The following is a 53,078-nucleotide window of genomic DNA, read 5'->3' on the forward strand; positions in this document are numbered from 1 at the left end:
CCCCCGACCAGGGGACAGGGAACCCCCGACCAAGGGACAGGGAAGACCAGCTGACGGACAACCTCCGTTCTCAGACGCCCTGGAGTGAAACCCAACCCTCTGTTACCACTTCCAGCTCGACCCCAGGGACTCGGCGGCCAACAGGAGCCTGGGCTGGACATGGCCCCGAAAGAAGACTAGAAGCATGAGGATGTGACGCCAGAGTCTATGTGCACAGTTTATTTGAAAAGGAATCGCTACAAGGTAAAAATGCAGACGTTCTCTTAATTGTAAAGACAGCAGTTGCGCCAGAGAATAAATACGACACTAGGAATTATTTGATAAAAAGGCAACAAACCCCTGGCATTTGTGTGCGAGCCCGAGAGCTCACAACATATAAAAATGTGCGCTGGAGGTAAGAACAGCTTCACCGCCTTGCGGCCGCTGTCAGACACTTTCTCCACGGTGGGGATGGATGGACATGACCTTTGGGACTTTAAAAGGCTCTAGGTTTGTCACCCGGGAATGTCAGGGGTCTGCTGTAATACAATTTGCATAGAGTCAGCGTTAGCGGGAATTCCTCTACTCATTAATATGACTTCTGACTATTCCTTCACTATTACAGGGAAGAAGCACAGCATTTGAGAGTAGGAAAAGGGCTGAAATGGGGTGACGTGAGTGAAGGGGGTGAGGAGGGTGGCCCTGGGGGGGGGGGAAGAGTGCTAGGGGACAGCGGAAGGGTGATGGGGAAGGAACAGAACTTATCTTTTCCCTATTTTGTGTCATCTCTGTAGCATGCCACGCCCCCCGCTGGAGAGGGGACAGGCGCTGGTCCAGCCTGGCCTGCCTTACACCTGACCACCGCCATCAAGGACGGCGAAGATGCAAAGGTGGCGGGCAGAATCGGCTGAGAAGGAGAACGGGATGGCAGGATGGGAAACAGAGGGCAGGAGAGAGCATTTCCCGAGAAAATGGGCAGCCTTAACCTCACAGCCCCCAAGGACTGTCTCCTGTAAGGACCACCCAAGAAAGAGGTATCCATACCATCAATTTCCACTCTTTGATGTGGACGGTAAAGAAGCAAAGAAAAGGTACACGTGGCCGAGTAGAGAAGGGTAGAGGAAGGTGGGCGGGAGAGAGAGAGGCAAGGAGAGCCGCTGGCTGGGCCAGGACCCTCCCGGAGGGACTGCCACCCGGGGGGTGAGAGCGCCCCCTGCTGCCCCAATGAGGCTAAGGAGTTCGCTGGACGGGGTGTGGAGGCTGGTTGGGGTCGGGGCGAGGGGTCAGTTGAGGTGAGGATGCCCGGCCAGCTCTCCCCGGGGCATCGGCGAGGCACAGCTGTGGACGGAGGTCCAGGTCTCCCGACTACGCGCTGAACGCGGCCTTGAGCTCCCGGAAGGCTGCCCGGCGGAGTCTCCTCTTCTCCTCCTCCCGCTTCCGCTCTTCCTGCTCGGCTTTCAGCTCGGCTTCAAATTTGCTGGCCGAGGACAGGGCGTAGACCTGCAGGGAAAGGGCCGAAAGCGGCCGACACAATGAGAGGGCGGAAGGGAACCGCGGAGACGGAGCCCCCAGCAACCACTCCTTCCCCGCGGTCTCCCCGGGCTTTGCCTGGTAGCAGCCAGGACGCCATCGCTTTATTTGCTGTCGTGGGTCGGTCTTCCCACGCTCCCACGTGTCTCGCCTTTTCCAGGATACTGCTGTTCAACACCCCCACCTATTACCCACTTCTGGTTTCTCCTCCTTCATTTCACAACAGCATTGTTTAGTTCTAGGGACAACAGGAACAAAATTACCTCCCTGCTGGGGTTTTGATTGGGACTGCAGCCACCCCCTGTGGCAAAGGGATTTCTTCACTTCAAGTTTCCCCTGAATGAATGCCTCCGTTTTTGTTCAATACGGTTTTTATGGCACCCAATAACATTTTCAGTTTTTCTCTAAGCAGACCATCCTAAACTTAACTTCCAAATATTCCACGTTTTTTTGTTGTTGTGGTAGTGGTGGTGGTTGGTTTTTGTGAATGGGAGTTGGTGCCATGTAAAAAAATATTATCTTCAATGATACCAAAGCCGATAAATTCCTCTCAAAATCCTCTGTTCTAGAACTGATTGTTTTTTTTCTCTCTGTGTCTCATCAATTTGGTAAACTCTGCAAACACAGTGGGCGTATACCTCATTTAATTAGGGCTGCTAAATCGCTCTGCCAAGCAGCTGTTCCCATTTACTCTCCCACCAGCACGGAACACCAGGTCTCACTTCCCCCACAGCCTGGCTGATGATGCTTATAATTAACCTTTTCCCTACTTGCCAATCTGATAGGGAGAAAAAAAATTGGCACCTTTTATTTCCTCTTTGGTGAATTACTCATTTGTATCCCTCGCCCATTTTTCTATTCAGCTGTTGTTTTACCTTACCTAACTTAGGTATTAATCCCTTATTACATTTTTCAGTTACTTTCTCCCAGTTTTTTTGTCTTTTAACTTCAAGGTAGCTTCAGCCATACAAATATTCTTACATTTTGATGCCATCAATTTTCCAGGCATTTCCTTTCTGGTTTTTGGATTTTTGTCGTGTGTAAGAGGATCTTCTAGACCCCCAAGGTTCTAAACCCATTTTTCTGTATTTTCCCTTCATAGTTTTTTTCATCCTCCCCCGAGGACAGACTTTTTGTTGTTGTTAAGAGAGGTTAAGGGGAGCAAGGGAGAGAAACATCGATGTGTGAGAGAGAGAGAGATCGGTTGCCTCTTGTCTGCTCCCAGCCTGGACCAAACCTGGACCCCAGGCGTGAGCCAGGACCGAGAACCAAACCCAAGGCCTTTCCCTTTGTGGGATGACGTCCAGCCAACCAACGGAGCCGCACCGGCCCGGGCTGTCCTCACACCTCCACGGTTCTGGTCACACCGTCAGCTGTCGAACTCACCTGCAGCTTGTTTCAGGGAGGAACTATTTAGTGCGGGCTTTGCTTCATTTTCCCAAGTGGATAGGCAGCTGCCTTAAAACCCATTATTTTCCACCAATTTGAAAACGATATTTTCATGTATCCAATTCCCACATGAAGGAGATCTGTTTTTATTATTGTCTGTCCTGTTCTACTAACTGGTTTGTGTATTTCCTGTGCCTGTACTACGTGATTTAATATCACTGCTTTACAGGATGCCTTGGCATTTATAAGGAAACGAAATATTCTTCTATCGTGTTGAAGAATGTTGTTTTATTTTAACGTGTGTTATGCGAACGTTGAACTTCACCAAATGTCTCTGAGAGACCTGCCTGAAATGATCACATTTTTCTCATTTGCTTTACCTATGACATCAACATTTGAAAAGTTATCCTTGCGGTCTCAACATAAATTTCAAATGTTATACCTGCATTCCATTTCTTAATGTTTTCAGATACAGCAATATTTACTCGGTTGATAGAAAAAAATTTCCGATCTGCTATTTTTGATTTTTGTTATTGGAATCACACTGGCTTCTGAGAGGAAAGGTAATATGTCATCTTTTTCAATGTCTTTATAATTCATCACGTTTTCTATTTATTGTCTTAAATGTGTAGAAAAGCATCCCCTTTGTTAAGGTTTTTTTTTTACGATTTTAAATTGATGTATCACAATCTCTCATTTTTAACTGCCCTGGTGGGTATCCACCATCTCTCAGTTTCTCTGGTTTCCCCATCACTGGCTGCTCTGGGCTGGGCGTCTCGCTAGTCCGGTCTCTGGTCCACTTCTCTGCAGTGCTGGCGCAGAGAGTTACCATTTCCTGCCATGCTATTGAGTCCACTCAGATCTCCATTCCATTCCATTCTTTGTAGCCCAAAGCAGATTCTTGCAACACAGTGAGAAATCCTTGTGTCCCTTTTCCTACATTCTCTCTGCACTCCACTGGGGTCTGTTTCTGAAGACAGGTAACTCTGAAAACATCACCAGGACGTGTTGTGTGTGTTTGCCTTTTCGGAATCAGACCAGGAAATTGTATTTTCCAAATTTCCCAGGAATTTCTGAGGCACTTGCGCCTCTGCCCTGGCTCCCCAACTTCTCCCCTCTGGCCCCCAGGTTCACACTGCCGGCTCCCTACGTCCAGGTCCCCAGACACCAGCTCAGGGCCTGCTCAACGCTTCTTACCGTCTGGCTGCAACTTTGTGCCGCCAGCTCCCCTCCTCTAGCCCTTGCCCCTCTCCTCCTTGCCTGCTCTTCCTTGACGATGGACGGCAACAAGGCCGAGTTGGAGTTCGCTATTTACCCGGCCCACCCAGGGTGCAGTGCGTGCAGAACCCCCTGTTCCAGGTTTGAGTTCCTGGTCCCAGGTGCGCAGCCTCACCTGGGTTTATGTTCCAGCCTGGCATGGACACCTGGCCAATCTTTGAGCAACACCTTGGGACCTTGAATTCCCAGCACCTGCACTTCTGTCCTCACTCACTCACTCCTCTTCCCATCCTGCCGGGCCCCACCCTGGGGGGGTGGGTCACAGATTTGGTCTGTTCCTGCCGGCAGGCTGAAAACACGTTCTGTCTTCAGAAGTCTCACAAGGATGGTGTCTGGATCCACTGGGAGGGGAAGATTTCCGGTTTGGGCGGGGCCTCGGATAGGGCTCGGCCTCTGCCGCATCTTTCCCCACCACGCTCCCCCGGGAACTGCCACTCTCAGCAGCCCTCCCCCCCTATTTACCAAACAGAGAAATGCAGCCCCTCCTCTCTGGACCCCTCCCCCACAAGTTTCATCCTTCCCTCTCCCTGTGCCTCAGGGCGGGCAGGGTGCGAGACCCTGGGCAGGGTCCCGCGTCTCCGGGCCCAGACACGTGCTGGGACAATTGGCTCCAGCCGGCAAGCCGATGGTTCGATTTGCGGGAATTTTATGGGCTGGTTATGAACGACAGCCATTATTAAAAATAAAATCATAGGAATTTACAATAAATTATATTAAAAGCAAAAGGTAATAAATGCTAAAAAAGTCGTTACAACATTTGACTCTTGTACGACATTTTACTGTGAGCTGTGCTTCTGAGATTTTCGCCGGTGTTCTGTCTCTCGGGTGGGAACCCTCCAGGACGATGGGCTACTGGCAATGTTCTCGGACCCGCCCGCAGGCGCCCTGCAGGTGGCGCTCGTGAGAGCGTCCACACGGGAAACCGCCTAGGGCCTCGAGTCAGGGCTTGGTTTATTGCTTGGTTGACTGTCCAGACAATCTTTTCTTAAGAAACCGATGGGGAAGTGTTAAAAATGCTTATTAAATTTTAAAAACGGGTAGTGTCTGTAGCCTTGACGTTATGGATAGCTCCCCCCCCAAAAAATGGAGAGAATGTTCTGCCAGTGTTTGAAAACTATTATCAAATTCAGCCAAGAAGTTGGTCACGTCGCTGAGGAGCGAGTGAAGTTCTGAGATGTGCCCTTTCCCTTGTTTCTTATAAACCGACTTGAGCACAATGTCAGCCGAGGCCCCCGTGGGAACGCCATTGTTTCGCCGGTTGTCACCACAGGCTGGCTGCAGGCACAAAAGTCTAGCAGAGGGCGAGGAGCCGTTCTCTGAGAACCAGCAGGCTACGGGGAATTGGCCATCAAAGTGGTGTATGTGAGTATTTTACATTTTTAAATGGCGCACTACAGATTCTTTGTATCTGTAAAATTTGTAATTAACTTAGGCATTTGGTCAGAGAGCCAAATGCTAAACATTTACCAACAAACAACTATCTCAGCCTCAGTTTCCTCGTCTGTGGAGTGAGACACCACCACCTCCCTCCGGAGGGCTCAGCGGGTAGGGGTCTGGCCCATCGGCCACACCCACAGTTCGTGAACCACCCGCCTGCCCACCTGTTCGCAGCCAGGCCGGCGGAGGGTCAGGGGCCCAGGCGGAGGGTCAGGGGCCCTTGCAACTCCTTCGCTTGGGACCCTCCTCCTCTTCACCACCACAAGAGCCCACCTCTTTCCTGATGCAACAGCATCCTGTCTGTCAGGTGGAAATCCTAACCGATGATGGGCTGACACCGTTTTCGTGTTCCCTTCTCCCTGGACCCTTCCCTGTAACCTAAAAACACCCCCACATCTATCACGTCTAGGCTAAAAACACCACGCCAAAGTTCTTCCCTGCCATCCCCACTCAGTCCGGGCCGCCTCTTCTAGAGGCCACCTCTTCTAGAAGGCCGACCTTCTAGAGAGAAGCGTCAGCCACCGGGGCTCTTCCTCCCAGGTCCCGCTCACCTCTCACCCTGCTGCAACCTGCCCTCCACAGTCAACCCGGTCTCTCAGAACTCTCCACTGACCCACTCGCTAGTCCCAAGACCTGCGTGCGGTCTGGCCTCAGCTGGGTTAATCTCTTCTTAAGAACGCCCCTGTCCTCCAGAATTGCATCTTCTCCGGGGTTTCCTTGTACCTCTGATTCCTTCCTTCTCCACAATCTGGTCTTCGTAGTGGCCACCACTGACCACGTCAGCGCCCCGCTCAGTCCCCTCCGAGGGCTGCCCCCGCCCAACCCTGCACCTGCACCTGCACCTGCACCTGCCTCTGTGCTTTCCAGGCCTGGCTCTGCACGGAGCCACCTGCGGAGCTCATTCGAGTCCACGTTTCCTAGGCCCCACCCTGGAGACACACTCGGTAGACCCGAGAAGGACCTGGGAGGCTGGTCTGCAGATGGTTCTGGTGGTCAGCAAGCTGGGGAAGGCCAGAACTCCCTGTCCAGTTGCGTCCAGCTGCGTCCACTGTGGACAGGGGCCAGCCTCCAAACTCTCCTTGCCTCCGTGCCCTGGAGCCTTTGCTTCTGCTGCGGTTCCCACGGTTCTCCTGGCAGGAAGGAACGCCTCCCTCCCTTGATTACAAGGTGAGTCCCCATTCATCTCTGGACGTCTGTTGCAGACGTCAGCTCCTTCACGGCCCTCCCCCAAATTCAAGGGAGATTCCTTCTATTTGTCATTCATGCAAATGTTTATTGAGGGCCATTACACGCCAGGCACTGTAATTACGAAGATAACACACCTACTCTGCCTTTGAGTCTCGGTGGGGAAGCAGACATATAAACCTAACAAGTTCACATTTTTTTTCATTGTTTTTCTTTTCATCTCTTCTCCTGGTTATAAAAGTAACCCACACAATGATCAGACACTAGAAACATATTTTAAAGGTCCCTCAGACGTACGTTATGATTCATCCTTTGGTGTATAATTACCCGGGGTGTATTTAATATTCACAAAATAGGGCCTCCAACAGTTTTTGCTTAATTCCTGTCGGACATCTGTCCATGCACACGCGTGTCTGTGGGGCGTGCAAATACGGGGGTGTAACAGATGGATTCAGCTCCCTGGTGCTGGAAGTTTTCATCGCTTCCAATTTTTTCTCTGTCACCAACAGAGCCGCACAAAACCCTGGTCTGTGTCCCCACCACGTGCATCGGCGCGAGCGCCTCCAGAGGCTAATCCTGGGGCAGACCTCCGGAGGCGCAGGCTGGGAAATGTGAACAGCTAGCCCCCAGCCACGCTCCAGAGAGTCAGGTCGCTTTACACACTGACCAAAAGTGTCCCAGAAGCCTTGAACAAACCGTAATAGCACTTCCACTCCTGACAGAGGCACGCGGGAGAGGACAGACTTTCCTGACCGGCAGAACCGGGGGAAGCAGCCGAGAGGAGGCAACCCTCGACCGCGGGCCTTAGAGACCCAGTCGCGTTTTCTAGGAAGAGGCGTTTGGGTGGGGCCTCCCAGGCAGGGGCGGCAGCCGGCCCTGGGGCCCCACCGTGAGAAGCGCGGCAGGGTTTGAAGAAACGTGCACAGGGGAGAACGAGGCTGGAGAAGGGACCGGAACAGGTTTATAAAAGGTCTGACTGCCCAGATGAGACGCTCCCGGAGACCTTGCACTGGGCACGCGGCGCTGCGGCAGGGAGCGGGGAACGGCGTCCTGCTAGGCTGGGTCTCCGTCCCAGGCCCCTGCCCGAGGCATCACAAGACATCAATGACTGGGAAGGACCCGTCCCACCTGAAGGCGCCCCTGCCTCCTCTCTACTCCCTGCATCCAAGCTGACAGTTTTTGGTCCTCACTAGCCTGCGTGTGCGTTCTGGGGGGGGGGAGGGGGCAAGAGTCTTGTCTGCCACCCCCGTGTCTCCTGAGCTGACGTGGTGCTGGCATGACCGGGGGAACTGGGTTAGTCGATGGAGCCTCACGAAGGGAGGGCCAAACCCCGCCAGGGCTGGCCACACAAGGCTGGTGTCAGAGACGCAGCAAGTGGCCGGCCGCCCCCGGAGCTGTCGGAGGACGGGGGCAGGAATTCGGGCCTCGGGGTCCGTGACTCAGCTCCCATGTTGGCACAACGATGACGGGCTGCTTCCGTGAGCGCCGTCATGCAGAAGTGAGAAGAGAGTCGGGCTCAGGGGCCCGAGCGGGTTGGAAGGTGTCAGCCGGGACACTTCGTCTCTGGGCAGACTACGGGAATAACCCAAAACCACACAAGAGGCCGGCCCCTGCGGGAATGGGAAAGAGTCCCATCACCGTGACCACTCACCCGTGGGGTGGTCACGCTGAGCCAGGCACTGGCGCAACACTTTCTGTAGGTGTGATCTCACGTAATCCTCATGGCAACCCATCATCGCCCCCATTGTACAGGTGAGGAAACTGAGGCACAGACGGGTAAAACCACCTGAAACCAGGCAGCCTCACCCACTGCACCCCAGTGCTGTGGTGGACAGGGTGCTGGGAGGGCTCTCCTGATCTCTCTGTCTGCAGGTGGGCTCCGCAGGGGTGAAGGTGGCAGCGCCCAGCAAGGGGCGGGCTCTCGACAGACGCTCAGGGGGGTGGGTGAACTCGAGAATGGGCAGAGGCACTTGGAAGAGACCCAACACCATTCCCTGCAGACTCCGCCCCGACGCCCAGCCACTGTCCGGGGAGCGAATTTGGGGCAAGCGCCAAGGCTCCCTCCTCTGGCCCCGCTATTCACTTGGTCACACACGGGCGTGTATAGGATACAGACACGGAGGTGGCCGTCCAAGTAACTCAGCTGCGGTTTGGGGCGGGGGGAGTTCTCCAGGGGAGTCTGGAGCAAGAGTCGGTCTGGGCCCCGGCTGGGTGGCCCCGTTGGTTGGAGCGTCGTCTTATGCACCAAAAGGCTCAGGTTCAACTCCCGGTCTGGGCACATATCTAGGTTGCAGGTTCAATCCCTGGTCGGGAAACTGACAGAGGCAACTGATCGATATTTCTCTCTCACATGTATGTTTTTCTCTCTCTTCCCCTCCCTCTCACCCTGCTCTGTCCTGCATCAAAAATCAACAAACATATGCTAGCGTGAGGATGTTTTAGAAAAATTTTTAAAAAGACTCGGTCGGGGAGTGTTGTACCAGCAAACCCGCTTGAATCTGAAACCAGGGTCCGAGGTATCTACCATTCGGCTGTTTCCCTGTTGGGTCTTTAATCTGCAGAGACCACACGCAGACACACTCCCCTCTGCTGCAGTCACACCTGGTCTTGCCCTGAGGGAGCTGACGAGACAGTCACTACCTGGGGCCTCCCACTGGGCAGGGTGGAGGGAGGGAGCGACGGTCCGCCCCAGGAAGGAGCCACCTACCTTGGCTTCAAAGAAGTCCTTGGCACCTTTGACGCCCTCCAGGGCCACGTCGATCTCGGACAGCTTTGCCAGGGCCAGCAGCCCGCTTTCCTCCTGCAGCTCGCCCGCAGCGGCCTTGTGGAATATGAGCAGGAACTGCGGGGAGAGGGCAACACCGCTGAGAGGCCGACAGCCGTCCCCTCGGCCCCCACCAGCGTCCTTCCTGCTAAGCCTACAGAAAAGCGTGGAAATGTGTGTGTGTGCCCATTCTATTTTTTCCTTATCACACTGTCAGAAATGCACACGTGCCCCTTTTCCCACGGGGATGTAGGGGAGTGGGCGCCCGGATATCTGGTGGACGAGAGTATAAACTTTACTTCAAATGCTTGGGGGGACCCTTTGGAAATATTTACCCACGGTGACATGCTTTCACCCTTCCGACCGTCAGTCCACTGCTGGGAATCTATTCTCCCAAAAAACCTACACAATCCTTTCAGACTCATTATTTATCAAAGCAAAACATTGGCAATGCCTTACTTCATAGCTGTGGGGAAAAAGTCCAGCAGGACCTGTATGTACTATTTTTTTTAAATGACATAATTTCAGATTTTGACGTTTTCAAGCATTCCCAGTTTCCATTTGTGTCCCATTTTCCATCAGATCGTTTACCCTTTTTAGTGTTTTCCAAGAAATCTTTTTTCAAAAATTTTTAAAGATTTTATTTATTTTTTTAAGATTTTTTAATTTATTTATAGAGAGGGAAGGAAGGGGGAGAGAGAGAGAGAGAGAAACATCAATGTGCGGTTGCTGGGGGCCACAGCCTGCAACCCAGGCATGTGCCCTGACTGAGAATTGAACCTGTGACACTTTGGTTTGCAGCCCACGCTCAATCCACTGAGCTACGCCAGCCAGGGCCTGAAATCTTTATGGATATGTTTCAAGTACTTTAACTCTGTCTCTCTTCCTTTGTCTACAGTACTTTCTGACTTCAAAAATTTTTACATAAAATCTATCAGTCTTCTTATTTTTTTCTCACCAGTGCGACGCTTAGAAAAACCCTCCTCACCACCAAGGTTATAGAAACAATTGCCTATGGTTTTGTCTACTGTTTGTATGATTTCTTTTTTTTTAACATGTAAATATTTAATCTCTGAGATTTATTCTGCTCGGTCATGTGATGTTGATCATTAACCTTATTTCCCTCCCAACGGTTAGCTAGTAACCCCCACGTCATTACTGAACAATCCGTCTTCTCCCTCCGGACCCGAAGCGTGACCTGAATGAGTTCACCCCCAAAGCCAGCAGGCCCTGAGGCCTCCACGGAACACATTTAAATACGAGCAAACGGGCCCAGGTGAGAAGGTGGCTCCTCCCCGTCCTCCATCTTCCTCCCCCAGGTCAGCTGTATGGCTTTTCGCTTCTCTCCTTGAAAGAACTTTGGGGAATTCGTTTGTCCAACAACTGCTGTCCAACTTCCAGAATTTACTTTTCCCCTGGGAAAGAGTATGGATTACGCGTTCCGAGTCAACACACAAAGAGGCTTCTCCAGGTTTTCAGGTGCTCCCTAAACACAGGGAGATGTCCGGGTTTGGGGTGTTCTTCATGACCATCTTCTCTAGAGAGCGGCTTCCCAGGAGAAAAGAACACGAACCAGCGAACGCAGAGCGGGAGGTAAAACGCCTTCAGCAGGTTCTCCAGACGCCGCCGGGGGAATCTTTGACCACCAAAACTCTTCATCTCCGGAGGGAAGTGGTCTTCGTTACGTCCCAGTCTCCGCCTCCAACCAACCCCTCCCACACCTTGCTCATAAAGCTTTCTCTGTAATTCCTGTGTGGGGGTTCCGGCTCCCCTGGGGGCACTGCCCGATGCAAAGAAAGGGATGAAGCAAGATGCTCAAGGACGCGCAGGGTTGGCCTGCGCTGTGCAGGCCACTGGCTGGCTGGGCAGCGATGCCACGTTCACCCGCCTGCAGCTTCCCGCTCTCTCACTAGAGGCCGGCAGAGAGAGACTCCGCTCGCCGCAGACTGTGGGGGCCGGCACTCGGGCTCCAAAGGCATCTCGGAAAACATTAAGCATGCTTATATTAAAGGTAGATACGCCGCTGGCTCTATCCAATGCTGCTGAATATAAAGACACTTCGGTGTTTCACTTTCTGTGTCTGAGACTCAAGTTCAGGTACAGGGCGGGACAAAAGTGGTTTTTCGGTTGTGAGTACGCGAAACAGTTCACTCTGCTATTGACGACTGTATTACTTTTCCTATGAGTAACTGCATTTCTGCTTTTGCCACACCTTGTATAAAAGGAATGTATTTAACTATTTTTTTTAAAGAAACACATACATATTTTGGCTATGAAAAGTCAAAGAACACGAGCTGCTGAAGAAGGCGGGGCCCCCGAGGGGCATGTGGGGGCCACTGTGGTCGGGCTGTCGCAGAAGAGACTGGAGCAGCAAAGAAGACTCGGTGCTGCGAACGGGACCGTGACGTGGAGGGAGGCAGCGAAGTTCCGTCCCTTGGGGGCACTGCCTGTGTTTCCAGCATTTAGTTACAGAAGCCGCCCCCATCCCCCACCCCCCTCACACATGCGTTGCTCTGTAAGGCAAACACAAAAGCAGGTCCACTCTCCATACCTGCCGTTCCCGTTCCCGGGAGCTCAGGGAGGCAGCCCAGGAAAGAGAGACCACGACCCGCAGCCTAGCAACAACCCAGGTGACTGTGGGGGAGGGGGGTCTGTCACACCCATAGCGGAGATGACAATGTTCCTCTGTGTTTACAGAACGGCTTCTGGGGTCCCTCGTGGAGCTTTCCCCAGAGCAGACCCCGGCCTGGCCTCCTGTGTTCACTCTGCCAGCTCGGCAGAGGTGACCGGCGGGAGCCTGTCACTTTAACTTCGGGGCCCGCCACCCCAGCCAGTTCAACTTGAACGTGTTCAGCCTTCCACAAAGCATGCCAGCCATTCCCATTTAGTTTTATTACAATCACCAACCCTTGAGTGATCATTTCTCCAACTGCCCAGCCGTGTCTTCCTATTTATAGTCCCCCGGGACTGGTGCATGGTGGGGGATTGGAACGTGTCCTAGCCGTGACCGTGAGCAAAGAGCGGGCAGCGATGGAGGAGCTGAAAACAAAGAAACAGGGCGAAAACCGACAACGCTACGAGCAATTTCAGAAACCACCTATCAGATGCTTCTGGTACGTTTAGGAAATGTTTAATTTCATGGCTCTCACTAGAGATGCGAACATGTCCCACGTATTATTAGTTAGAGCCCTTAGATTGTAAGTAACAGAAACAAACTCGGCTTCAGCAAAAAGGAGGCAGTCGTTGTATACAAGGGTGTCCCGAACAAACCCAAGGCCCACGCACAGCCCCTTGGGGCTGGAAATGCTCTCGCAACTGGCGGCGGAGTTCCCTCTCCAGCTCTCATCTGGCCCACGTGGTAGCAACGGCCACCCCACACCGAGTTCTTCTTCCAGGAACAGCCACCCGCCGAGCCAGCTGACCTGCACTTGCCCGGGGTCCAGCCGTGGCCAAGCGGCCAGCCCAGCAGAGCCAGAGCTGCCGGGACACACACCTCAGGGAGACTTCGGTGGGAAGTGGGAACGGGACCCACAGTTCCCAGGTAGACAGGCAACCCATTGCCCAGCCTTTGCACAAAAGCACCTCGTGGCTGGCCGAGCAGTTCTGCTTGGAGATGGAGGTAATGGGACTAGGGAGGGGCGCAAGGAGAAGAGAGCAGGAGGTGAAGGTTCTGCTGTCTGACCGAGGCGGGGGTGCCTGCAATTGGGTTCCTCGCCACTAGAGCTATGGAGGTGGAGCTGCTATCACCAGTCCACCTGCACGACTTCTACCTGCCTGTGCACGCACGCACACCGTAAGTGCAAGCAATCATGTTTTACGTACAGTTTAGTCATCTCCTTTTGTCCGCACTTTTCACATTGTCAACAACTGTTCCCTGGCTGTGAAACACTGTGGTGCGTCATCACTTTGCGTGGTTCCACGTACGCCATTTCCTAAAACGCCGCTAGTGTGCACGCAGTAGTTTTCATAGTGGGAAAAGACATGGCTTAAGAGAAAGCCCAATTCCCTTGTATGCTGGGGAAAAGCAGCAAAATGGTACTGAATGGAGACCTACCTTCTGTATTAAAAGCTTTATTTGGGTGTGACTCGCCTGGTAGAATTAACCCAAGAAGAAAGAAAGGGAACATTTACGAAGCTCCTACTAAGTGCCAGGTTGTGAGAGAGGAACTGTAGAAGTGAGCGATTTTGTCTCCATGGCAACCCCTATCCCATGTGATGATGTTGGGGCTGTAGACCACGGTGCCCTGAAGCACATGACCTGGACTTGGCCAATCACAGTCCCCTGAATGCATTGATTGGTCCAGGAGGTGGGCGTGCATCCCTAGTAGGGTCCATCGGAGGCCTTCCTCTGGGACTGGTATGGACTCTGGGATAAAGAGGCCCTCTCTTCGCTGGGGTTGCTAATCCGGGGCACTGAACCTGGAGCTGCTGTCAGCCATAGGGCAAGCCTTGCGACAACCCCACGTGTGGAAGGTGGGGGGACACAGAGGAAAAGCACAGCCAAGATGTCAGGACAGGGCCAGAGAAAGACCCTGGATTTCTTGTGCCTAAAGCATTTCTTCCTCCTCATCTCCCAGGTGTGTGAGCCAGCAGTTACTTGATTTTTCACACTGACATTAGTTGGCATGCGCTTTCCATCACTTACAACCAGGAGTGCTAACTGACACAGGCACAGAAAGAGAACTCGGTCCTCCCAGCAGGCCTGAGGGAAAGCTGTTAGCATCTGCACTTTAAGACAGAAAATCTGAGGCTCAGGAGGAAAATGACGTGCTGAAATCTGGCAGCCTGTGTGAGACCGGGGTCTGAGTGCAAGCCCCCTTTTATCACACGAGCACAGCGTGGTGATGGCGGACGTGCCTGCTCTGCTGGGTACAACTGCTGGAGGTGGGACCACACGGGGCTCTGAATGCGAATGTCCCTGAGCTCTTCCGGCGGGTTGAAGACCCACCATGGAACCCTTGGAGCTGTCCGAGCCTCTGCTGTCCACCATCTGGGGGCAACGGCCAAGCCAGCAGCTCCCGGAAGCTAACCAAGCATAGTGGACTCCAGGAGGAACATGTATGGGGGACCCTTGGGTCAAACGCAGGGGAGGGATTTGGGTCAAACAGCTGCTGGCTCAGCTGGTGGCTTGCACAGACCTCTCAACACCCTCTCGGTTTCTGTTCCTGAGATCACAGCTTTGCCACAGACGCTCCTTCCCCAGCGCTGCCTCCAAAGCTTTGCCGACGCCAAAGCTTTTACCTTCCACGCCCCAGGGGCCTGCAGGTTGGAAAGAGCCAGGGCTCAGCCCCAAGCACACATGATCTGCAGGCACCAAACGGAGGGAGCCAGAGGGACAGTTGGGGAGGCGGCCTCAGCGAGTGACAACGGGAGGCTGTGTGGTGCAGAGGCTGCGACCCAGGCCCAGCCCTGAGCTGGGGCCTGATTCCAGGACAGTCTGACCTTTGTGGTCCTCTGGCCCCTGGCTCTGAAATGAGAAGCCTGGACTAGATTATCCGAGTCGCCAGGGTCACGCCCAACACAGGTGTTCCGTGACCACGGTCTCCAGGTCTGCCCGTTCAGGGGAGGAAGAGACGGGGGAATCTGGAGGGGATCTGTGAGCAGTGAGGGGCAAGGCCAGTTTCACGGCAGCCGGGCAGGGACTCGTGGCTGCCGGCCAGCTGCAGAGCCCCAGGGAAGAGACCCAAAGCCCTGTCTAGCCTGGACGGAAGACAGGACTTGGCCGACGTCTCGCCATCAGAAAACAGGACCCAGGACTCCACAGTTTCTGGAATAGCCAAGGGCAGACGCCAGGAAGAAGGACAGTCCTCTCCACGCTCCGCTCCTGAGGGTCCAGCCGAGATGCTCCTGAGAGCAGACCGCAGCGGCTGGGCCAGGGCCCCGCGCCTTCCGCCCGGAAATCGTCCCCAAGCGACTCTACCACCGGCCACACCGACGCATCTAGAGGCCGCTCAGTAAAACCCAGACATGTAAGGCATGGCCTTCCCTTTCTTCTGGGGCTGCGTCCTCACCGCAGAAGAAACCACCTGGCCTTGAGACTTTTCTCCCAAAACAGAGAGGGTCTTATCACCCGTGGGGCATCCTATGGGCTGAAAAAGTGTGAATCTACGGGCGTGCTTTCAGGGATAAATCTGTACTTGCAAAATTCTGCCTGCAGTTTCAGGGCTCACGGGCCAAAAGGCCCATTCTTGGACTGCTGGGGAGGAGGTGTCTACAGGCACAGGGCAAGACCCTGTGTTTGGTTGCTTTTTTTTTTTTTTTTTTTACTATTTTTAAATGCTTACTATAACAATGAAATGTGTTCATATATAAAAAGTATAAAATTATAAAATCACCAAAACTTTGCACCCACAAATATCTACTATGAATACGTCAGGGACCATCCTTCCAGATTTCTCAGTACGTACATGGTTTGACCTAAATGAGGTTTATCCGACCCACACTGCCTTTCAGTCTGCTTTCTGGGCCTCCCCCACCCCCCCCCGAGCTGAGGTTCACCAGCCCCTTAGATTATTTAGAAAAACAGAACTGTAGGTTAAATACCCAAACAGCGCTCTAGAGAGGCCAACGCCATTTGTACTCCAAGGGACTGTAAATTTGAGGGTCCTCTCGGGGACACTCCCCCCGAGGGCTAGGAATGGCGGGTCACAGGTACCTCACGGAAGCTGAGCTTGCCGTCGAAGTCCTCGTCCACCTCCTTGATCATGCTCTTCAGGCCCAGGTGGGTCTGCGGGGCCCCCAGCTTCTCCATCATCAGCTTCAGCTCCATCAGGTCAATGAAGCCGTCCCGGCCGGAGTCATACCTGCGGGGTCAGAGGAAGGACATCGATGAGGGACGGCCAGGGCAAGGGAACACTTGTCACTCTCCCACACGGTGCGTCTTTGGCCTCACTGATTGAAAAATGACTCGAATACCTCCTGCTTTGCAGCATCCTGACCGCCGCATCAGACGGGACCCACCCCCTCTCCTCCAAACACCTTTGGGCTCTGCACGCTGCAATTGCAAGTGGGTCTTGCACTGCGTGTTTGTTTCCACGTCTCGTCTCCATAACTGGGCCACAGTTTCTTGAGGATGAGAAATATTCCTGTTGACCTTTTTCCCCCATTTCAGCCAATAAAGATCAACTGAACCTCCTGATGCTGGAGCCAGAGGAGCTGCAGGAACACGCCCCACGCACCCACTGTCTTTACACGGAGCAACCAGAGCCTCCCCGGGGGCTCCTCGCCCGCATCCCACCAACCCCTCCTCCCATCCTCCTGTCTCCTGCTTCCTGCTCCTGCGCCAGGCTGTGACTCAGGCCTGGCCCCTGCGCTCTGGCTTTACGCGTTGCCCTCTGGCTTGCTCGTCCAGTCCCCAGGTCTGAATGGTCACTTCTGTGTGAGTGACAGCAGAGAGGCTCTGCCCTCTTGGCCAAGTTTTAACCACAGAGCCAGTGCCTTTGCTGGCTGCCCCTCCAGCCCCCAGATGCCCCACGTGGGGGTCCCAGCCCTGCCCTCTACTCCTGAATGTCTGGGTCAGCACAGTAGGTCTGTCTTTCTTTCTCCCTTTCCTCTCTTTTTCTTTCTTTTCTTTTCTTTCTTTCTTGCTTTCTTTCTAGAGAGAGGGAAAGGGAGGGATAGAGAGAGGGAGAGAAATATCAATTGGATCCCTCTCGCATGCCCCAACTGGGGACCTGGCCCCACAACCCAAGCATGTGCCCTGACGAGGAATCGAACTGGTGACCTTTTGGTTTGCAGATGACCCCAACCCACTAAGCCACACCAGTCGTGGCCCAACAGGACCTTCTTTACCCTTCTGTCCTCTGCTTTCTCCTGACCACTCCACCCCCCTCCTCCACGCACTTGGGCCGTTACAGCGTTTCCTCACAGACTCCGTGGCCTCCTTCCAGTCCGTCTGATTTCCTGCCACCCAGAGTTCCCTTGCTGCTCGAGTACGAACCCCTCACTTTTAAAAAACAAATCCGTTCAAAATCGCCAAACGGCGGAAACAACCCACGTGTCCACAGATGAATGAATGGGTAAGCAGAATGTGGCATATCCATTCGATGGGATGTGGCATATTTATACGGTACAGCGTAATTCGCAATGAAAAGGAGTGAGGTCCTGATACACGCTACGGTATGGATGAGCCCTGACAACATGATGGTAAGGTTAAAATAAGCCAGGCACGGAAGACGGACCCTGCCCCATTCCATTTACGGATCTGTATACGGAGGCACCTAGAAGTCACGGAGACAGAAAGTAGAATGCGGTTACCAGGGAGGGGGGAGAGAGAGGGGGGAGTTACTGTTCCGTGAGCTAGAGCTTCAGTCTGGGAGGAGAAGAGCGTTCAGGAGACGGATGGCAGTGATGGTTGCCCAAGAATGTGAATGTGCAGCTCCTAATTAAGATGGTCAATTTCACGTGTATTTTACCGCTTAAAAAACTAAATAATCAAATCCAGTTTCTCCACTATCTCTCTCACCCTTCCCCCGACCTAGCGATACATGTCCAGCACCACTGGGAACCGCGCCACCGCCCACGGGGAAATACAGCCTGCAGGCACCGGAAATCTGTCTCTGTGGGCTGGTGGCGCGGTGAGGCTCACGTGGTCGGCCGGGAGAGAAGGCCCTTTCTCCCCAATGCGCTCCGTTGCAGCCAGCGTGGCTGACCGATGCCATGCCCCCCACCCGGAACACACCGCCCGCACACCCCGGATCTCTGCAGTGGCCTCTCTACACGCCAGAGCTCAAGGAGCTGCCCCCTCCCTCCCCGGCTCTCCAACAGCACCCACGGGCGGCCCTCCTCTGGCACTCGGTGACGTCCCCTTGCACTGCAGGGCATTTTCGAGCCCCAGCTGCCGTGGCTCTCACTAGCACGGCTCGCTCGCCGGGAAGACGCACCGTGCAAGATGCTGATGGAGGCAGATGGGACCCCTAGACCTGTGGGCGAGCTGCGAGGACCCTGAGGGACGACGCAGGGGTCTGGGGTCTGGAAACAAGCAGGGTGCTTCTGGGTTTCCAGGGAGCGGGCGGAGTGTATGAACCCCAGAGGGACCAGCGCCGGATCCGGTGCTACCGACGATGGTTTGTGAGCCCTTAACGCAGGAAGCAAGGATGCCCAGGGTTCTCTAAAAACAATTCAGGGGTGGGCCACATTCACTTGGCCTTGACTCCTTTTTAAAATGACAGCTTGATTGCGCCATGACATGCAGAGCATGAAATTCACTCGTTTAATTTCCACAATTCAGTGGTTTTTAGCACATCCACAAGGATGTGCAGCCACCATCGCTGTTTAATTCCAGAACATTTTCCCTGTTCAATTCCAGAACATTTGCACCACCCCCAGGAGAAATCCGTACGGTTATTCCCCACGCTCCTCTCCCCAGCCCCACCTCCCAGCGGCTGCTGGTTTGTTTTCTGTTCCTCGGTGTTTGCCTCTTCTGGGCATGTCATGTGAACGGAATCGCCCCATGTGCGGCCTTCTGTGTCTGCCCCTTTCACGCAGTGCCCCGTTTCCGAGGCCCACCCTCATATCAACCAGCACTGTATTCCTTTGTATGCATTGCCCCCAAAGGCCCTGCTGTGTAAATACGCTGTTTTATGTCGTCGGTAAACACCTGAGTAGTTTTCGCCTTTGGTTGCTGTGAACGACGCTGCAATCACACTCACGTACACGTTTCTGGGTAGATCGGCGTCTTCACCTCCCTCGGGTGTGTATCCAATCCAGCGGGATTGCTGGGTCCTACGCTCATTTGCGTTGGAAGCGAGATTTTCGAGCTGGTCCGACAGAAGGCCTTGGCTGACCCGTTATCTCTGCCAGGGTGAGCCAGGCCCCTGTGCGGCTTCTGAGGGAAAGATAAGCGGGTGTGGATGCCTGTACAATTAGGCGGACGGGCTGGCAGCTGTAGGTCAACCCAGGAAGGGTGCCAGCTGTCACACTGGCTTCGGGGCAGAAGCCAGGCCCCAAAGACCTCAGCAAGCTGGTGATGCCCGGGGGTCACACGGAACAAGGAGGAATGTGTGGTCCTGAACACAGAGCCGCCGCGTTACCCAGCAACCCCACTCCTGGGTGCAACTCCGAAAGGAGCGAAAGAAAGCAGGGCCTCGAACGCGTTCACAGTGGCATTCTTCACAGCAGTCCGAAGGGAAAACCACCCAAGTGCCCACCGACGGGTGAATGGATAAACAAAATGTGGTGTGTGTGTGTACAGCGGAATGTGGTTCGGCTTTAGAAAGAGAGGAAACTCTGGCAGGTGGACAGACACTGTGTGACTCCACTTGCACGAGGTGCCAGGAAGAGCCACACTCACAGACACAGAGTGGAACGGGGGCGGGGGCGTTATTATTTCGTCGTTCCTGTGAGCGGAGCCCCAGCTCCGCAGGATGAAAGCCTCTGGAGACGGAGGTGGTGATGGCTGCACGGTGACGTGAACGCACCTAATGCCGGCGAACTGGACACTTACTTCAAAGTGGGTGAGATAGTAAAGTGTAGACCTTATCACCGTTTTTTCAAAAAGGCAAGGTCCCAAAAGTAGGCCCCCCCCCCACCCCGCTTCTCCAGTGCAGGTTTGAGGGACAGAGGTCGGGGGCCCGTGTGAGGGTGGGTGGGGATTTGTGGGACTGCAGGGAGTGTGGGTGTAACAGGGTGCAGCCAAGGGGGGGGGGCCCAAATAGGGATTTGGAATGGGGTCCAGAACTCAAGGTGTCCAGGAAATATTAGGATGTGCTCACCCCTTCCCGCCACAGGTGTGGGTTGGAGGAAGGGACACAAGGAGCAGGGCCATTGAGAGCTGTTTTGCATAGCAACAGCTTTGCAGCTAACCTCTGGTGTGGTCATTTAACATCTCTATAGCCTTTAACTGGTTGCATAGATATGTTAAATAGCTGTGGCCATGCTCTGAGCTAGGGGAATGGAAGTAACTTCCCCACCAAGACAGAACTGGGAGGCAGGTCCCCCCCCACCCCGCCCCAAGTTACAGCGCCTGCATGGGAGCTCGGAGAAGATTGGCTCCATGCCATGGGGCCATGCCTGCCCAGACTCAGGATGGTGGCCCAGTAAAGTGTAGCTGATTGTGGGAGGAGTTGGAAGTGGGGCTGCAGAGAAACATTGGCACGGGGATTTAAACTGAGACGCGGAGCCATTGAAGGGAGAACCACGCGGTTTTGCCAGAGTGGTGACTCCCACAGCCATTGTGCAGAGGGGACCACGCGGTTGTGGCGATAGAAAGGAGAGCCACGTGGCTTTGCCAGAGTGGGGACCCCCGCAGCTTTAGAAGGGGGAACCACCACCAGCTTTAGCAGAGATTGCAGCAACACAGCTGATGGTGCCGGGAACCGAGGGAGGCCTACCAGCCGAGACGGATTGCTGGGAAGAACTGGGGGCTGCCTGAGCCACAGACTTCTATTTCTTTTCCTGAGATATGGTACCCCAAACTGGGCAAAGGGGGAAGGAAGGACTGTGTGTGTTTGTGGGTGTTTTGAGGGACTTTGGGATTTTGATGAAGACATTAGGTCCCTATCTGAGGTCTGTATAGCACTAAATAAACATTTCCTTTTCACGAATCTCTGGCATGAGAGATGTCTTTCCTATAAGGCGGCGGACATAATGAACCTGGGGGGTGGTTCCTTTCGGTAATAGTATTTTGCCTTTGCTCCCCCCACCCCTGCCTTCTGTAACATGGGGGCAGCCTGAAAACCCTCCGGGGGAAACGTGACAGCAAGGACGAAAAGTTCCGAGTCCTGGACAAAGGGGTTCAGTGCACCCCCCAATAGGCTGTTCCCCTCCGGGCTGACCCCACACCCTGGGGGACACGGGCCTGGTCCGTGGGGAGCACCCGGGAAGGTGAATGGCCTCTGAGGCCCCCACCAGGATTACAGTGGCAGGAACCAGGAGTGTTGGGCCCCGGGAAGCAGAGAGCTGTCTTCAGCTCACACCGTGTGCTTCCACTTCCCGGGGGCCTTCCCAGGGGCCGGCCAGCACGGGGACAGCTTTAGCCGCCACGAGGAAGAGCTTCTGGCAAAACCAGGCAACGAGAAGGAGACCTGAGAAAGGCGAGCTCTCACAAATAGGCCGCAGGGACAGTCTCCGTTACAGGGAGTCAGTCTCAGTCAAAGTAAACAGGCTCCTTCGGTGTGGAACTTTCCAGAGCCTTCCACGCGGTCATGTGTCTGAGACGAACCGGAGAGAAACAGCACACAGACTCGCCTGACCACCCAGTTCTGCGCGTCTGGGGAATTTCCACCTGAGGAGGTGAGCCTGGCACCCCGGGGTTCCACGGGAAACACTTTGGGAAACATGTCTCTGGGCCAGGCCAGGAGGGTGGCCAGCTAAGCGGGCACCACAGCCGCCTCCGTGCGGGAATTGGGATGAAATGTCCTCCACGGGCTGCCCAGCGCCCGGCGCCCCAGGAGGAGACTGAGCGATGGAGGGTGGTGCGTTCAAGCTGGGAGTCCCGGGGGGTGGGGTGGGCAGGCAGGCAGACACCGAGAGGGCGACAAGAGGGCGACAGTCTGAACGCAGAAAAGAAAGGAAGGAAAGAGAAGGCAGGAAGGGCGCAGCCACAAAGCTTAAGCGAAAAGACCGGGGAGGGCCCAGGAAGAGGAGGTAAACTGGGGCGAGGATGGAGATAAGAAAGGCCAGGGAACAAGGCAGGAATCTGTCCTCGTGGGGGCGGGGCGGGTAGGGGGACCAGGGTTCCCGTCCCCTCCCCTGGAGGGACAAGGCCGCCCCAGCACAAAGGGGCTATGGATTGGCGGCCGCGTGTCGGGGGGGAGGGGAGGCACTCGGAGACGTTCCTTCTTGGGTTTCTGCTCTGGGTTTCGGGCTGAGAGGAGTCCGGAAGGTTTGGGAGACATGTCCTTTAGGCCCTCCAGCCGGCCACGCACTCCCAGCCTGCGTCAGAAAGGGCCTCGGCCAAGCCTGCGAACAGGTTAGAGGAGCCGCCGTTTCTTCCACTGGGCAGGACACTTTGGCTGGACCCCTGTTTCCTGCCTGGACGCAGAGGCGAACCCCCGGGGTGCAGATTGCAGGCAGAGAAAGGGGCCGCAGCTGCAGCTGGGGCGGCCCTGTGGGTGTCCGGCGTGGAGCCACCAGCTTGGCACAGGAATAGACGGTGTGTGCACAAAGAGGGGACATCTCCGAGGCCAAGAAAGACAGGGGAGAGAGGGGTCACGAGCCAGCCACCGCCTGCCCTCCCGGGGACTCGGCAGAGGCAGCTTTCCCGTGCCCCTGCTGGAGGCGCGGGCCAGGAGCCATCTCCGGAAGCCCTGGCAGGACTAGAAAGCGGCCACCTCGGTGGCATCCGCAGCCCTCCCCGTGGAGCCGGCACTGGGAACTCAAACCGTCTATGAGGGTCTGTCTGTAGTCCCTCCCTTCGGGGCCAGCGTTTGTTAAGAGGCAGGAAGACCTCCCCCAGCGCCACCTCGCTGCTGCTCGCTCCGCTCTCTTCTCACAGCGCCGGGGACGGCAGACGTGTGACGCATGCACGGCGGGACTCACCGCGCCCAGGCGCCAACACCCAGCACCGGCCTGCTCTGCAGCTCACAGCCCAGCGTCTCGCACGCTAGTCCTCTCCATCCTGACAAGCCCCGCGAGGAATTAATGACAGCTGCCTGCAGTCATCGTTTTATTGAGAGCTGGCCGAGGGCCAGGCCCCTGTGCTAGGTCCCCTCCCTTAGCTCCACAGGGCTGTGAAGTGGTGGTTCCTCACCGCACTGGACAGGCGTGGCCGCCGAGGTAGGCAGCAAAGCCAGCTCCTGAGCGGCCAGGACGAACCTGGGAACTCCCGAGCGGGAGCGTGGCTTCCCACGGGTGCAGGGAATGCAAGTTCACACCACGTGCCCCTCTACTCGGTGGGGGGCTGGGTGGGGGCACAGGGCATCCTGGGCACACCAACGAACAGACCACCGCTGTCACTGTGAGGCTTAGACACCTTTTACAACGACCTCTGGAGCCTGCAGCAGAAATGCCGGGAGCCATGCTGCTCAGCCCTGACTGTGGCCGAAGCCGAGTTTGGTCTTGGGGCATCCTGCTTGGGACGGCCCACGTGTGCCGAGCCACTCCCCTGTGGCCAAGACCGTGCTGGCGCTGCCGTCTTGCAAACGTGTGGACGAAGTCTCACCAGCCAAGCTCTTCACGTAAACTGTGACTGGTTTAAACCCCCAACACTCCCTTGAGGGATATAGCATCATTAGGCTGATGAAGAAACTGGGCCCATCGAGGTCAGCCAGCCCCAGGTCCTGGGGCGGAGTGAGGTGAGTGAGGAGAACCCCCATCAGGAGGCCCGAGCCTGCAGCCTGACCCTGAGGCTGGGGAGACACGGCCACCAGAGGTGGGTTCTGGGGAAGGAAGATTCCATACCAGGTTGCCACCCCCGCCCCCCTCTGCCCCAGTGATAGTTAACCAAGATGGAGACAGGTTAGCCAAAGCTAAGGCGGAGAGAAGTTTGCTGGGAAGTCAGGGGTTAAAAAGGCAAAGGCCTTTCTGAAGGTTGTAAGACTTCCTACAACAGGACCACATCCCTGGCTGCAGGCCCCTGAGCAGGGGCACCACGGGCTGGCCCAGGGGGGTAAACGGTCATCTTCTTCAAGGCGCTCAGAGCCCCTCTCCCCAAGCAACTGCCACGTGGAAGCCCCTTTAGACAAGGCGGTCTGGAAGCTGCATATCTCACTGCAAACTTCTGGGCCTCTAAGAAAGGCGAATGCAATCGGATATGTTGTCTTTATTCTAGAAAACCCTTTTGCTGTCTGCCCCCAAGGAGATGCTATCACCTTCCCTGCAACTTGGAATCCAGCCCTGAGAAAAAGGACCAGCACCTCAAACAGCCTGCCCGGGTCGCGCCCACCTGCACTGCCCAGCTGGCAGGGCCACCTGCCAGGCATCTCCCCCTGGAGACAGACGGCACTTCCCAGCGCTGGGATGTGGGACCCGGTCCCAAGGGAGCCTGGAAGGGGAAGGCCTGGAGAGGGAGGTGGCCCGCCCGGTGAGGTCCCCCAGGGTCCCAGTCCTCAGCCCCTGTCTGGGGCTCTCTCTCTCCCTCCCTGCAAGCCTGGCCTCAACCTGCATTCACACCAACCCCTCACCCCCATGTCAAACCATCAATCAAACTACAGGGTCCGGCAGAAGTAAGGCCCGCTTGAGTGTGGTTGGTAGGGTAATAACATGGGTGTAATAACTTATTGTCTTAACTTGAATAATTCACCTAAAACATCATATGGTGTGCTTGCGTGTGACATTGGTATGCTACAGAATGACAGGCTTATGACTTTGCAATAAAAGGTTTTGCAGTAAGAAGCAGCATTACTTGCCAGACCCCGTATGCTCTTTCCCTCCCCGTAGTGTACCCATCTCAACTGCCTGCAGCCACACTGGAGTTCCCGTGTAAGCCCTTGCCTGCCCGCTACGAACATCGTAGCTCCTTCTTTCCGATAATTTAAATGTAACCCAGATCTCTCACATTAAAAACAAGCCAGGAGACTAAGGAAAATCCACGTGCAATCCCAAGACCCCGAGCCCTTGCTCGTTTCCTGCCGCTTCCCTCCAGCCCTCCTCTGGGTTGGTGGTCTTTTCCCACGTTTTTGCTTTAAAATGTCCTCAGTCCCTGTCATATTTGTACTCCCCAGGATTTGTCCGGGAGACTTAGGTCCCCATCGGGCCCCTGGAGACGTCCCTGCAGACACAGGCGGGGTTCGAGCCCAGCCCTGCCACTCGCTGGGGAGAGCCCTGGGCTGGGGGGCACTGGGAGCCCGGCCGCACCTGCGGGGTAGGAGAGGCGCCACCGGAGACAGCACGCCTGCACGGGCCGCACCCAGGAAGCCTGCATGCAGCCAAGGAGCAGAGGGGGCTGTTTCTGAAAGCAGCACCTGTCGGCAGCCACGATCAGGGCGCAGACAGCTCCCAGGGCTCCTGCTCTGAATGGCTGTGCACGCCCAGCTGGGCCTCGGGTTCCACCGCCTTGGCATGCTGGAGGGAGCCCACACCCGCAGCTTGCTGTGGCCGCTGGTGCTGAACCCCCACGAGCCCAGCCTGTCCGGTGTGAGCGGGGCAGGTCTGCTTCGGAAGGTTCAGCCTGGCCAGAGGGGCCCCGCTGGGGCCTAATCCTCACCTGCCGCCCCCCCGCCGCAGGAGGCCCACTAGTGAGGGGGCAAGGGCCCGTCTCCAGGGTCTTCCCAGAGCGGTTCCCTCCTCTTCCCATGAACCACTTGCCTCTCGGCTTCCACTGGGCCGAGCCCCTGGGTTTTCTTGGTTTTCACTGCACCAGAATAATCTTGCCTTAGAAGAAAAAAGAAGCCGCCGGCCTTTGTCTGCCTGTGGCTCGGCCATCAGAAACTCCCCAGGGATCCCTCAGAGCAGGGGGGGCTCTCAGGAGGCTGGCAGCGCCCCAGAAAATGCCTCAGTGTTGGGGGGATTGCCCCCACCTCAGACCTCATGGCGGGGGTGGGGGGCATCAGAATACCCTGCTCTTCCTTAGAAAGGCCTTGTACGGGAGGCATGCATTCCAAACGGGCGGGGGCCGGCCACTCAGGGTGGGGTCCCCGGACCAGCCCAGCCAGAGAGGTTAGAAATGCAGACTCTCGGGCCCTGCCCCAGACCCGCTGGGTCAGAACTGCACTTGTATGAGGTTCCCTGTGGTGCCCCGGCTCTTTCGAGCAGGAGGAAGGCACTGTGCCAGGATGTCCCCAGGGCAGGTGGCCTTTTCCGGGGTCCTCCCCCGTCTTCCTGTGAGTGTCCCTATCCGGGCCTATCTACATGAGCCCCAGGGCTCCCCAAGGTCACAGGACTGACCTTCCTCCTCCAGACCCTGCTGGCTGCCCCTTCTCTGAGGTTCCGGTTTCCTGGCCTTTGTGTGGACCCTCCCCAGCTGTCGAGGCACCTGCTGCCCCTTCCCCCGCTTCAGCCCTCCCTGTCTGCCCCGGGCTGGGACTCCGAGTGTGTCACCACGGCAGGCGCAGGGAGAGAGCGCCCGCTGTGAGCGAGGGCTGGGCTGGCAGGGGGCAGGGGGGCGGGGGGGCAGGGGGGCGGGGCGGGGGACTCCGAGGATGCTCGGAGGAGCTCCATCCGCTCTCACTCACCACCTGGCCCCCGCTACCTGCTCTCCTCTCAGAGCAGAGGGAAGCACAAAAGCCAGTCCCAGCGGGGAGGCCGGGGCACAAAGAGACCGTTGAGCTGTGATGAGGCTGGAACTTGGGCAGAGCCGGGAGTGGAAGGAGGCAGCTGGGACAGAGGAGCAAACGTGCTGAGAGGGAGCGCCCGTGGCCAGGCCAGTCCGGAGGGGCCAGGTGTCCCCCAGAAGGGGTTGCAGGCCCCTCCCACAAAGCATTCTGGGAGAGGGGTGTCTGCCTAAGAGCAACAGGGGGCGGCTCCCAAAGGGTCTGGGGCAGAGATGTGAGTCAGATAGCTGTTTTGGAAAGACCGCTCAGCTCAGTGTGCAGGACGGATTCTTGTGGGCGCTGGCGGGCACACTGACTAGAGCAGGGGGCCCTGGGTGGGGAGCACACACAGTCCTAGCCGTGGAGGGACACGGGGGGCCATGGTGAGGTGGGGGTGGCCCTGGGCACAGGCGAACACCAGCTTCACCTGTTCTACAACAGCCAGTGCCGTGGGGGCTCACTTCCGGCCAGTTCCTTCCTTTTCTGGTGCAAGGCCAACCTCTTGGCAGGCTGCAGTGGCGTTTGGGTCCCATCCCCACCCTCAGCCACAGCGCCCTGGAGTTCCATACACCACACACGATGTCTGAGCTCATAAAGAAAAGTGGGGGCACAGCTGAGGGCGCCCCCAACCCCACTACAGAACACCCGCTGTGTGCTCAGCACCTCGCACGACAGCAGAGGAGGCGGAGCCAGGGGGCAGCTACCCAGGCTTCGGCACAACCAGGGAAACCTGCTTGGCCCCAACTGCACACCAGGGAGTGCCGCTACCAGGGGCTGCCATGCAGATTCAGGAGAGGTGGCAAGGGGTGGGCGCATGGGACTGAGCCGAGCTTCCCCGCCCCGCGACCCCCCTCCCACCCCTATGCTCTCTAACTGGATGTGGGAAGACCTCAGTGAAGGAGGCTTGGCTCCATGCCAATCCTCCCGCCGATGCCAGCAACCCAGAGTGGAAACACAGCACACGGGTCCCCACGGTCATCGCCAGAAGAACACGCCAGCGACGTCGCGGCAACAGGTCAGCGGTGCAAAGGGTTTCAGCCGCACTGAAGGCACCAATGCCCAGAACCCCCTGACCACCAGCGACAGCATGGATGAGCCTTGGGCAGCTTCTGACTCAGCAGCGCAAACAGTAACTGTTGTTCCTTCTGCTGGAGCCAAACGGGCCCCCCTGAGGAAGGTGGGAGACGGCAGTGGCTGGCGGAGGGCTGCTGGGGCAGACTCCCCTGGCTCAAAGCCCTGCTGACATCACGTACTGTGTGTCCTCGGGTGAGTTACTCGAACTCTCTGGGCTCCCAATTCCTCCTCGGTCCAGCTTTTGCCAAAATTAAAGGAGGCAGATAAACTCTCGGCTTATCAACGAGGGCTCACGTTTAGTTTTGGTGGATATCATCTCATTAAGAGAAAGGCCCTAGCGCTGGCCAGTTTGGCTTGGTTGACTAGACCATCGTCCCGTGCACCAGAAGGTTTCAGGTCCCTTTCCCCATTGGGACACACACCTAGGTTGTGGGTTCGATCCCCAGTCGTGGCACATTTGGGGGCAGCTAATCAATGTTTTTCTCTCGCATCGTTGTTTCTCTCTCTTTCTCTTCCCCCTCAAGTCAATAAACGAGAGAGAGAGAGAGCGAGCGAGCGAGCCCTGGCTGGTGTGGCTCAGTGGATTGAGCGCCAGCCTGCAAACCAAAGGGTCTCGGGTTCGATTCCCAGTCTGGGCACATGCCTGGCTTGTGGGCCAGGTCCCCAGTTGGGGGTGCGCGAGAGGCAACTGATCAATGTGTATTGGTATTTCTTTCCCACTCTTTCTCTCTCCCTTCTCCTCTCTCTAAAAATGAATGAATAAAATCTTCAAAGAGAGAGAGAGACCCTGATCCTGGGGGCCCCCCTTGGTCCTTTCGGAAATCAAGGCACTCTGGCTGGGTTTGGGCAGGTACAGGTGGCTGGGGATTCACTTTGGGAGTGAGTGGATCTGGGGGTTTTGAGTTCCAGGCAATGCAATCCACCCAGAAAGGAGGTTGAGAAGAAATGGCTGAGGTTGTGAGATCAGGACACTTGGGGCCAGGGAAGCCTCCCTGAGCAGTTACTGACTGGGGGGCGGCAGGGCCCAGACCCTTCTGATCGAGGTTGTGAAAATGCTCGAGGGTCAATTCTTTGCTCTGCATCTGCCAACTCTCCTTAGCTCCTAACTCTCCCCAGGAAAGTCCTGAGGGGCCAGAACACCAGGCAGAGGGGGCCCTAGAAACATACCTCTGGGAATTCCCAGGAGCCCCGTGAGTCTTGGGCACCCCCAAACAACCTGGGGTCAGGCCTGGGGCAGGGCCCCACCCCTCCCCTCCTTGACCCTCAAGACCAGGAAGAGTCTGGGAGGGAAATGGCCAGGGGGAGGCCAGGGCCGCAGGTCCAGTTGGAGTGGACAGTGGGGGACAAGGCCATCCCTCCAAATGGGAAGGAAGAGCACGGGGGCTGTCCCCACTCCGGCCAGCAGAGTCTGACTCTGCACCCCCCGCTTCCCTGCCGGCCGGTCCTTTCCCTGTGCCCCTGCTCGGGCTGGCACCAGCTTGAGTCCAGCAGCCCTGCATGCTGCGGGCGGGGGGTGCCGAAGGACCTGCAGCTGGCTCAGGGGACAGAACATGGGGCTGGACCTGCTGTGACCTAATTAAGGCCGTGCCTGCACTCCAAGTAGTCACGCGATCTTGGGGACAAGCTGAGAAGGTGGTCACTTACCTTTTTCCACATCTCACTTACAGGCGTGTGCCCGGGTGGCATGTGCTCAGGGACACTGCTCGGAGGAACTGTGCCACCCCATCGAGGGCTCTGCCAGCCCTGTGCGCCGCGGGCTCCCCTGGGGCACTGACCGGGGCACCCTGTGCAGCTCCAGAGGCTGAGTTCCGACCCTCTACAGGGGTCAAGGGACCCCTGCCCGCCCACAGCCTTGGGGTGAAGGGGGACCAGAGGAAGAAGTTGGCCACACAGCCATAAAGAACGGCCCCTGCCTTCCCAGGGCAAACACTATGGTGGGGGTGGGGGGGCGGGGAGCCACACAAAACCGGCAATAATGGGCAGACATAACAACTCAGGGTAACCAACCAGACGATGCGGGGCACGGGAGGGAGGCTGGGGGCCAGCTGGGGCTGGCCTTGAGGGTCACCACGTGGAGGCTGGGCTTTCTCCCACGGGCCATATATCGGGAGCCGCCCAGTGCTGTGTGCGGTCCCGACCCACAGCGGCATCTGGAGAGGAAAGCAGCGTAACGAGACCCGGGCTCTGGCCGCGGTCCCGACGTGCAGGAGGCAGCTGCCCAGGCCCGGGGTGGGGCGCCCAGGGAGGCCGGAGGTCAGGCGGCCTGCAGCGGCTGCGCCACACATGGCTGCGGGCTGCGGGGGCGGGGAGGGTGTCGGGAAGACTGGGATCCGGGGCCTGACACGCTGGGCGGCGGGACTACGTTAACGAGAGACCCTCCTTGGCACAGGGGACAAGAGTGCAAGCCCCCCAGGTCCAAACCATACCACCTACCCCGTGTGACCGTGTGCGGGTTACCCAGCAATTCTGGGTCTCAGTCTCCTCATCGGTAACATGGGGGGAGGGGGGGATAATAGCACCCACCTCGTAGTGATTCTGATGTGTGAATGCTAAGAACGGTGCCTGCACACAGTAGGTACTCTGTACGCAGTGACTGTTAGCCGCTGCTGGGGAGCCGGGTGCTCAGCAAAGTTGGCCCTTGTAGGGCAGTAAGGTCGGGTGGCGGGAGCGTGGGTGGGGCAGAGACCAAGGTCGGCAGGATCAGGGGCCAGACCTGGGCCTGGGCAATCTGTAAGTCCCGAAGTACGCCCTCCTGTTTCCCACAGAGCTGAGCCAAGTTGGCAGAGGGCTACAGGGCTGTTGTCGACCCGCCAGCAGCCTTGCATCCCAAGAGACCAGGCAGCTACACCACCCACCAGACGGGGGCGTCATCCCTTCGGAATCAGACCCCGGGGGAGGCAGGAGTCCCAACCCCGCCACCGCTTGCCAGGGCCTGGAACCAGGAACCGGCGGCCAAGGAGGCTGCTGCTGGCACAGGCCACCCAGTGCTCCTCTCCAGACCAAAGAATGCACCTTCCTCCGGCCAGCCCAGGGGTGGCCGGGCTGCGGCGGAGAGAAAATGAAATCAGGCGCAGACACCCCCACACACCCATCCACCCACACAACCCGTTCAAAGGCCTCCACGCTGGGCGAGGGGCCCTGGCAACAGAACCCCGGGCGGGCCCTGAAAGGCAGGAGGGCCACCAACACAGGTGACCCCCAGCCGGAGGTGGCCGCCGGCCCCACGCCTCCCTGCCTCCCCATCGGGGGCCGCTTCTGAAAGCAACTCACCCCGGCCAGGTGGCTCAGTTGGTGGGAGCATTGTCCTGTGCACCAACAGGTTGTGGGTTCGATCCCCAGTCGGGGCGTGTATGGGAAGCAACCAATCAATGTTTCTCTCTCTCGTGCACACACGCCTTTTCCTTTCTCTCAAAACAATAAACACACACACAAAAAAAAACAATAAACACATCCTCGGGTGAGGGTTAAACATATATACACTTTTCTTAAAAGGAGGAACGCAGAGGCCTGAGACTCGTGATGATAAAAAAGGACAAAGGGGTTTGGGGGGCGAGGCCAGGGAGAAGAGGCAGCGGTGGCAAAGGGGTTCCCGAGACACGGCGGGTGAGGGGTGTAACCGGCGAACGCACCCGGGCAGCCGGCCGGCTGGCCGGCCCTCCAAACACAGAGGCGGGTGGCAGCTCCGGCAATGCCGGGCTCTCTGACGTGGAAGGACTACCTGGGACGAAAGTCGTTCTGCCGAGAGTGGGCCCAGGGAACCACTGACACAGACACGCCCCCCACCCCCGATACTCTCACAGGGCCACCAGCTGCCCGGGACCCACACGCAGCGACAGAGAGAAGTCGCAGGGGCCCCGATGAACAGGATGCAGAGGGGGGCAGCAAGTCTCCGGAGGAAAGGCCCCCTCCACTCTCTGGCTCCCGGGAGCCCGGGGGACGGGCGGCTGGCCCCCTGTTCTCTGTCTAAAAGCCCCTCCCGCAGACACAGAAGCTCAGAGCGACGGAAGAAAGCCACAGCACACTCTCGGGAAAGACCCCCAAAGGGCCCCTCCCCTTCCTCAGTAACTGCACTCCCGTTGGGGCCAGGTGCCGGCCCCTCAGGGAAGGGGACCCAGCTGTGTCCCCACCAGGGTCATCACCATCCTCCGGACCGTCGCTGGCCTGGGTGGGCGCATGGGCCAGCGCCGGCCGTGGGATGCCAGAGGCCGCCCTGCGTAGGGGAGAGCTGGGCAAGGTTTCCTCGTTGGTTCGAGGAAGCCCAGGTCTTTCCTGCCCCCGATTTTCACGACTGGGTGTGACTCGGAGAACCTCGCTGTCTCGCCGCCGGCCCACAGGCCACTGGTGAAGCTGACAGGGAGCGTGGCAGACGGCGGCAGGGGCGGACCCGACCTGAGCCCTTGACCCAAGCAGCCAACACGCCCAGGGCCCTCCCTGTCTCTGGGTTCCCTGCAACGTGAGATGGTGCGTGTCTCTGCTCCTCGGTTGGCTCGGGGCGGGGTGCTCCACCCCTGGGGCCAAGGGCCTCCTACCTGCCACACTGCACAGTGGCGTTTCGGCCTCGGCGTCCCGCCCGGGAACGGGCGCGCCTCGCCTGCGGGTGGCCACCCCACCGGAACGGAGCAGCACGAGGCTTCCACCTCTAAGCCGTACAAAAATATCTTTACTGTTTTACCGGAAAATGTAAACAGGACACATCATACTTTTACAATGAAAAAAAAAAAGTGTTTTCTTTCAGCTGTGAGAATCTCCTACTTCTCTCCAAATCCATGGATCTCAGCTTTGGGGAAACGGTTCACAAGCCCCTTGGAGAAGGTGATTTCCGAGGGTCCAAAGACTTGAGGCGAGGGACCCCTGCTTGAACCATGGGGCCCGAGGAGGCAGACACCCAAGGCCAAGGCCTCTGGGCCACCAAGTTTTCCTGGCTCAAACACACCTTGGACCACCTCCGGGGGGAGTAACACCAAGGCAACCCTCTCGAGGGTGCAGAACGTCACCCCAGGGACCCCAGCCTCTGCCCTTTCTCCCCCGCAGGGCGGCAGGCCGGCCCCAGCGAGAGAAACCCCAGTGAGGGAGGAGGTAGTGACACCACCACGGAATCTCGCGGCTCCGGAATTGTTGCCTAGAACGTGGCGGCAAACCCCGGCCGCAGCCACAGGAGTCATTGGGACACAGCCACGCCGGCACGTTTGGGAGCTGTCTGTGGCTGCTCTCCGTCATCACGGCAGAGCTGAGTGGTGGCAAGAGAGACCCCACACAAGGCCAAACACACCTACCACGTGGCCTTGGCGGACCGAGCCTGCCCACGCCGGCCCAGAAGGAGCCTGCAAGGTCACACAGCCACCCCTCAGCCCCCCACGGGCTCTCACCCCTTCCCGGCGGCGAACCTCTCGCTCCAAGAAGCCGGGCCGCCCGCTTTCCCACGCAACGCCAGAGAAGGGGGGCCGGCCGCCTCTGAGTTAATTCTTCTCGTTTCTCAATGGCTCCGACTCTGAGAAAGCTCCTTTTTCTCCCCACTGCAGCAACACTGTAGCTCCCTTCCACGCGCCCTCATCCCCCACCCCTGCCCTCTGAGGTCACACGGGCCAAGCCCCGCCACGCTCCAGGCCCCCAGCACCCCCTCCTTCGGCTCCCGCGCCAGTGACTCACAGAGGGACCGAACCCCCTCCCAGTCCTGGCCGGCGGCTCTCCTCCTCCGGCCGTGCCCAGAAACACCGGGACCTGCTGCTGCGGGGCAGCAGGATGCAGCACCCTGGCGTCACAGTAACCCCAGCACCCTCGCAGGGTCTGCGAAGGTGCGTGGGTGCCTTGTACCAGGGTGCTGGGTGGCTTCTCCAGGACTTGCTTCCCCCCCTTATCAAGCAGCACCACGCTAAACTCAAGCCACTGTTAAGAGTCTGCTGAGTTCCTCAAGGGCAGAGAGACCCCTCTGGACCAACCTGCATGACCCCAGTCCTTGACAGAGGCCCAGCGGCATGAAAGAATGACGAGCTCACAGACAGCAGGTGAGAAAGAGGCTCCTCGCCATCGTCACTGCGGTGCCAGAGGAGTGTGGGTGGTGCTGGCCTTGGGAGCACGCAGGCACGAGGCAGGGGTCACGGAAGGTCACGCAGCCTTGGCGCCGGGTCACTACGGGGCCTCAGGCCATGTCTTGGCAGGCCACTGAGCACGGGTCGGGTTTCATCCTGCAGGACGGCAGGGACCACGCTCCAACACTCGGACGTCCCCATACTCGGGCCTCCCCAGGAGCGTCTAGGGCTGAGGACCAGCGGCGCCTGGATCATCATCAACCCTCAGGAGACACAGCAGCACGAAGAGGCCACGGAGGCTCTTTCCAGGAGGACTGCAAGACGTGGTGGGGGCCACTCCCTGGGAGCGCGTGAGAGGTATGTGAGAGAGTGCATGGGTGTCAGCGCGTGTGGAGGCACACGTGCAAGGGTGCGCACCGTGGGCACGCGTGAGACAGGGTGCGAGAGCCAGCACGTGCAGAGCCTACCTAGCAGGTGCGCTGGGCTCCTAACCTCAGCATCTCTTCCCTGAGTCAGACCGGCTGGCAGCCGCCAGCTCCCACGACCTGACGCATCTGGCAGGTCTTCACAGACCCGCCGGGTCGGCCACACCCTGTGTGCACCAGACCCTCCCAAGTTCAATGGGGAAGGTATTTCTATTTCCTGGTTAGACTGACAGAGGTCGGGGGGAGCTGGGGGGCACCCCAGGCCCCAGGATATAAATGCAGTTAGAGTCCCCTGGCCCACCCAGCCTTGAAACCAGGCACTTGTTAAGTAATTGTTCAAGGAAGAAACGGGGAAAGGACTTTTTTTTTTGACATAATGTAAGGCTTTAATAACTCACTCAATTTTGGATTCCCATCATTCACATTCTCACAGCATGAGACGGCTCTGTAACACGGAGGGAGGAGGAGACTTCTGAGAGAGGGAGAGACATGAGGAGGGAGAAAACTCCTACAGATATAAAAGTGCCAGGCTCGTCCTGGCTGGTGTGGCTCAGTGGACTGAGTGCCCACCTACAAACCAAAAAGGTCACTGGTTCGATTCCCAGTCAAGGCAAATGTCTGGGTTGCAGCCTAGGTTCCTCAGTGGGGGGCTTGTGAGAAGCAACCAATCATTGTTTCTCTCCCTCTCTTCCTCCCTCCCTTCCCCTCTTTCTAAAAAAGTAAATAAATAAAATCTATTTTTTTAAAAAAAGCGCCAGGCTCTGTGAACCACCAGAGCTCCTCCCACACGGCGGGCACCACACACGCTGGCAAAGAGAAACCGACCAGAGCTGACACTGGGCGAAGAAAGTTCCAAGTCACGCCGTCTTTCCGCCGGAGACTGACGGAGCCAGCCTGGGTCCTGCTGGGGTGCCCCGCGGGAATCAGACAGGCCCCGGGGCCCCTCGCCCCACCCTCGGTCCAGAACAGCCCAGGGTGCAAATGCAGCACAGGCGAGGGAGGTGAGGGGGTGTCAGATCTAAGGCAACCCCCACCCCGCGGACTGGAGGAAAAAGCACTCAGCGTCCATTGGCGTCTCCTTTCCCATCTTTAAAGTCCATTCACTCAGAAGATACTAATGAGAATGGGCAGGCACCCCCCTTCCACCCCACGTTTAGCGGGTTTCTCGCCCCCTTTCTCCTGCCCCCACCCCGTTCTCCCCCATCAGAGAGCAGACTGTGGACCAGAAGACCCCGGAAGGGGCTGGGAGGAGGGAGATAGACCAGCAGTGAGGACTTCCGGGGCAACCTCGTCTTTCTGGGGTTCAGTGGTGCCGGGGGCGGTGGGGGTGTTGGCGCGGCTCCATGACATCATCGCTTCGGATTCTTAATAAAAAGGCAGCTCTCTCCCGCCGCCCAGCGCTCCTCTCCCCACCCTCTCTTTGGGGAGTTGAAACGCAAGCTTTTAAAAATGCTGCAAACACATCGCGGCTGCACGTTGCGATGCAGCGCTCGGGTCCAGCCCTGACGTGGCTGCTCTCATTACCGCCCCCTTGGAAAGAGGCCCCTGGATGAGGTTCCGGGGTAATTGAAATTTCCTGTCTAACCTTGACCACGCCGCCAGCTCACGTTACCGCTCCGGCCGCGCAGGGCAGGGTCAGTTTCTCCCGGGGCCTTCTCACCCTGCGCTGAAAATCAGGCCACTGTTCTGTGGGCGCAGGCTATCCAGTAACACGCTTGGACGCGGAGAGGGAACTTTCTCTGGCGGGGCTGCCGCGGCCTCTGGCTTCCCATACACGTTAGAAAATTCTTTCTCCTACAGCTCGCCATGGAGGAGCCAGGATACAAAGACCGATGACCCCCCCTACCCCCACCCCCACCCCCAGAACCCAACAGGCTCACAGGCCAGGGAGGATCCAGTTTTGGGTTGTTGTGGGGTTTTTTTTAAAGCCTGAAAGTGTAAGAAATCCCCAGGCAAAATCCTTTTCAATACGAGAAATCACATTCCAAGATCAAAGCGCAACTGGCAGGTATCTGCCCAAATCCATCTGGCCCCGAACAAAAAGAGGGAGCGCGCTCCATATCGGTCAAGTGAGGTTCCGCGCGAACTCCGCGGCGACATCGGCCTCTGGATCTGGAAACTGATTACAAGTGAAATTCTTGCTGAAAGTAATTGCGCCGCCGGCACCAGCGGGGGTGGGGGCTCTGTGGGCGTGGCTTCGTCTTTGTACTTAGAGGCGACTCCATCGGAGTCCGGATTGGGCTTTGGAAAGCCTGATGCCCCTTCTGTTGGGGGTGGGATCACTCTGGCTTTGGTTGGGTCTCTGCCGTGCCTCACTCACTTAGATAACCTAAGCTGGTTAAGAGTCTGATGTTCCTGCCCTGGCTGGTGTGGCTCGGTGGATTGAGCACCCGCCTGTAAACCACAGGGTTCGATTCCTAGTCCGGGCACATGCTTGGGTTTTGGGCCAGGTCCCCAGTAGGGGGCGTGTGTAAGAGGCAACCACACAATGATGTTTCTGTGTCTATCTCTCCCTCCCTTCCCCTCTCTCTGAGTCTGACCTTTCTGAAGGCTCCTTGGAAGGACCTGCCCCTTACCCCCCGGGAGGGGGAGAGGAGACAGTCATGATGCCCCATGGTCTGGGCATCTCTGCTTACTCCCAGGATGGGTTGAATAGGGTTCCCCAAAATTCATGGCCATCCAGAACCTCCTCCGAATGTGACCTTCATTGAGTCTTTTGAGTCTTTGCCGATGGAATAAATTTAGATGAAGTCACACTGGGTGAGGATGGCTAGTGACCACGTGACCGTGGGCCTATCAAGGCAGAGCCCAGAGCCCTGACATGCCTGTGGTCACTAGGTCAGAGCAGCAGCGGTCAGGGCATCACCCGCTGCCACCCCCTGGTTTCCTGCCTCCTCAAGGCCCCTCTGAGTGGCCATTCAGCTCTGGGATCTTCTGGACCTTCTCTGCCTGAGCCTGTTGGCCCAGAGGGGCCGCCCGCACCCTGCTGCCCTTGCCCGGGCTGGGGCAGGCCGCGAGCCCCCTCCCACCCAGGAAGAATGCTGTGGGGCTTGGCCTTTGGGGATCTGCCTGCAGCATAAGACCAGAGGTGTGTCTCTCCACTAGAGCCGCTGCCATGGTCCTGGCACCGAGGGTGGGTGGACACTACAACTAGAGGCATCCAAGTGACAGCATCTCCCAGTCAGAGGAGCCCCTCACGCTGGTTGGGTAGGTAAGGCAGCATGTCGGCCGCCTCCCAGGTGCGGGAAACTGGGAGAAACACCTGCAGGGGAAACCGACGAGCTCAACTAGAGGATGCTGAGTTTTTGGAAGCTCAGGGCTGTGGTAGGGTTGCGGGGAGGCGGTCTTGGACAGGAACAGTAGTTGGCTTAAGAAAAAGAGAAGCTAAGCACAGCTGGCATCATCTGAGCACCTAGATCCAGCCGCACCTGACCACACATCCCTTGGTACTGTGGGGACTCCCTTTGTTACTCGTATGTAGGCAGCCAGCTAACAGATAATCCTCTCAAAGACTTTTCTGCACGAAGAAAAACATAGTAATACGAACAAATAAAGGAAACCCAAAGCACCGCAAAGCAACCTAAAGGTTGCCAGATGCCGTCCCCAAATTCAGCTGGACTGGGGGACCTGCTGGTCCTCCCACGGAAGGCTCAACCCCAAACAGATCCAAGGGGCTGCGACAAACCGCTCACCCCGTTGTTCTTCCACCTCTGCCCCAGTCGCCCGCACTCTTTTGCCCCAACTCAGCTTTCCGTAACTGCCCAGACTAGCCCGGCCAGGTGCGGACACCAGAGGACAGTGCCTGGAAGCGAGGGACTGGGAAGTCGGGGTGTCAGGCGAGCGGGTGAGGCATGGTGGCCTCTGGGTGCCAGTCTCTGCTGACCCCCCCCACCCCCACAGTGGCCGGTCTGGACAACAGCCCAGCCTCAGGCTGGGGCCGGGGCCCTGGCACACAGCGCCAGCCACACGGCGCCCTTAAATAGACCCTGCACGCAGAGGACAAACATTCCAAGCGCTTTTTAAAACGCCTCGAGCATGACCTGGCCGGCAGCCTCTGCTCCCCCAGGCATTTTTCTGGTCTTAGCTATATTCTGGGAATAGCATTAATAGCTCGGCTAGGAGCTTACAGTGTGTAAAATAATTTATGGCCCTGAAGGGCAGGAGCGACTACTGCTCCCACTCTTCAGATGAGGAAACAGAGGCCTCGGAGGCTCCCGGGCTACACGGCAGGACTGGCGGGGGGCTCTCTACACTGACTTCCCCGCCTGGTGGGGCCTACCCAGCAGGGCAGGAATGAGCCCCCAAGGGAACTGGCTGCCAGCGGCCATGTCTGGCTCCGACGCGCGCCAACAGACAAGGCGACACTCCGGGAGGCTCCGGGGACCCGCTCGATCCAAGAACGTTCTGATCTTCTGCGAAGACTTTAACCAAATCCCAGTTCTCAGCCTCTGTTGGTCCATCGGACCCCGCGGGACAGCCAAGGATAACTTTCCCCTTTTATTGTAAAAGATAAAGGACAACGGGGCTGGTTTCTCCCTGGGGAGGTGAAAGCTGGCAGGTGAGGTGCGGCGCGTCTCGGTTTCCTAGAAGTTGTGCTCTGAGCAAATCTCGGAACCAGCCCGCGGAGGGGGCGGGACCCGCGGTGGCCGCCCCGGAGCCCGCGAGTCCGGGACAGCAGGACCCGGGACTCGGGCTCGGCTGCCCCGGGGAAGTGCTGAGCTGGGTCTGCGCGTCCTGCTCTGGGTGCCCCCAGCCCAGTCGGGTCCCCGCACGCGCCGGCACAGACTCGGGGGGAGGCGCACGATCAGGAGCGTTGCGTCCAATGCCAAGAGCACTAAGGCACCCTTGCACTACCCTGTCCTGTTCCCCCAGACCCCCGGCCCGAAAGAACCACCGCCACCTCCCCCTTCTCTCGCTCCCAGGTCCCGGGCTTGGGGCACTCGGGGCGCACGGCGCAGGGCGGGCGCTCACAGTTTGAACATCCTCTCCAGGTCCTTGATGAGGCGGCGGCTGAACTCCGGGAACTCGGTGTAGGGGTTGAAGACCTTGCAGCGGCGGGGCCGCGCCGCGCCCTCATTGATGTCCAGCCGGCGGCTCAGCTGGGCGCTCAGCTCCGCGTCGGCGCTGGCGGTGGGCGCGCTGGCGGTGGGCGCGCTGGCTGGCAGCTCCGGCTCGGGCGCGGGCTCGGGTGCGGGCTCCGGCGCGAAGGCGGCTTGTGATGCGGGCTCCAGGCCGCCCTCCTGCGCCTGCTCCCGCTGCAGCCTCCGCTGCAGCTTGCGCGCCAGCTCCTCGCTGGCCATAGCGGCGGGTCAGGGACTCGGGGACTCGGGACCCGGCGCGGGGACTGGGCGGGCGGCGCGCTCCTGGCGGCTCGCGGCGCTGCGACGCTCTGCCCCGGCGGCGGGGACCCGGCGGTTGGGTGGAGCCACCGTCTGGGGACGGGGGAGGGCGGGGCGGAGCCGAGGCTTTAAGGAGGCGCCAGGGCTTGGGGACCGCCCGCCTCGCCGCAGGCCACAGGTGTCTGCGCGTCCCGGACCTGGTCCCGCTCGCCCCTTCCCGAGGCTCCGGACCTCGGACCAACTCGGACCTCGCCGCCGGCGCCCGCTCCGGGGCGGGGGAGGGGGGGCGCTGCAGCGGGGAAAAGTTTCACGGCCGTTCGGGCGGTTCCTTTCTCTTCCCCCAGAAAAGCCCCGACTGGAGGCGCTCGCGGCCCAGACCGGCCAGGGGTGGGGGGAGCCAAGCGCCCCGGCGTCACCCGCGTGTCCCCACCACTCCGATTCCGAGGGTGGGACAGGGTGGCACCCACCGGTTCCGAGGTCTGGGGGTGGGGGGCGCCCGCAGGGAGCGCGGGGCGGGGCGAGCTGCTTTTCAACCACGCTTGGAAAGAAATGTTTGCACAACACACTGAAAATATTAGAAACAAATAAGCAAACAGAAAAGAGGGCCAGGAGCGCGATGAAACTTGCGGCTGTCTTGGAGGAGACCTCAGCACCGCTTCAGGGGCTCTTTCTGGGAAACACACGGAAGGGGAAAAAAAAAAAAAAGAAGCTTTAAGTTGAAGAAGCGATTCGGCATTTTCGACAAGAGGGTAAAAACAAGTACCGTCGTCATGCTCCCTAAGGAAGGCTGCTGCGGGCGGCCATTGCATCAGCCGAGCGCTGAGAAAAGTCTTGTAAACACAGGTCTGCCCCTGCCCGGAGCGACGCTGCTCTGGCGGCCTCTGGGGCGCCTGCGAGCCGGCCCGGCTGGGGGCGCCCGGCTGGGGGCGCCCCGCTGCGGGAGCCGGACCCCGCCGGCCGCGGGCGCGTCTGTGGAGGACACGCCGAGGCGAGTCCTGCAGAAGCTGTGGGCACCTGTAAGGGTCTAGGAGGGGGAGGGACGGGTTCTTCTATTAAGGTATTAGTGAAAATATTACGTTTAGAAAGAAAGGTATCAAATGGGACCTTTTTAACATCCCTACTGAGCAATTGCATTGGATGGGTAACCGGGCAAGGACACGCCTGGTTGGGGCGGCGATACCGGAACAATGCCCCGCGGGACCGGAGGGTGCCAAGCACGGGGCTCAGAGCAGACCCACGCAGAAGCTGCAGAAGTTCCTCCCCCTGGTATCAGCACCCACCTTCCTTTCCTCCCACTCCTCCCTATAGATGTTTCCAGAAGGCCCTCCTCGACTTCTTCCTTTTCTCCAGGGACATCTCCTTGAGGGCACATTTCAGGGCTTTTTAGGGGTTCTGTTTGGGAAACCCTGCAGGGGAATGCTCAGGCATTCTCTAAATGGGTTTTTTCACCTTTCTCCTTGGGGGGGGGGCGCAAGCCAGACCCTCCCACCACCCCAGGGTCGCCTGGCCTGGCCGTAGGAAAAGAATCCCCACTCCATTTTCTTCCCACCCTTCAACTCTCGGTTCTGCCTGCTGAGTGGGTTCCACTCTCTCCCACCCTTCCTGCGTGGAAGGGCAATGCAGCTGACCCCTGACCGACACACGTACGAACTGCACAGCCCACTGGTGCGGGGATGTTTTCCAATAAATGCAGTCCACATATTTTCCTTATGACTTTCTTGATAAGTTTCTTTTTTCTAGCTTTGTTTACTATAAAAATATATAGCATATAATACACATAATATGTGTAAATCGACTGGTTATGTTATCAGCAAACAGTAACTAAGTTTGGAGGAATCAAAAGTTATACACTGCCCTGGCTGGCATAGCTCAATGGATTGAGCACGGGCTGCAAACCAAAGCATCGCAGGTTTGATTCCCAGTCAGGGCACATGCCTGGGTTGCAGGCCATGGCCCCCAGCAACCGCACATTGACGCTTCTCTCTCTCTTTCTCCCTCCCTTCCCTCTCTAAAAATAAATAAATAAAATCTTTTTTAAAAGTTATACATGGATTTTCAATTGCAAGGGGGTTGGCACCCCTAACCCCCGCCTAGTTCAAGGTCAGCTGTAGTTGGCCATCAGGGCCTTTCTCTTCAGGACCCCAGCCTCTGTCCATCTGTCCTTCATTCACTCACCCAGGCAGGAAGAATTGGTCCAAAAGAGTGCTAGCCTACGGAAGTAGAAAATGTGACTGATTTTACCTGTAATTTTGTATTTGAAATATTCTAGTAGTCACATCTTTAAAAGTAAAAGAAAGAAAAACAAGTGACATTCATTTTAATATATTGTCTTTAGCCCATTACCTGCCAAATATCATCACCTTGACATACCATCAGGATGGGAACATTCACGAGATACTTTGCGTTCGCGTATTTCATACCAAGCCTTCAAAACCCGGGGCATGCTTTACGCTCACGGCTCATCGCGATGCGGACGAGCCATGTCTGCCACCCCCGGCGGCCCTGCGTGGCTGGTGGCCATCCTCTCGGGTGACTGGGCTGAGGGGCAGCCTAGACCCTTGGCTGGGTTAGAGGTTCTTCCGCTGAGAAGTTGCTCTCCCGCCTGTGTCCCGCCCCCACTCCTTCTGGTCTGAACCACCCACGGCCCCCTGCTGATGGGAGTGTGTGGTTATCTTGACAAGATATTACCCTTCACTGAATCCCCCACATTCTCTGAGAGTCTTTACGTAAAGCCCAGGATAAGAGAAGCTTTGGGGCTCCAATAGTAATAAACTATTCTGGCTCTCTCCTTCAGGTAGAGCCGGGGGCCCTCTGTCACGGGGCAGAGGTGGGAGGAGGAGTGGAGTGGTATAAATCCGGACTCTGTCCCTCAGCGGCTGTGTGACTTTGAATAAATTCCTTAACCTCTCTGAACTCCCGTTCCCTCATGTGTACACAACAGAGAAGAGACTGCCTACAGGACGTACAAAGACGTGGTGATCGTCAATGGCATGTAAAGCACCTCAGAGGAGTTGAGTCACCTCTTGCTGTAGGCTCAGATGGGGGTGCAGGAAGTGGGGGTTCTAGCCACAGGGCATGCTCTGTGCCCTCCAGCTTTCCCCTGGCACTGACTGAGCCAGCTTGGGGGTGGGGGTAGAGTGGTGGGGGGGAGCACCTTGCAGCCCTCACCCACCTTCCTGCTGTGCAGATAAGCAGCTCAGACCTTCAGGATTTCAAATGCCCGCACCTGTCCCTGTGGTGTGGCGACACCTGGGAAGCGTATCACTGCCACACCAAGGATGTCCATTCTGAGTTTTAAAAAACCTGGCTCCTTTACCCACTCCAATCTGGCCAAGCGAGCAGCCCAGGAATTCCTCTTTTTCTCCTCCTCTCCATCCTCACTCTTCCCTCTTAAAGAACCCCCACTAGGGTTCCTCCTGTATTCTTATGCAAATCACTGCATCTCTCAAGCCCCGCCCCCAAACTTGGGTCTGGGGCTGTCTGCGCATGCCCAAGGATTCAGCTGGTGCCTCCTCGGGGGTTTAGACCCAGGACCAGTGAGTGGGTCTTGAGATGAGCAGGGATGGTTTGGTTCTTCCAGAATCTTTTGTGTGACAAACCCATTTACAGTTTCCTTTTAAGAGCGGCCCATACCAAGGAAAAATAGTGAAAGATTTAATGTGTTAACTAGAAGAAGGTAATCTTCAACAAAGCCCCCCCCAAAAAAAAAATCCAGAATGGGGAGCTCCTACAAAGTAAGAACAAAAAGAAAGACAAACCAATGAAAAATTGGGCAGCGGGCCTGGGCACCACTGCCAACTCCCTAACCCGGTCAGACCCGGCCCAGCCCTCGGACGGACGGTGCCCGGTGGGTCGAGGAAGTCTGGGGGCGGTGTTCACTATTCCCCCACCACTTGGCTCTCGCATCATGAGGAGACCCGGTCTCGGGTCCAGTTCTGCAGAAGGGAACCTCAAGCTATTACCCCGACATTCCCAGCAAGCAGACGGGAAACAGCTCTGACTGCCGATCCCCCAGGATCCACGGTCTCGAACCCTTTCCCGAGAGGCGGGCACACGACCTAGGGACTGAGTTCCCTCCCTTACGTACAATCAGAGTCAAACAACCAGACGTCCTCCCGAGGCCGTGGCTGCAGACTGACCCAACAAAGAGCCAGCCTCCGGGGCAGGTGACAGCTCTGTGTGATTGGAAGTATTTTAGGCAATTCCTGTATCTTGCATAACAATGCTTTTATTTTCACCAGTGAGAGCCCATGTTTGGCATTCATCAGTTTAATCAAGGAGCCACTATGTTCACTGGTATTTTCTTTAAAAAAAATTTTCTGACATCACTATGCCAATTAGCAAATCGAGCTTCAGTGATTGATCAAGGGAACAGATAACAGCAAGATGTATGGGCCACATCTGGAGTGGGGCCCTTCTGACATCACGCTGGCTGATGCCCCCGGACTGTGTCCTCTTCTTTAAAAAATTTACGTAAAGTCCACAAAGCACGTAAGTCACTGTTTTTGAAGTGTGCAATTCCACGGCCTCAGTGTGTTCACCGTGCTGTGCCACCGTCACCTCCCTGGTGGCAAACGTTTTCGTCATCGCAGAGGAACACCCTGAGCCCTTTAAGTTGCCACCCCACCCCACCCCACCCGCCTTCCTCCCAGGCCGGGCCGCTGTGTCTGAAAGAAGCCAGGCTCTGCTCACTTTTAATAGCACCGAGGAGGCTCACCCAGGTTGTGGCTGGTGTCAGTGCGTCATCCACTGCGTGGATGGACCATGGCTTGTTTATCCTCTCCTTTCTTTTTTTTTTTAAGATTTTATTTATTTATTTTTAGAGAGGGAAGGGAGGGAGAAAGAGAGAGAGAGAGAGAAACATCAATGTGCGGTTGCTGGGGGCCGTGGCCTGCAACCCAGGCGTGTGCCCTAACTAGGAATCGAACCTGCGACACTTTGGTTCGCAGCCCACGCTCAATCCACTGAGCTACGCCAGCCAGGGCTATCCTCTCCTTTCTTGATGGATGTTGGGGTTGGCTCCACCTTTTCGCTGTTGTGGAAGGTGCTGGAACTGAATGCAGGTCCCATGGCCCCCCAGGGGGAAGGCCAGTGCTCCAGAGGCCCAAGCCAATGTAAAGGACAGCGGTTTATTTCCGGGTGCCAGCCACCTGGAACACGGGGGACTCGGGTCTCAGAGCCCATCTCCCCCTCTCAGTGGAGGCAGGGGTGTTCGTAAGGAGGGAGGGGAACAGGACAGAGATCAAAGGAGGGGGGTGTGGAGCTCTCCACGTGCAGACGAGCACGGCCCATTCGGATAGGACAGGGCGGGTCCGGTGCGTGCGGTCCGGGCCTAGTCCTCCCGGCTTCACGAGGTCCCGTCTCCGCGGCTGAAGGTCAGCAGACCTCCGGGAGCCGGGACGCCTGCAGGTCGGGTCTGCATCTTTGGAAGTCGGTTCCTGGGGTTCCTGTGCAAACATGCTGTTCACCCACCAGCCACATCTCAGTCGGAGTCCGGCCTTGACGAGGCAACGTGAAAAGACCGGCGGGGTGGGCTGCCGTTCCCCGGTACAACTTTCCACTGTGACCGCGCTGCTGCGAACGAGCGCATGCGCCTTTCGGCTTCCGCGCGGACATTCGATTCCACTTCGCTCGGGGGTGTACCTGGGAGTGGAATCGCTGGGTCTGCAGAAACTCCCCGTGTTTACCCGTCCTGAGGAGCTGCCGGACGGCTTCCCACGGGGGGGCGCACCATTCCACATCCTCGCCAGCCGTGCGTGAGGGTCTGGGTGTCTCCACACCCCCGGGCCGCGCACCCTGAACACGGAGCTCAGCGGCAGCAGCCGGCGCCTCCCGGACGGAGTGCCTGCACTGTCTGTGCCGAAGGGTGTTCAAGCGAAGCACAGACGTTGGCGGGAACACGCAGCTCACGGAACAGGCCACCTGAGTGGTCCCTAACCGGAAAGGGGAAGAAGACCCACAACACAGCCACCAGGAAAGGGTGCGTCCTCGTCATCGGGTCACGAACAGTGACAGATCAGACAGAGCCCGGCGGGCGGGTGTGGATGACGAGCATGCTCATCCCCTACTGCTAGGTGTGCAAACGGGCACACCCATGTGCAGATCCACACGGCCCATCACTCTAGGCACATCTTTGTTTGTTTCATTTAATTTCAGAGAGAGGGCAAGAGAGGGAGAGAAGCGTGGGTCAGCTGCCTCCAACACTGGCCCCAACCAGGGCCTGGGCCATCACCCAGGCGTGCGCCCTGACTGGGAGCCAAACTGGTGACCTTTCACTTTGCAGGACGACGCTCAAGCCGCTGAGCCATGCCGGTCAGGCCGAGGCATGTCTTAGAGAAACGTACACCAGTTCAGAGCCGTGAACCCCAGGAGACATGTTTAAAAGTGTTCATAGCTATTGATGGAGTCAAGGACACGCTACCTCCAAATGGGGCCCCTCGGAACCGAATATTTTAAGCCGAAGGAACTTAAGAAGGTGCAGGTGCAGGGAGGCCTTTCTGACCTCCCCCTGAAGCAGGTCACAGAACCCTCCTGCGAGGGGCGCCCTCTCTCCGCCAGAGGGAAGGGGCAACCCCAGATCAGAGAGAGAGTAGAGGGGCACGGAGAGGGATGGGAACCAGCCGGCCTCGCTGTCCCCTCCCCTCCTCCCGCCGCACCCCCGGGTTTGCGACACTCAGCTCACACCCCTGCCCATCCCGTCGCATTTTCCGCAGCTGTCCACTCCTCCTCGCGCCCAGCAGACAAACCGCCCGGCTTGGCTTCGGGTCTTCCTGTCCTTGCGAGGTCCTGCATCACATAGAACTTACACCAAATGTGCATGCTTTTCTCTTAATCTGCCTTCTAGTACAGCACCCAGCTGAGAATCTAGAAGAGTAAAAGGAAAAAAAAAACATTCTTTCCTTCCCTACATCATATTGTTGTAGGAGCACAAAATGGAAACAACCTCAGTGATTAAATGACGGGTGTATGCATCTATTTGAGTGACTGACAAAATTAATGTTGAGTCAAAAGTTTTCAACCCTGACTGCTGTGGCTCAGCGGGTTGGGCATCATCCTGCAAAGTGAAAGGTCACCGGTTCGATTCCAGGTCAGGGCACTTGCCTGGGTCACGAGCCAAGTCCCCCGTCAGGCGTGAGAGGCAGCCAATAGATGTTTCTCTCTCACACCGAGTTTCTCTCCCTCTCTTTCTTCCTCCCTTCCCCTCTCTCTGAAAATAAATAAATAAAATCTTTTTTAAAAGTTTGCAAAAGAAGAGACATCTTCTCCTGCACGTACCAGACAGAAATGCATGCGCCTGTGCACCTTGAGACATGTATAATACGTTCACGGCAACTTCATTCATAAAAGCCTGAACCAGAAACACCACAAATGTCTGTTGATAGTAAAAGAGACACATACAATTGTGCCAAATTCATACAGTGCAACTGTATACAGCAGTGAAAACGAACAGCTTGAACACGTGAAAACACGGCGAATCTCAAAAACATAAGGTGGAGAGAAAGAAGCTGGACATAAAATAATATATCCTGCATGTTTATGTGAAGTTCAAGCAAGAGGAACCTCTAGTGTGAGAGGTCAGGGGGTGGGGTAGGGGCAGTGACTGGCTGGGGACACGTGTCTGGCGGTGTCTGCTTCCAGAGCTGGTCACTTTGCCAATTTCATCAAGCAAGACCCTCACGGTTTGTGTGCTTTTTTGTATTATGTTTGTGGGGGGTCTAAACATGACCACGAGTGATCTGACACTCCTATTTGGAGGCCCAAGGTGACCAGAACCTTCCAGCAATGGAAGGTCTTTACCGCAAAGATATCACATGTGACGTGGGGGTAGACGCCCCTCCCCCATGATGCCACTGTGGGCGGGGCTGCAGAGCCGGAAAACTCACCAGGCTTTAGGGGTTCGGACTGAATCACGAGGGCTGCCTTCGTCTCAGAATGGATCCCTTGGATGCCTGTGGGGCTCAGGGGTCCCAAAAGACCAGGTGGACGAGGGCAGGGGAAGGACAGGGGGCCACCGAGTTCCCTTGCCTCGACAGCTGGGGTCTGGATGGAGCCTCTCTGCCCTCTGGGTCCACCCAGAACTTGCTGGCCGGGCCCTGCGAGCTGCAGGCAGACTCGCCCGAACTTGAAAACAACAGGAGACGATGGAACTCTGGGGCACCTGACCCTCCCCCGGCCCTGGACTCTGCCGGCCTCTTCCCCTGTGGGCTCGTCCGGAGTGTTTCCCAGTGCGAAAACAGCACACCTCGGAGGACAGAGGCAACCAATCATGGTGAGATACAGCGACCCAAAGTTTTGAAAACGTGGGTTCTATGGTGGCTCTTGGCGAACATACCGGCAGCCGGCCTCATGGTGCCAGCTGTCTGGAAGTAGAATAATGTCAGCGGTACTGCCAGGCGCCCACCACCCCGCACCGTGACACAAAATCCCGCTAGGCTGCCAGCGTCCACGCTTGAGGGGAATCCTCCATGTCGGTGGGGGTTAGTAAAGACAGAGGAGGAATTCTCTCCCCATCCAAGTTTCCAGACCTATTTCATTCTGTCCACAGTCACCTTGGGGGTCCGGGGACCCCAGGTAGAGAGCCTCTGGCACAAAGGGCAGGGAGAATGCAGTCCTCACTCTGGGGGGGGCACGCGGCCTGAGGGTTCACCACAAACCTCACCAGTGCCAGGCTCATTCCGCACGCCTGGCCCTGTGATTCCCGGATGTCCCCTGGAAAGGGCACCCCTGGGCAGGACTCCGGGTCCAGGAGCCAACTCCCCCCACGCCAGTGGCCTTCTCACACACAGCACCCCTGTGAGGGGCGTCCAGGACAGACCTAGTTCCCTGGCGGGGGGTGGGGGGGAGGGCGAGGGTGAAAGCACCCTCCCCCCTGAGCTCATAGTCTCTTCCCCTGTGACCCCTGGTCGCCGAGTCAGGGCCTGGCACACCGAAACATCGCCAATGGTGACGAAGGGAGGACAGAAAACTGATGCATAAAGAGACATTTTATATTTCACCTAACCTTGCCTTCCCTGATCAGGATATGTTTGTATACAACATGTTTACCTGCATTTTCATTATAAGAGCTTATGCTTCTCATGCTTAAAAAAAAAAACAACTTTGTCTTGTGATAGAAGAGTCAAACCTATGCAATGCGTCGTGATAATGGGTGTTGGAAATTTTTTCCTGACGCCACCCTGCATTCCCTGGTTTTCCCTTTTCTCTCCGGGCCTATTCAGGTCAAATGCCTTTTCTGTTTTTCCACAAACAAGTGCAATGTGATGGTATTGGTGGTTACCTTCAATTTGCAAAGAAGGAAGAAAGAAAAAATACATCTGAACCCGCATGTTCTTAATGAACAGTTCTGGGGACTGTCCCCTGGAAAAGCAGGAGATCTGGCGCACGTGTGTTCTCTGCCTACTGTCCCCCAGAAGCTCAACAGCATTTCCTGGGCGTCTGTGTACAAGCACCCGGGCTGCAAACTGCTAACGGCAAAACTAATAAAAGCTCTCATGAAGCCACACTTACTGTGCGCTGCACACGACACTAGGAGCTCTCTGTACGCCCCCTCACTTAATTTCCCATAAATCCTACAGGCTACGTTTGTCTTCTTTAACCTTGCCAGTGAGTGACCTGGGACGTAACCTCAGCTGGTCCCGATCCGCATCTCTGGAGGCGAAGCCTGGGGATCTATTCTATTTTAATTTTTCTTGTATTGTATTTTTTCCCCATTACCATTTATCCCCCTTGTACCCTCTTCCACCACCTCCCCCACCCCTCCCCCCACGCATCAGAATCTATTTTAGAAACGAGATGTTCTGGGGTGACCCCAGGTGCACCCTACCTGTAAAGACGAGGGTCAGTGCGGATGCGGAACTTGCTCACGGCCTCTCCAGCCCCTGCGGTTCTCTCCACGCGCGTACGTGGCCACAGAGAGATCGCAAGTGAGTCAGATGGGCAGGAGGGAGAGCGTGCGCCGCGACTCACCGGCGCTCCAGGTGAGTCCGATGGGGGACTCCCCCAACACCCCATCCCCCCCCCACCCCTCCCGGCATTGCTGGAGGCCGCGCGGTCTCACAAGTTTTTAGTTACCCGATCCTCTCTTCCACAAAGACAAACCCCAGTTCAGGTTTAAATGGAAAAGGATTTTAAACCTCCCGCCGGGCAGGGAATTTAAAAGAAAAGTGCCACCTAGTGGCGGCAGTGAGCAATGACCGTGTCCCCACGCTGGACTAGAACCAACCTGGATGGTTAAATAATTGAAGTGGAAATTTGCTTCGAGAGTGGAAGGTAAACGAACGTCTCACAAAATAACAGCAACAGTCGTAGTAGTAGTAATAGTAATAATGATAATGCGATGTATGTGCTAACGAACTAGACTGGGGGAATCCTTTCACAGTGTGTACATATATCAACTCACCACGAGGTATACTTGAAACATTTTATAATTTTTTAATGTCGGTTATACCTCAATGAAGCTGATTTTTAAAAAAATACAAAAATTGACTGGTTAACGTCAAAATCATAGACTTTGAAGGTTGAGAGGGCTTTCGAAGACCACCCGCTGCACCCGTCCCATTCTACGGCTAGGGTCAGCCTCTCTCGCCTCTGAGGACAGTGCTGTCCGCGTGGCAGGCTGCGCCCCAAAGACGCTGCGTGAGAAAGTCCTCTGTTACGAATGAATCGTCCCGAGGGAGTCAGACCGGAGCTCGAATATTTCCCCGCTCCTCCTGTGCTTTCTGAAGCCGACCCAGGGCTAAACCAGCCAGTTCCACTTCATCGCAAGTTTGGAGCGCCCCCTTCTGGATGCCACCGGTTCAAAGACTGAAGAAGAATGCCCGCAGCATTTGCTCGTTCATTCGTTCCGCAAACATGTATGGATGCCGCCCTGTGCCTCATGCTGGAGATTCAAGGAACACACCCGACCCCAGTTCTTGGGCTCAGAGCATTCGTGGAAGGGGGGGACCGATATTAATAAAGCGTTCACATAAATTAACACCAACTGTAATAAATGTCCAGGATGAAAGAACAGGGCAATCAGAACATATTACAGGGGACCTGCCCTAGGCAGTCAGGGAAGGCTTCCTGTAGGAGGTGTCATTGCTCCAGAAATGGAAGTTTGGAATTAACCAAAATGTCGGGCAGCAGGGCCTGGTGTATAGAGAGAGGGTGGAGTCTTCATCCAGTCAAAGCCTCCAGGGATCGAATGTGGATTTCTGGACTTCTCTGCTTCTCCCGCCTCCTCTGTCCAGTCAGTTCCCGCTGTCTCGGCGGCCCCACACTCTGCTCTCTGTGCAATCGGCCTGAGTTTCCCTTCGGGGTGCCCAGTCTGGATTCCACCTCAGGCGGAAGGCCCGGGAGAGAGTAGGACTCACACCATGTTTTTTCCCTTTCTCCTCCACTGCCTGTTTCCCGGAACCAGTGGGCGTTTTGTCCAGTTGTCAAGTTTCTGGTAGGAGCTTGGGGGCGAGTCACCTGACACTCTGGACAGGAAGCCAAAGATTCTATTCTTGACCGGAGCAGGCAGCTCCGTCCTGTAATTTTTTTTTAACACTTTAAAGTTGAAAGGTTGCCCTGGCTGGTGTGGCTCCGTGGATTGAGTTACCGCCTGCGAACCCAAAGGTCGCCCTTTCAACTCCTGGAGAGGCACATGCCTGGGTTGCGGGCCAGGTGCCCGAGTTGTGGGCACGATAGAGGAAACCAGTTGATGTTTCTCTCCCTCTCTTCCTCCCTCCCTTCCCCTCTCCCTAAAAAAAAATAAATAAACAGGGCCCTGGCCAGGTAGCTCAGTTGGTTGGAGCATTGTCCTGGACAACCCCGGTCAGGGCACGTACTTAGGTTTCGGGTTGGAGCCCCGGTCGGGGCACGGATGGGAGGCAACCAATATACCCTCCTCTGTCAACATCAACGTTTCTCTCCTCCTCCCTAAAATCAATGAACATAACCTTGGGTGAGGGTTAAAGAGACAAAATGTAAAGAAGAAAGGAAATAAACCAATAAACTCTTTTAAAAATGAAGTTAAAATGTTAACAGCTTTCAAGTTAGAGAAAAGTCGCAAGAATAGTACAAAGATCTCTTACACACCGTCCAGCAGGGGGCAGGATCCTGGTTTCCCCAGGCGTCCCAGGGGCGTCCCAGGGGCGTCACGGGGGCAAAGGTTCCAGGACAGGACAGCGCGCTGCATCCTGTCCTCTCGCCTCCCCGGTCACTTCCTTCCAGCCCTCCGTCTCTCTTTGAGGCTCCGGACTTCAACACTTTGGGAGGGCATAGGCCAGTTGCTCTGCAGAACGTCCCTCTACTCGGATTTGTCCCACATTTCCTCACGATTAGAGCCAGGCGACGCATATCACGAATGCCGGGCCGACGTAACACTGCAGTCAACTGTAATTGAGAAACTAAGCCCTGGCTGGCGTAGCTCAGTGGATTGAGCTCGTGCTGCGAACCAAAGCATCGCAGGTTCGATTCCAGGTCAGGGCACATACCTGGGTTGCAGGCCACGGCCCCCAGCAACCGCACATTGATGTTTCTGTCTCTCTCCCTCCCTTCCCTCTCCAAAAATAAATAAAATCTTTAAAAAGAGAGAGAGAAAAACTAAAAAGTTATTTTAAAAAAATGCAACCTGCTGTCTCTGTCCCACGACAGTGGTGGTGCCTTAGGCCACCCCCCCCCCGACCCCCCGCGACGAGGACGGCACAGGCCAGGCCAGGCCAGGCCTGCGCACTGCACTTCAGGGCCGTGTAAACCCCCGTCCCTCACCCCCGTCACCATTCGTTTTGGCACGTCTCACTGCTTCCTGCGGGAACGGAATTAATTCTCACCGTGGTGCCTGCCAAACGGTGACGTTCTGACGTCACCACTCCTTCTGCGGCTGGCCGCCCTCCTTCGGAGAGAAACAGCTTTCCATGCTCACATCACTCGCTCACTCGCTCGTTCATTCCTGTCAGCCCGGCTCCTGAGTTCTCACTTTATTTAGTGAATTATAGTCTGTTGCTCGCATTAGTTATTTGGATGCTCGGATTGTCCCAGGCTGGGCTGCTGCTGGCCCCTTTAAGTTAGCTTCTCTGACTTTTTTCTCAGTGTCCCGACATTCCGGGGCACTTCCTACTTCTCTGGCCCTGGGGTGCTCCGGGTTCATCCCCTTTTCTCCACGTGTCCCAGGAGCCCGGCTCCCTTGGGTGGAGTGTGGCGTCCAGGAACCAAGGCCTGGATGGTGGGTGCGGTCGCTGCCCCAGGTGTGCCGTGTTCCCAGGCCTTGCCAGCGGGCAGAGCGGGGAAACGTGTGCGCACACACACACGCACGGGGACACGCAGACACACACTCACACTCGCAGCTGCGCACATCTCCCCTGCCAGGTCGCAGCTCCCTCCCGACCGTGAGCACCTCGAGGTTCCAGTGCCCTCGACACGGCCGTCTCCTTGCTCAGTGTCCCCTGCACAAGCGTCCTCCCGACCCCTGCAGGATGCTACCCCCTCCACACGTGGGGCCCCCCAAATTCGGGGCACCTCTCCCCATTCAAAATCCCTCGCCCTAGGCCAAAGACCTC

The 53,078-nt window shown here is 56.8% G+C and overlaps 1 protein-coding gene across 1 annotated transcript; it reads right to left on the reverse strand.

Annotated features, from left to right (window-relative positions):
* Positions 1–204: 204 nt before the first annotated feature.
* EFHD1 (EF-hand domain family member D1) lies at positions 205–39,808 on the reverse strand. Its single transcript, XM_045845859.1, has 4 exons — positions 39,188–39,808; positions 16,218–16,365; positions 9,506–9,640; positions 205–1,479 (listed from the first exon to the last, which is right to left on the reverse strand). The coding sequence occupies exons 1-4, from the start codon at positions 39,514–39,516 to the stop codon at positions 1,345–1,347; spliced, it is 747 nt and encodes a 248-aa protein (XP_045701815.1). The 5' UTR covers positions 39,517–39,808; the 3' UTR covers positions 205–1,344.
* Between the last annotated feature and the right edge of the window lie 13,270 nt (positions 39,809–53,078).

Source organism: Phyllostomus hastatus, unplaced genomic scaffold, assembly GCF_019186645.2.
Source record: "Phyllostomus hastatus isolate PE091 unplaced genomic scaffold, TTU_PhHast_1.1 phas_contig_477, whole genome shotgun sequence".
In the NCBI taxonomy this organism is placed as follows: Eukaryota; Metazoa; Chordata; class Mammalia; order Chiroptera; family Phyllostomidae; genus Phyllostomus; species Phyllostomus hastatus.

Coding starts and splice junctions, on each gene's coding strand:
- EFHD1 (XM_045845859.1), bottom strand. CDS start 39,516: ATGGCCAGCGAGGAGCTGGCGCGCAAGCTGCAGCGGAGGCTGCAGCGG. Junction 16,366..39,187: donor CTGGAGAGGATGTTCAAACT/GTGAGCGCCCGC, acceptor CTGACCCCGCAG/GTATGACTCCGGCCGGGACG. Junction 1,480..9,505: donor AGGACTTCTTTGAAGCCAAG/GTAGGTGGCTCC, acceptor CTTTCCCTGCAG/GTCTACGCCCTGTCCTCGGC.